Source organism: Mustela putorius, unplaced genomic scaffold (assembly GCF_011764305.1).
Source record: "Mustela putorius furo isolate JIRA1106 unplaced genomic scaffold, ASM1176430v1.1 tig00000083_pilon_pilon_pilon, whole genome shotgun sequence".
Lineage (NCBI taxonomy): Eukaryota > Metazoa > Chordata > Mammalia > Carnivora > Mustelidae > Mustela > Mustela putorius.
The window spans coordinates 1,663,168-1,735,256 of NW_025421273.1; positions in this window are offsets into that span (position 1 = coordinate 1,663,168).

A 72,089-nucleotide genomic window follows, 5' to 3' on the forward strand; every position below is an offset into this window, starting at 1 on the left:
CTGTCAAATAAATAAATAAAATCTTTAAAAAAAAAATTATAACCATGAAGTCCATTATCTTTTGGGATTGGCTTTATTCCCTCAGCATACTTGACTGGAGATTGAGTCACTGATTTTATCAACCGTTCATTTCTTTGCATTGCCCAGTAGTAAACAATGAGCTGGATGTGCTACAGTTTGTTTATTAACTATTCACCCATTGAAGAATGCCGTTCCAGATTTTGGCTATTACAAATAAGGCTGGTATAAATATCTTTGTGCAGATCTTCTGAGTGAATATAAATTTCCAGTTTTTGTGTCTAATGTCCATAAGTGAAATTCCTCAATAATGGCAAGTTGTACAGTAAGTTTGTTTAAGAAACTGACAAACTATTTTACAGGATGGTTGTGTAATTTTATATTCCAAGCAGCAAAGTATGAGTGACCCAGTTTGTCTGCAACATCATCAGCATTTAATACTATCACCATTTTTTAATTTAGACTTTTTTTTTTCCAAAACTGGGTTACCTGTTCTCATTCCTTTGCCTTTCCATACAAATTTTAAATTTTAAAATAAGCTTAGATATATATATATATGTAAATATATATGCAACCTTATATATAAGCTCATGTTTAAATTATATAATTAAATTATAATTCTATATTTAATTAAACTATAACTATATAATAATTAAATTTAAATTATAATTGTAAATTAAATTTATGTATAAATATTGATGGAACTTTGATAGAAGTAGTGTTAAATCTCTATATCACTTTTGGAAAATTGACATATTTGCTATCTTGAGTCTTCCAGTTCAAAGATATAGTATGATCCTCCATTTATCTTTACTGTCTTTGATTTCTATAATTCTATGTAGTTTCTAATACATACATCTTGTATATGTTTTGTTCATTTTACACAAGTGTTTTATTTTTTGTGATTGCAAATGATATTATAATTTTAATTTTTGTGTTCATTGCTAGTATACAGAAATACAAATGATATCTTTATAGCCTTCTTATATATTGCAATCTTGCTAAACTCTTATTAGTCATAGGTGTTTTTTGTAGTTTCTGTGGAATTTTCTATGTAGACAGTCACGCCACCTAAAACGGGGGAAATTTTATTCCAACTTTTCCTATATTTATGCCTTTTATTTCTTTTCTTGCTTTCTTGCACCAGATATAACTTCCAGCACTATATTGAATGAGTGGTAATAGAACATTCTTGCCTTGGTCCCAATTATAGGAGAAAACATTTAGTTTTTTTAACATATAGTTTTTTTAACATTAAGTATGATATTAGCTCTTGATTTTTTATAGATTTCCTTATGAAGTCAAGGAATCTCCCTTATATTCCTATTTTTCTCTTAAAGTTTTATGACAACTGGGGAACTTTGTCCTGCAATCGTTGGTCTTATAATACAATTTTTCTTCTTTCTCCCATTATTATGAAAGCTTATACTGATTGATTTTTAATATTGAAAAGCTTTGCCACTTCTGAATAAACTCCATCTGATCATAGTGTATATTTCTTTTTGTATATTTCTGAATTTTACTTACTAATATTTTGTTAATGACTTTTCCATCTATATACATGAAAGATAATGGTTTATAATTTTTTGGAACTGTATTTGTATGACTTAGTACTAGGGTAGTAACTTCGTAAAATAATTTGGTACTTGTACATTGCAAAAAGATCACCACAATAATTGTAGTTACCATCCATAATTGTATAGAGTTAACTTTTAGGATTTACTCTCTTTGCCACTTTCAAGTATACACTATAAAGTTATTAACTATTGTCACCATACTGTGCATTACATCACCAGGACTTATATACTTTAAACTGGAAGTTTGTACCTTTTGATCCCCTTCACCCATTTTTCTGAACCTCTACCCCTGCCTCTAGCAAACTCCAGTCTGGTTTTTTTTTTTGTTGTTGATGAGTGATTTTTTATTGAAATTTTGACATTTAAGATACAATACTATGAGAATGGATCTTATTTAAAACTTCTGTTTCAGCTGGTTTCCTCTGAACTTCTCCTGTAGTAGCATTTCCGGTTCCTCACATTGCCTCTTAGAGAACCAGGGAGAAGTAATCATTATTATTGCTGAATGGGAGTGGCTATTCCAGCTCCCCATAGATCTCCAGTGATACCACCCTGACTGGGAGGGACACGAATACTTCATTATTGCTCTTCACAATGAATGAATACCTCATTTATTGCCTCCAGTGACACCACAGGGAAGAGGGTTAGTAATCCCTTAATTGCTAGTGTCAAGGGTGTCAATCCTTATTATTCACTGGGAAGGATCTGATACTCTTCCAGCAGAGGGGACCAGAGTGTTTCTCTGCTTCAGGTTGGGGTGGAAATCCAGGCTCCCTATCAATCTATAGATAGACACCACAAGATGTGATGTATGCCTGGGAAAGATGAAACTCCTGGGTCTGAAATCCACCTGCTCTGATACCACCCCTGGATCTGATTTGAGTGCTTTGTTTCAGCTTAGCAGGCATGGAAATACAGGTCCCCCATTTAGTCTTTGTGGATGTGGGTGGGGTTTGACTCATAGTCTTTTGTGATGTTTATTTGGAGTAATGCGGTTTTTCTTTGGAAACTTCTTTGTCCAGCTAGGCTGCCCTTTACATGGTCATTTGACGAGAAAGAGCATAATTTTAAGGGAGCTTTTTTGCCAACTCCCATTAATGGTGCAGGTGTTTCTGACTTCCCCAAGTCTGGAATATATGATGCGAAAAAGAAAACCGGTAAACTTAACTGCCATGTTGTTCTTGGGTAACAAGGCCCATAGCTAATCTGCCACCATCTCTCCACCATTCAGAATATTATGTTTATTTCATATATAAGTATATAATATATAATGTTATGTTTATTTTCTATATAATTAGGGGAGGATATAAGGAAAGTATGCACACCTTATTATCCAGAAGCAGAAATCCTCTCATATTTTAAATAAGCATCTATTAGCAACAAAGGTATTATACTTCCTTAGACACTTGCCAAAAGAACAAAATAAATCTGCTTTTTTATTTTCTTGAATAGAGCTATTTTGTAGCCTTCACATTGCTAACATTCTTTTTGTTGAATTAGCCCATCCAACTCTTCATTTTCAGTTTAGAGATGACCTAAATAGCTATAGAACCCAATGGTTCCAGACTGTAGTCTCTCAGTTCTACTATGTCATTAATTAAGAGATAACTGTAACTACAATCAAATGGATGTGAGTTATATATCAACTTAATGATACATCCCAATTCCAATAATAATATAAATGAAGGGTTGTCTAACTTGCGACAAAGAGAAAAATACATGTGATTTTCCTTTTCAAGTTTTTAATTTCCAACAAGGTAAGCAGAGTGCTTTTTAAATCAGCAAGCAAACAAAACAGCAGCAATGTAGAACAGCAGGTACATTTATGATGCACCATTATAGAATCATTAAAACCATGATTCTGAAGAATATTTAATAATACAGAGCAATGCTAAGATTTGTTAACACAGTAACATTATTTGTTAACACAGTAAATTTATAACACAGTAACATAGTAAATTTACAAAACAAAACCAATAGGAAAGCTAAGTACTTTACTCTATGTCTTCCCTTCTTACAAGTGCCCTGATTTTTTGCACAATGTTCTGTTTCTCACTTTCATGTGGGTGATAGCTCTAAAACCATATATTACAAAAGTGTAAGATTTTAAGTATAGTTAAAGATACACAGAATATTTAATTTGTGCAGCTTATATTCACAATGACAATAAAAATTTTAAAATCACACCTTCGACTACCACTTTTGTACTTGTGAAACAGTATAAAAGGTAGGTAGTCCTGCCTTTGAAAGCATTTGGGATTCTTAATCTCTGACTCCCCAGAGGAATGAAGGTAAAGCTTAGATGAAGCTAATTAAACTCTCTTTCCAGATGTTTTGAATTTTAAACATAATAAAGCAAGTGTAGAATAAAAATTATAATTTCTTTCATGTTAGCACTGGTACCTGAATAACTGAATATTTTTTATCCTAATTTTTATACTTTTTTTGTCCTGTTTCTAATTATAAGAATTGAGTCTATAAAATTTCAGGTAGCTTTAAAGAGTTGTCTCCTCCCCCTCTCCCCTGCCATTCTTAATCAGATTTGGTTACTGTAATTATCTACTAAAGAAAAAAAAATCCCACCTGATATTTTCAAAAATTTATGTGAACTTACAAGTTGTTAGGAAATGACTTACCACAATTATACAACTGAGCAAATAGTGACGACTTAATGATAATAGAAATAATTTTTTAAGTGTTCTGTTTAGTTTTCCCTGTCATCAGCAAAATAAGCAAAATTTTATGATATTGTTTTTATAATCATTAAAGTCATTTTAAGAGCGAATAATGCAGAATATAGATAAGTAGGCATCAGAAAACCATGGCAAGTCAAAGAGAAAATCTGCTCTGTAGATAGCATAGCTTTCTATCCACTTTTGTTTAACAAAGTAGATGTGGGAAACATTGCATAAAGGTTGTACTACCATGTATAACAATCTTTGATGAAATAAAGTTTGTAATTAATTTCTCGATTCATATAGTCATTATTTTTTCCAAATGAAAGTTCAAATAAAGAATACTACATATAACATTTTGTTCTTCCCTCCTTTTCTCTTCCTCTTTTTCCTCTAATGATGAAAGGGTTGAATTGGTTTTGATGGTAATTGTATCAGGATTCCTAATCTTGGTTCCACCAGGATCTTCCTTTGAAAATCATAGCATTTCTGCCTTTGCAATTACGACTTTAACTGACAGCTATGTGATTAAGGATATCACACCATATCTAGAGTGCAAATTTAGGTGGGTCACTTTTATCTAAAAAATTTCTATGAGCTAAAGAATGAAAGAAGTGTTAAATCTTAAATACTGCTTTAGTATTTTAATCAAAGACAATTTATTTTGGAAGTAATTTCTTACCTTATTTTGGACTATTTCGGCAATTGATTTATGGAAGTTTCAACATATTTTGTACATAATCAATTACTTTTATAAAAATCATAACTAAATGAGCTATTTTCAAGAATTCTATCTCTTTGGTATTATACTATAGAGTAGAACTGAACCTCAGAATGGCTTCAAATATGCAGAATATAATATTTTGTATTATCCTTTATCTCTGTGAACTCAAACAATTTTTTTAAATTAGTACCATTTATAACTACACAATATTCTTACTAATTCAAACTTGTCTTGCAGTAAATTGTTTAGTAAACTAAATTATCAAAACAACAGACAACTTAAAAATGTTTGAATCTGGGTTATTTTGGTCATAATATATACACTTTATACCAGAATGATCACTTTTTTATGCTTTAAATAAATAATTTAAATTGTTATGATTTTAATTAAATTTTAAAATCTTATTTTAATGCAAAAAATAAAACAAAGAAAAATGTGATTATTTTTAGAAAATTGCTTTTTAGGTAATGCATTTTTATATAATACTATTTCAGGTTTAACTGTATATCCATATAGTAGAAACTAAAGAATGAATTGTCAAGGAATATTACTTAGTCGCTGGGAAAAATACTATGCATACAAATACTATTCATAACAATTGTGTATTCTCCTAAGAGCTCACTGATCATTTAGATAGCATTGGTTTTTATCAAAATAAGTGATTAATTATAATTGGAATATTTATTGTTGCTATATGTTGTTAAAATGAAACAGCCTCAGTTCATAGGAGAATTTTATAATATTTTACATATTTCGTCTAAAAGATAGTGAGTCCAGGGGTGCCTGGATGGCTCGGTCATTAAGCAGCTGCCTTCAGCTCCGGTCATAATCCCATGGTTCTGGGATGAAGCTCCGAGTTGCTGGGCAGGGAGCCTTCTTCTCCCTCTGTCTGCTGCTTCCACTACTTGTACTTTCTCCCTCTCTGTCAATAAATAGATAAAATATTAAAAAAAATAAAATAAGTGAATCCAGATATTGATAAGCAATTAAAGTAAATTAAGTGTGATATATGATAAAATAATCTTAAAGATGGCTAATAACTTAAAATCTATATTTATCTGAACTCTAAAGAATGAAAGTACAAAAAGTACAAAATATGTAACATCCCTACTTCCTTGTCTTCAAATAGTTCTAAATCAGATGGGAAATTACTTCAAAATGCATTCTCTTCTATTAAAATAATCTCGGCATCTAATTAGAGCAGATCTCTCTTATTAAACATACTTTCTCTCTCTCATTATTATATAAATAATTGTTTTAGCCCTTATTTTTTTAGGGAATTATAAATAGCATACAGTGTGTTAATTTTTGCACATTACCCCTCTTTGGCTAAGGGAGAAATTGTTTCAGAAAAATATTACCTTTAAGAAAGACCATGATATTTTAGAGATATACACAAAGAAGAGGAAGAATGGGCTTGGTTTGAGGCATTTCATGAAAGTTCCTGAAATTAACTGGAGCTCTGTGTCCTCATCTATAAAGTGAATGTTAGGATACAACATACCTACTTCACAAGATTTTTCAGAGGATAAGATAATAAATGTATAGAAGTATTTTACAAAATATAAACAGTATATATAAGAGAAAAAGTCACTGTATACACACTCATAGGCAGTATATGTATACACTTACAGACATTACACAAATACTAGAGGTATAGAGACATAAGCCTTTGTACACACAAAGTATCTGTGATCATATGACAGAACTGTCATGTTTACATTACATTTATACTTTTCCTGTTGTATATTTATATCATTAGACGCAGAATTATAATGATCATTTTTTTTTAAGGAATGTCTAATCCCAATATGGGTCTTGAACTCATGAACTCATGTTGTATATTGTGCCTACTAAACCAGCTAGGTGCCCTGAGCAGTAAATTTAATTATATTCTGTCAGTTCTTCTTTCCTAGCTAAAGTTCTGAAGCAATCTTTTTCTTTCTTTCTTTCTTTCTTTCTTTCTTTCTTTCTTTCTTTCTTTCTTTCTTTCTTTCTGCTTTCTTTCTTTCTCTCTCTCTCTCTCTTTTTTTTTTTTTCCACATTTTTATTTGCATTCCAGGTAGTTAACAGACAGGACAAAATGGCTTTCAGGAGTACTGTTCAGTGATTCAACACTTACATACCAGTGCTCATCACAAGTGCCCTCCATAATATCCATCACGCATCTAGCACATCCCTCCTCCCCTTCACCTCCATCCATCAATCCTGTTTGTTCTCTAACATTGAGTCTTTTATTGATTGTTTCCCTTTCTTTCTCTGTTTTGTTGTTGTTCTTTTTATTCTCCCTCCCCATATGTTTATATATTTTGTTTATTAAATTCCACATATGAGTGAAAGCATATGGTATTTGTCTTTCTCTAACTGACTTATTTGCTTAGCATAATATGTTTTAGCTCTACCCACATCATTGCAAATGGCAAGATTTCATTTTATTGACAACCAAGTAATATTCCACTATATATAGATAGCTAGATATAGATATATATGGATATATGTATATGTATGTGCATATCTACCTCTTTATCCATTCATCAGTCAATGGACATTTGGACTCTTTCACCACTTTGAGTATTGATAATGTTGTTATAAAGTTTGGGGAACATGTACTCCTTCAAATCTGTATTTTTGCATCCTTTGGGTAAATATCTGGTAGCACAATTTCTGGATCTTAGGGTTGTTCTATTTTTAACTTTTTTGGGAACCTCCATACTTTTTTCCAGAGTGGCTGCCACAGTCTACATTCCCACCAACAATGTAAGAGGGTTCCCATTCTCCTCATCCTCACCAGCAACTGTTCTTCTGTTACTAATTTTAGCCATTTTGACATGTGTGAGGTGGCATCTCTTCATGGTTTTGATTTGTATTTCCTGATGATGAATGATGTTGAGTATCTTTTCATGTATCTTTTGGCCATTTGGATGTCCTCTTTGGAAAAAATATGTATATTCATGTCTTTTGCCCATTTCTTACTGGGTTATTTGTTCTTTGGTTGTTGAACTTGATAAGTTCTTTATAGATCTTGGATATTAGCCCTTTATCTGATATATCATTTGCAAGTATTTTCTCCCATTCTGTAGGTTGCCTTTTTTTTTTTTTTGACAGAGAGAGAGAGAGAGATCACAAGTAGGCAGAGAGGCAGGCGGTGGGGGGGGGGCAGGCTCCCCACTGAGCAGAAAGCCCAATGTGGCACTCAATCCCAGGACCCTGAGACCATGACTTGAGCCGAAGGCAGAGGCTTAACCCACTGAGCCACCCAGGTGCCCCTGTAAGTTGCCTTTAGTTGTGTTGATTGTTTCCTTCACGGTGCAAAGACCTTTTTTTGTTTGTTTGTTTTTGTTTTTATTTGACAGACAGAGATCACAAGTAGGCAGAGAGACAGACAGAGACAGAGAAGGAGGCTCCCTGCTGAGCAAAGAGCCCAATGCAGTACTCAATCCCAGGACCTTGGGATCATGACCTGAGCCGAAGGCAGAGGCTTTAACCCTGAGCCACCCAGGCACTCTGTGCAAAGGTTTTTTATCTTGATCGAGTGTCAATAGTTCATTTTTGTTTCTGTTTCAGTTGCTTCTATGTCTAATAAGAAGTTACTATGGCCATGGTCAGAGAGGTTGCTGCCTGTGTTCTCCTCTAGGATTTTGATGGTTTCTTATCTTATGTTTCGGTCTTTCATCTATTTTGAATTTTTTTTTTTATATGTGTAAAGAAGTGGTCCAGTTTCATTCTTCTGCATGTTGCTGTCCAGTTTTCCCAACGCCTGTCCAATTTGTTGAAGAGATTGTCTTTTCCTCATTGGGTATTCTTTCCTGCTTTGTCAAAGATGAAATGACCATAGTGTTATGGGTCCATTTCTGGGTTTTCTATTCTGTTCCATTGAACTATGTGTCAGTTTTTGTGCCAGTACCATACTGTCTTGATGACTACAGCTTTGTAATATAGCTTGAAATCGGAATCGCGATGAACCCAGTTTAGTTATTCTTTCTCAGTTTTGCTTTGGCTATTTGAGAACTTTTGTGTTTCCATGCAAACTTTAGATTGTTTGATCTAGCTCTGTGAAAAATGCTGGTGGTATTTTGATAGGGATTGCATTACATGTGTACATGTTAATACAGACATTTTAACCATGTTTGTTCTTCCAATCCATGACCATAGGATGCTTTTCCATTTCTTTGTGGGGTTTTTTTTTCTTCAATTTCTTTCATAAGCATTCTATAGTTTTCAGAGTACAGATCTTTTACCTCTTTGGTTTGGTATCTCTCTAGGTATCTTATGGTTTTTGGTGCAATTGTAAATGACATCAATTCCTTGATTTCTTTCTGCTGCTTTGATATTGGTGTATAGAAATGTAACAGATTTCTGTAGGTTGAGTTTATATCATTTAACTTTGCTGAATTCATGTATTAGTTTTAGCAATTTTTTGGTGAGTCTTTCAGGTTTTCTAGAGTATCATGTCATTTGCAAATAGTTAAAGTTTACTTCTTGATCAATTTGGATACCTTTCATTTCTTTTTTTTGTGATTGCCGAGACTAAGACTTCCACTGCTATGTTAAACAGTAATGGTGTCTTTTTTTTTTTTTTAAAGATTTTATTTATTTATTTGACAGAGAGAGATCACAAGTAGGCAGAGAGGCAGGCAGAGAGAAAGAGGAGGAAGCAGGCTCCCTGCTGAGCAGAGAGCCCAATGCAGGACTCGATCTCAGGACCCTGAGATCATGACCTGAGCCGAAGGCAGCAGCTTAACCCACTGAGCCACCCAGGCGCCCCAGTAATGGTGTCTTTATCTAGTTAAGAAATCAAAGTAATGCTGGCCTCATATAAGGAGTTTGGAACTTTTCCTTCTATTTCTATTTTTTGGAACAGTTTGAAGAAAATAACTCTTCTCTAAATATCTGGTAGAATCGCTCTGGGAAGCCACTTGACCCTGGACTTTCTTTGTTGTGAGATTTTTGATTACTGATTAAATGTCTTTATTGGTCATGGGTTTGTTCAAATTTCCTATTTCTTCCTGTTTCAGTTTTGGCAGTTTGTATGTTTCTAGGAATTAGTCCATTTCTTCTAGATTTCCCAGTTTATTGGCATATAATTTTTCATAATATTTTTGTATAATTCTTTGTATTTATTCAGTGTTCTTTGTGTTCTCTCCTCTCTCATTTGTGATTTATTTATTTGGGTCCTTTATCTGTTCTTTTTGATCATTCTGGCTAGGGATATGTGAATTTTATTAATTCTTTCAGAGAACCAGCTCTTAGTTTCATTGATCTGTTCTACTGCATTTGTTTGTTTGCATATAATTTATTTCTGCTCTAATATTTATTATTCTCTTCTTCTGCTGGCTTTATCTGTCGCTCCTTTCCTGTCTCCTTTTCTGTATTTCAGACTTTTCTTGCTTCTTGAGGTAAGCCTGTACTGCAATATACTTCACTCTTAGGACTCCCTTTGTTCCTTTGTTGCATCCCAAATGTTTTAGACTGTTATGTTTTCATTTTTATTTGCTTCCATGTATGTTTTTTTTTTTAATTTTGTCTTTAATTTCCTGGATAACCTATTCATTCTTTACTAAGATATCTTTAACTTACATGTATTTGTGGTCTGTGTTTTGTTTTGTTTAGTTTTTGTTTTTTGTTTTGTTTTTCCTCCATGTGGTTGATTTCTAGTTTTATAGTGTTATGGTCTGAAAATATGCATGGTATGATCCCAATAATTTTTACTGGTTGAGGTCTGATTGTGAACTAGTATGTGATCTATTCTAGAGAATGGAAAAGAGTGTGGTTCTGAATGTATCTGTTCAGTCCATCCAGTCCAGTGTGCCATTCAAAGCCACTATTAACCTGTTGATACTCTGTCTAGATGATCTGCCCATTGCCATGAATGGGGTGTTAAAGTATCCTACTACTACTATATTATTATTAATGTGTTTCTTTATTTTTTTTAATAACTGATTTATACATTTGTGTGTTCCCAAGTTGGGAAGCATAAACATTCATGTTGTTAGATCACCTTGATGGATAGACCCCCTAATTATGATATTTTAAAATCTAAGTATGGCTACCCTGGCTTTCCTTTGATGTCCATTAGCATGATTTTCTATACCTTCACTTTCAATCTGGAGGTGTCTTTAGGTTTAAAATGTGTCTCTTGTAGACAGCATATGGTTGGGTCTTTTTATTTTTTTTTCTCTTTTCTGATACCCTATGTCTTTTGATTGGAGAAGTTAGTCCATTTACATTTAGAGTGATTGTTGAGCAATATTAATTTAGTGTCATTGTATTACCTGTAAAATTGGTGTTTCTGGTAATGTTCTCTGTTCTTTTTTAGACTTTGTTGCTTTTCTCCTTTTTCCCCCATTCAGACAGTCCCCCTTAATATTTCTTTCTTTTTTTTTTTTAAAGATTTTTTATTTATTTATCAGAGAGGGTGGGGAGAGAGTGAGCACAGGCAGACAGAATGGCAGGCAGAGGCAGAGGGAGAAGCAGGCTCCCCACCGAGCAAGGAGCCTGATGTGGGACTCGATCCCAGGACGCTGGGATCATGACCCGAGCCGAAGGCAGCTGCTTAACCAACTGAGCCACCCAGGCGTCCCCCCCTTAATATTTCTTGAACAGCTGGTTAAGTGGCCATGACTCCTTAAGCTTTTGCTTGTCTGGAAAACTGTTTATCTCTCTTTCTATTTTGAATGACAGTATTGTTGAACAAAGAATTCCTATATATATGTATATGTGTATATATTTCTGTGTGTGTGTGTATATGTATATATATATATATATATATATATATCTGTGTGTGTGTATATGTATATATACATATATATACAATATCATTCAGCCTATTGAACACTTCCTTCCACTCTTTTCTGGCCTGCCAAGTCTTTGTGGACAGATCCACTGCAAATCTGATGTGTCTTCCCTTGTAGGTTAAGGACTTTTATTCCTTTGCTACTTGCAGAATTTTTTCTTTGTGTATTCTGTGAATTTGACTATGATATGCTTTGGCAATAGCTGTCTTTTACTTAATTTAATGGGAATACTCTGTGCTTCTTGATTTTTATGTCTGTATCCTTCCCTAGATGAGGGGAGTTTTCAGTTATGATTTGCTCAAATAAACTTTCTGTCCCTTTTTCTCTCCTTTCATTTTCAAGGACTGCTATTATAAGAATATTATTACATTTTAACAAACTATTGAGTTCCCAAAGTTTGCCTTCACAATCCATTACCTGTGTTTCTCTCTTCTTCTCATCTTCAAAATTTTCCATAATTTTATCTTCTATATCACTGAATTGTTCCTCTGCTTCATCCACCCTCATTGTTATGGCACCCATTCAGGTTTGCATCTCAGTACTACCATTTTAAAAATTTAGACTAAATAGATTTTAGTTCTTTTATCCCTATAATAAGAGATGCCCTAGCGTCTTTTATGTTTTTTTTAAGCCCAGATAGTATCCTTATAATTATTGTTTTAAATTCTAGTTCAGACATCAGACTTATATATGTATTGATTAATCCCTGGCCATCATTTCTTCCTGTTCTTTCTTTTGTGGTAAATTCTTTCATCTTGTTATTTTGAAGATCAAAAATAATGAAATGAAATAAAATAAATAAAATAAAATAAAGTAAAATAATATAGAATAATAAAATAAAAATCAGTCAATCAACCAATAAAGGAAGCTGGACCCTAGATGTGTTTTGGAGTGCTTGTTAGGCAAAGCCTGATAGGGAAAAAAAAAAGATACAAAATTAAAATAATTAAAAAAAATAAAATGTAATAATGAAATAAAATAAATTGCTCTTTCTACATCCAAAAAACAAAACAACAACAACAACAATTTTAAAAAAGGAAGTATTTCAGAATTTTGGGATCAGTAGACTTAGTGCATGGGTGGAAGGGGGTTGTGCTTGCCTTCTGTGAGAGGGCCCTCCTCTGTGGATTCTCAGGTGGACTTGCCCTACTGGAAATGCACACTCCAGTGTGCAGTGGGGCAGGGCTTGGTGTAAGTGGCTCTGACATTCACTTGTGACACTGTTTTACTCTCACTGAGGTTAATCACTACTGGTGGGTGAGCTGGAAGGGAATTTGAACCCACCATTCTTCAGGAAGTCCTTACACCTAAGCAAACAACTGCCCTTCCTATATCTCCAGCTTCCATCAGATCTCCCCTCCACCTTTTTTTGTTGGAGTTCTTCACCTTTTAGGTGGCACAACACTCCTGTGTTTTATCTCAGGTATGGCTGAGTTTCAAAGTCCACATTTCAGAGACACCCTCCCTCCCAGGGCGGACCATGTCAATCCTCTGGGGGAGGTCTCACTGCACTGTGTTTGGTGCAGACTTGTCACAGAAAACAGTCACACAACAGCGTGGCAGTTTGGAATTTGGTAGACTGCAACACACAGATGGTGTCAATGTTTGCTTCCTTTAGCTAGTGTCTATAGATTTCTCCAGAATAATGGAGGTATTGTCATATTTGTTTGTCAATGAGAGAAGATAATCATGACAAACCACAGGATGAACATGATACAGGTGAGTTTCCCAAAAATATTAGTAGGAAGGAAAAGGAGGACACAAGAGGACATGCTATATAGAGAATACCTGGATCCAAAATGTCAATCCAAAACCATGAAGAAAATGATATTGGAGTGTCAAGTCACTCTTGAAATCTATTTTTACTGCCTCAACAGTAGCATCATTTACATGGTATAACCCTGAAAATTGAGCAACCATGTCATACCTACAAACTCCTTATCACACTAACAAGGGTTTGATTCGTTTTTACTTTTTTTTAATACTCAGGCTTCATAGCTAGCAATACTTTTCTTTTTCATTGTGACTTTTCTTGTCACTATAAAGTTACAATCTCTGCTAGGTAGCTTAATCACTTACTCCAAAATGAATGTTTCTTGGCTCCTAAGACATGGCTATCATCTCAAGGAAGATTTGTAACTAGTTTACCGAAATGCTGGAGTCTGAACATGCAGTAAATCTCCAAAGACTGCATTTTGTTTCTAGTACACTTCTAAAAATTGTGTTAGAAACAATAACTGATTTTTTCTGCTTGAAGAATCCTTGTCTCAGGCACATACAGACCATATTCTCATGCCTTATACTTTGATTTCAAAGAGTATTGCATAGATAGAGGGCATGAGTGCATTTGAAGATTTCACGTGTGCTGGTAGACACATGTACTGATGATGTCTATATGCATTAATACCCATAGAACAGTGATTTGGATAGAGAAAGTGTTTTATCTTTGTACAGTTAGGACAAAATCTAATTATGTAAAGAAAACTAGATGGAGAAGTATCAATATCATAATTCTGGCTATATTACTTCTACTTGTGCTAACCCATTTCCAAATTTCCTTTATTAGTGGTCATATGCATACTGAGGTGTACATCTTTTCCATAAAAATAATGGATAAAGATGTACATACTTCATTAAACAGAAAAGGGCAAGACAATTTCCTCAAACTTCTGTGAGGCATGGGCTCTGGAGATACTTCTTATGGGTTTAAAATGAGGAGTTCTTGAAAATTATCATTAGGCAGCTTATTCTATGCCTTTCATAGGTCCCTTTGTACTTGTGCACTTGAGGAAAGTGGGTGGAGTTGTCTTTTTAATTTTTATTCTATCCATGTTAGAGTCTTCTTTTCTACAATTGCTTCACTTTTATCCTACTTTCCCTTTTTACAGTAACATTGAACCTGCATTTGCTGCATTGTGTGAAAGTCTATGAAAATCACTCATCCTTCTATTGTACTGCACTTGGGGGTAGGGTGATTGGAACAGAAATGCAATTCCTATGATTATACCTATCACTTAATTCCCTGTACCACTACTACAACATTAATTGACTTTATGCATATATAAAGATGTTAAAACCCATAAGTAATCTAAAGAATGCTTACTAAAATGACAATGAAATATAATTTCATAACAATTAGAGAGAAGATGTCAGATTACCAGGGTAGATGGGGATGATGGCTACTAGGAACTCTAACTTGCTTACTACTGTTTTGTGTATAAATTAACATAACAACATTGTAGAGAGTATGGAAATTGTTTAATCATTAAACATGTGAATAGCTTATGATCCATCCATGGTTAGGGTATTTGATAGAGAAATTCTTATGTATATGCATTGATATTAATGCTTGAAAATATTCTTAACAATCTTCAAAAAATGGTGAAGATTCAGTAAGGATTTGGAAATCTTTTCCAATCTTTTTAACAGAGAGAATTAAACATTAAAAAATGTTAATAGATATGAATTTGTTAAATACATATCAGAAAAAGCAGAAAGAAAGTAGAAAGTTTTCCCAAATGCAGAAACTGTAGGAAGCAGCTAATACCCCTAAGTCCAAGGGGAAGAAAACAGAAAAGGCTAAAAATACTAAAACTTAAAGATTGGGGAGAAAGCCCTACAGAGCTAAAAAGTAGCCAGGAGCTATGAGAAAGAAGTGGAGGGCTTGGATCTAGACCTCTAGGTAAAGGCAACAATTATCCAGTGCTGGTGTCTCTGAGGGGATACAATGAGGTTTTGTGAATTGAGGTGAAACTACAAAGTAGATCAAAATATTGTTACAGGTAGGAACTCCTATTGCTGAGATGAAGATGTTTGCTGGAATGATTCTCAAAGGAAGCAGACAAAAACAACAGGAGGCAAGTAGGAAAAAGCAAAACCATTCCTCTTCCTCTAGCTTCATAATCTCCTAGAACACCCCAGTTTAATAGAACCTAACCAGGAATCAGTTCACAAAGTGGAGACATGATTTTCAGGGTATAAAATTATGTTTGGAGGGTATATAATCTCAAACGAGGGTATAGAATTATGTTTGGAGTTGAGGATTAATAACCTAATAACTACCCAAAGTGAAATAACCTCATTGTCCATTATTGGGTTGACACAATTATGGTATGTTAATTAATATACTATACTTCTGAATGAGTGAACTATCCTACAAAGCACCTTTTGCAGTGAAAACAGAAGAAAGAAGTATTTATTTCTTACAGGTCAGCAGGAGACACATTTATCTGAGGGAGGTTAGGGGTTGGCTGACCCAGACTTGAATGAGGTGACCTCCTTCAAGGTACAATGTCTAGGTCTAGCTGTGTCTGGTCTGTTTTGGAGCCCAGACTGCAGGAACCGCAGTAATATTAGTGATGGCAGAAACACATAAGGACAAGCTGAAAAAATTTCTTTAAGTTCAAATTCTTCTAAGACCTAGACTTGGAATCACTTCCACCACATTTAATTTGCCTGAGCAAATCAAAGAACCAAGTCCAAAGTCAAGGGGCCAGGAAACACACCCCATACCCCACCAACTCCACCTTCCTGAGGGAATGTCAAGCTTACAAGGGGTAAGGGATTAAGAAAAAAAAAAAGTGACTATTTGTTCAGTTTACCATAGTCTTCTGTCTTAACCACAATTATTCATAACTCTTTCATCAGAGATAGCACTCACCCTTATTTTAGGACCTTGTAAGCCTCATCTGATTTTGACACCAAAGATCTCATTAAATATATTAGGCCCCAGGTTTGATTGAAGTTGCTTTTGATCCAAAGCCCTGTGAACTAAAAAGTTATCTGCTCTGCCACAACCAACCTTCAATCATCAAATGGTGACAGCTTGACAGGAAAATCACAATAAACACTCTTGCTAAAAAGGGAAGAATGGGAGTGATGTGACAGTCTTCAGTGCATAAAGAGTCTGAATTTCCACTGAGAAAATGTTTTTAATTACACTACCCCTACTCTTTGTATACTTAGAATATACAAAGAACCTCATTTGGGCTCCCATTCTACAACTTGGGAGTGTTTCCAATAACCTTTGCTCTATATTTTGTGCATTTCCTGCTCCTTATCTATAGAGAGTTGGGGGCTTAGATGTCTTTGATGTCAGAGTCTCACTTTCCTTCATTTTAGGCTGTCAATGTTTTTGCCAATATGGTTGTCTGTAAAAACATTTTGGGCTTTCCAAATATGTGATTTTAATCAAGTTAATATGCCAAAAGTCATACACACCATGATTTCTAAGATGTGCTTCTCTAGAGTCAAGTAGAAATATTTTGAACACATGAGGCTTCTGCAGGTCTATTTTCTTAACCATTCTCAGAGTCCATTTCTAGTTGAAATGATAACAAGTTGTCACCATAACTCTTTTAAAGTTCATAACAGTGTTGTGATGGTTTTGGCTTTGACTATTTCTGCAAAGCCAATGCCATGTATTTTAAGATTGTGTTCAATTTGAGGCCAAAACATGTCAATATGTCATGGTCTGGCCCAAATTCAACAGACAGGAAAATATACTTGTCTGAGATGAGGTCGGTGAGCAAGCATATGGTTGTAGGGAGGGGTAAAAAATTGGGGCCAGTACTTAAACAAAACACTCAAACCCAACAACATATATTGGTATAGTTGCATTACAATATATTAGAGGTAACTGAAAGAAACAAATCACAAAATATACACCATATGTGTACATTTAAATAAAATTTCAAACATGCAAAATTGAACAATGTATATTCTAAGGAAGCATGCACAGATGATATAAATATTTTAAAAGAATATGAAGGAACTGTTCATCAGTTTTATGATATTTTTTAACTCCAGGGGTGGCAAAAATGGGATGAGATAAAGGAAAAAAGCACAGATGATTCTACAATAATTGTAGCATTTGGGGTTTTTTAAATTAGTACACAGATTTTCATTTACTATTATTTTTGTTTTATCTGTTTCTCTAAATCGTATAACAGATTTTTGTGTGTATGTACATACTACATATATATTACAGAGGGGTAAGTTTTATTTTAACTAGCTTTGGGAACATGATAATCAAGGAGATACATAGTGAGAGAGGTCATTAGTCTGTTGCTCCCTAGAAGAGAGAAGAGTACAGGATATGAACAGGGGACAGAATGGAGGATAAAGTCAAAAGATGGCCAGACTGCATCAAATTTAAAGTTCCTTTGTCCATTCTTTTTTCTACGCTCAACAACACAAACTGAGGTGATTTCTGTTCTCATTACAGGCATAAACATTAAAAGATTAGTACCACTGTGTAATTAAGTGATATCCACATGGAAGCAAAAGAAAAATTGATCGTCTAATTCAGTGAAGAAAAAAGAAAGATAACCAGGTTTATGAAATATCATGAAAAATTAAATCTACAAGCTCACAAAATTTCTTTCAGTCTATTCATGATATATTACCCAAAGCTAAGTAGTAATTTAATAATACTTTGAACAGTTGAAAGATTTGGAAAGACATAAAAGCTTTTCTTTTTTTTAGTTACCCCATAATGAATAGAAAGGATCATATTAGCTGAAAGTAATATGCCAACAGGATGCTCATCGTAATTCATAATAATTCAAAAATACATTGGTGTTAAATTTTTAACTATTAATCAAATAGGTAATTCACTGGTTTGAATGGTAGATATTTAAAATTAAATACATTAAACTCTAAAACTTTTATTGTAATTATCAGCAGAGATCTCTTTTGCAAATTTTAAATATGTTTTAAATACATGCATACATTTTGCATACATTTATGCGTATTTAATCCATATTTTAAATAAATTTAAATAATGAGATTAAGTCCAATTTTACACAAAGTGACAGAAAAAGTACCTTTTGTAAAAAGCAATTAAATTCAACAATATCAAGGGGTTGTATTTTTCCTTATAAAACACCAGCGATAGGGATGCCTGGGTGGCTCAGTGGGTTAAAGCCTCTGCCTTCAGCTCAGGTCATGATCCCAGGGTCCTGAGATCGAGCCCTGCATCAGGCTCTCTGCTCAGCAGGGAGCCTGTTTCTTCCTCTTTCTCTGCCTGCCTCAATACCTACTTGTGATCTCTGTCAAATAAATTAATTAAATCTTAAAAAAAAAGAAACCAGAAATAGCCAATCAAAAGAATTGCTGCATATTTGATTAACAGTGACTTAGCATTTGTATTATGCCTGTATTTTTAAGACAAAAAGGTTTAATTATTAATGCACTATTTCAAATGAGTATATTAAGATAAATGTGACTATTCACCCTCTTTTGCCATTTTCAACTTGACAAAAAGCCAGTTGTCTTTGTTGCCAGTTAACTCCTGTTCATTGGATATATCTTGTAATCATCTAAAGGAGTGTCAATAACTAGCTCTTAATCATCCCTTTGGTGGCTCATCCATTAAATTAATTTGTGTCTTTACTTACTCATCTTTGAAGTCTTCTTGAATCAAATGAACTTATTTTAAAAGATCATGTAGGATTTCACTGTTCAATTCACAAGGCTTTTCTCATTATGTTATGGAAAGTTTGAAAAACAAAGAAACTATTATTGTAGGGAAACTCTTCTCTGATTCTATGATGAGAAGTAAAAACACTTTTAAGAACACTTTTTTAAGTCAAATTTCCATAAGTGAAGGAATTTTAAGTATGTAATCATGATAGGTGTCATTTTATGTAATCAATTTACTTTCTCCTAAAAGAGTTTTATTTTGGAGGGACAAGTACTAATGTAACCATAGGGAAGGAAACATAGTGACCAGTAGGACAAGAAACAACATGGAAAGAGTGACAGTGGAGGTTAATGTTCAGCTGTGTTTTCCCTCCTTATTTGAGGCTGCTTTTTTCCTTCTTCTCTCCCATCTATCTTTTTCTCTTCTTGCTCATCCCACAAAAAAAAAAACAATTGTACAAAGATACCTAATCTTCAATAAAACCTATATTTGTATCTTAGGAGAAAGCTTCTCTAAGCCAAATAAATATTCTTTTGATGAAATGAGGTGAGAAGAGGTTTCTGAGAAAGTAATAACCAACAATATTTAAATAAATTTAAGAGGAAGTAAAATAAAGAAATCAACATAGTATCCATATATCATCCATTCTCTAATTCTTTATTTTCACAATCTACTTTGTACCATTCTGGAGTAGTAAAACGGTAGTCTTCATTTTATGAGCATGTAGGGTTATCTGCAGTAAGCCGTAACATTTCAAAGTGTTAGTCTTTAATGCTTGAATCTGGATGGTTCTGTCTTGTAGAATATCAGCTAGTACCTAGTGGAAAATCTAAATAGTACTCATGAGGTTTGTATGCACTAAAAATTGCCTAACTGGTAAAGGAATTTAAATTGCAAGCTAGTTGGTTGCTAGATGAAATCACTTAGAGAGTTGTCAGGATAATTTTTTTTTTTATACTCATACACATATAAACACATTTAAATATTTTCACGAGAGTTAGTCTTCATTTTTTAATACATTTGTTAATTCATTCAAAACATACTTTTTTCAGAGCCTACTTTATGCCAAACACTGAGCTGGAACAGTATAATACTGATCAGCAAGTCAGACTCAACCCCAAGCTTAAAGATTTTACAACCTAACAGTTGAAGAAATAAACTAATAAACAAAATATAAATATGTCATTAGATATTATGGTAATAACAATGCAAGAAAAAAACCCCAGAGAACACTGGGAGTGATTGGGAGGATGGGGTAACTGGGTGATGGGCATTAAGAAGGGCCCGTGATGTAATAAGTACTGAGTGTTATATGCAACTGATGAATTATTGAACTCTGTATCTGAAACAAATGTTGTACTATAGTTTGGCTAGTTGAATTTAAATTTTAAAAAAAAGAAAAAGAAAAAAGAAAAAAAATGTTGACACATATGTCAAGAGCAATATTGCCAAGAAAAAGGTAGTAGTTAAGTACCAAATACTCTTACAACTGGACAGAGGTAGCACAAGAAGACGTAGCATGGGCTCCGGGAGCAAAAGCTCTGGGAAACCATTAAAGACCCTAGTTATGGCACCAGGACTCTGGCAGAGTGCAGGAATATGATGATAAACAATATGATGCAGGAATACAGGCTTCAAAGTCAAGGATTAAAATTTGGAGAATATGATGAAAACCTATGTAGAATTGGATGGGGTGTCACAATATAATACTCTTTTTCTCTGTTTATGTTCAGTATAAGTGAGACAGAAAAGAGTCAAGCAGATTACTTCAATAATACGAGAACCTGGAATGAAAGATAGGATTGCATAAGACCTTAATATTGAAACCCAGAAATTAAAGAGTCTTATTTTTTTAATCACATGGTTAATTATAGGAGTTCTGCATAGGGGACCCCTTCACGGAAGACTTATAGCATGATAGAGTAGAGCACCAAATGTGGTTTCCTTGGTCTTCAGGCTTCCAAACCCAAAAGTTACTCCAACTTCCCTTGTAATGTAGAGCATGTGGAAATGTAGTTATAGGTTAAGAGTGCTTAAAAAAATCTCATATCATGGAAACCAGAAAAGACATCCTGGGAAAAACCATCTTACCCCCACCCTTGCAGACATGTTTATTGGTAGTGTGATAGTAATGAAATCCCTGGTCAATAAATAAAGAAAGAATGGAATTAATAGTGTTGGAGCACAAGTCAGAATTTCTTCTCCAGGACATCATGTGGCTGATGCAGCTCTTCTTAACACAGCTACTGACAAACAGTTCCTACATTTCACCATCAGTAGGGACAGCATTGAACCTGCATATTGAGAAACACTTGATTTATGGGGGGTTTAAAGTGACTGCAGCTATGAATAGAAGGTGTTTTGGTCTTGAACACAAATAGGCCATAGATAGGAAGGCACTATGGCAACTAGGTAATGATCAGGAAGTTCCTCTATCAGAAAGAAAGAATAAATCTATACTCTACATGGCATAAAGAAAATTTATGAGGCCAGAAAAATGAATCATGTTATAAGATATAAGATAAAGATATAGGTTATTTTGATTTTCATCCTATGTAGTTTTACCACAAGATATTCAGGAAGTGATTTTCCTGGATCAAGGGTTACATGGCAATTTTTTATTTGCAAAGTAAGCAGTATATTAATCAGAATGTTGAAGTTGAAAATGGCAAAATCCAAGCTCAAACTAGTGCCTGATATGAGAAAATTTTAAAAGGAAATTAACTGTTATAACTGGGAAATCCAGGTGTGATATGGTTTTCACAACTGAGGACACAAAATATTAGTTCAATTTTCTTGTCTCTCTTCCTTCTTTCTCTTTGTAATCTTGTCTTGCTCTGTGTTCTCAATCATATTTCCTTCTAGCTCCTTATGGAGCCAGTACAAAACTTCTTGTAGCCTTATGCATAAAATCCAAGGAAATAACCAGAGATAGCTGGAGGCAAGGCGACCATTGACTGGCCCACATGGAACTTTTATATGAAATGGAAAAATATATCTGTGTAGGTAAACAAAATAGACCTAGCCATATAACGGGCATCATGATCCATCATAGAAAAGCATGCCTCTCTCTCTCTGGTGGAAGCAGCCCTATGTTAAGCCTTGAGGCTTGCTAAGCAGTGGTTAGGCTAAATTTGATCTCCCAATCACCCACCTGTTTGTGCCTTTGGGTAGTTAGCAGGAGTCCCTTGGGCCAGGCTGACATTATTCTACCGAACAACCCAAAAAATTGAAAACTCCCTCTCACAACATACACATATAACTTCCCCTTCAAAAAACAAAACAAAACAAAAACAAACAAACAGAAAACAGACTCTAATTGCCTGGATCAATATGCTCATGAATTAGGATGCGTTGATTAGTTGGGAACCATTGGAAACATACGACAAATGAGGTGGCCATTCTGCCAACAGTGTGGGGTATTTATTTTTACCATAAAAAAAGGAAAGAAGGGCTGCTGAGTAAACCAAAGCAAGAAATGTTCCCTGCTTTTCAAACCTAGTCTATTATACACAGAAATGCACACACACACGCACACACACACACACATACACCTCACATTGCTAGAATGCAGATTTCCTCCCAAGAAAATCCTTCCCTTAGGTTTTAAACACGTTTACAATTCTCTGACTTACACACACACACACACACACACACACACACAAACTCTCTTGACTGAATATTATTCTCCAGCTATGCAACCATTATTCTTTTTCTCTTCGCTTTCACATGCAGATTTCTGAAAATTGTCTCCTAAAATTGCTGCCTCCATTGGTTTCCCTTTCACTTTTTCTTTAGCCCCATGTAGGATTTCTCAAATCATTCTGCTGAAACAGTTCTTTTGAAGGCTACACATAACTTTTTTGTTAAATCAAAGAAATACTTTTTTTTTCTATTTTCCATCCACCTTGACATTGTAGCAGAGTCTGACTTCACAGACCACTCCTCTCCTTTTTTGAAGAAATGTTCTTCTCTCTGCAAAATGACTCCACACCACCCTGATGCTGGCCTATTTCTTTTCAGTGTTTTTTGCAGGTTTATCTTCCTTATTCCAGCTATTATATTTTGAAGCACCATGAATTTTGATGCTTAGTCTGCGTCTTTTTTACTTTGCATTCCCTCCCCAAGCAATCTAATCCATGGTTTTACATCTAAATACACACACACACAGAGATGGCTAAAAATCTATGCCTCCAGCTGAGATATTCCCTTCAAGCTATGGATCTTATCTCAAATAGCTATGTTAAAAATTTCTTTTTCATGTCTTTAATTAAACATGCCATTGCTAAAAGCACATTATTTCCCCCAATGTTTCCTTAATCAAGCATAAAAACACATGATTACATGGCCTTCTTCTAATGGCACCATTCTAGTGTGTAAACATCACCATGCACCACCACACAGTGACTGCTCTCCCTGACCCTTGCCACCCATACTCAGGATATTTCCACCTTCTATAGATTTAACACTTTAAGATTATACTAAATTTGTCAATATTGTGTGATATTAATTTTCACCTCAAAAGTCAATTCTATATTAGATCACATCTAGAAGCCCATAGTAGCTCATTGGGAGGTTCCCTACCACTTGTGCCTCCAGTCTCTTCAGACCAATGTGGTGAAAGCAGTCTCCTGAAACTCCAGCAAAACCACTCATCAACCAAATCTAACACATGACCCAAGACGGCCCTCACTATCTGCTCCTGTCCACTTCCCTCATTTAATTTTGGGCCACCCCTTTTCACTTTGTCTTTTCTTCCAAAGACCCAGATGTGGCTCCTTATAATCCAGCAACAAATGCCTAAATGTTGGAGTATGTATTTTAATGGACCCAATATCACTGATAACATAATAATTCCATTCATATTGGGAAGGTTTAAAACAAAGAAACAAACTTTAGTCACTGGCCCAGAACCTAAACTATACAGTGCTTATGGGTATTAATTAATACTCACTTTCCTGACATTGGAATTAATCTCTTAGTCAGATGTAACAACTGCTCTGAAATGCCACCCAGGTCTCCCTGTTCCATATTTCATAATCCTTGTCCAAAGACTAAAACATTGATTTTTCTGAGTACAGGGGGTGTTGTCCCTCAAGAGCTCTCAGATTAATCCACTTCTGAGAGTTATTTTAGATGAATAAAGCCAGTGCCCCAAGTCGTGCTTCCCCTCTCCTCCCCCAGTTCATATCAACAGACTGGTTGATACAAAGATACAAGTATCTAGACCTAGAGAGCCAATTCAGGAGAACGCTGAAAAAAAAAATATATATATATATATATAAGTTTTCTAACACTGTTATAATAAAACACCACAAACTGAGTGTTAGAAATTTATTGTCTCACTCTTCTGGAGGCTAGAAGTCTGAAATCAAAATGGCAGCAGTGTAGGATGGATTATTTCTGAGGGCTGTGAGGAACAGAGTTGTTCCAGGTCTTGCTCCTAGGTTTTGGTGGTTGACTTGAAATTTTCTCGTGTTTGTTGGCTTTTGCTGCATCATCCTGACCTCTAGCTTCATCATCCCATAACATTTTCCCTGTATGTTTTCTATATCCAAATTTCTACCTTTTGTAAGGACATGGGTTGTATTAAATTAGGAGTTCATGCTATCCAATCTGGCCCATCTTAACTAATTATATCTGAAATAATCCCATTTCCAAATAAGGTCATCTTCTGAGGTACTGTGGGTTAGGACTTCAATATGAATTTTGGGAGGCTGTATTATCATCACAGCACCAGAAATCCTGTAAGAACAGGAGGTATCTCTTTCCATAGTCCAGACTTTATTTTCTCTTTTTTCTTCATTCTCCAACAAATATTGGTCCCCAAAACGCTTCTCAGTAACTTTTGAAAACCCAAATATCTAGCTACACTTATGCATTTGGAGAATCTGGTTTAGAATATTTTTCACTGGAAATGATTTGAGTCACGGACCATAAAACAAGATTTGGGAGCTGGAACAGTTGCTTGTCAGCTGGCTTGAATTACCACATAATAGGTGAAGGGTAATAGATAAAGATAGATAGCTCCATCATATATTAATATTATAGTTGTGAGTGTTTTCATCAGAGGTAGGGTTCACGTGCAGATGGATAGACCGACCAATGTGTGCAATGTATCAGGAATTTATGAAATTTGGGGAAATGATAATTATCAGGAATATGAAGTGTAACAGTTATTTTGGAGCAACTGATGATTTGGAAAATGACCCCCAAAAATGATGAGGAACATTAGTCACTAATAAAAACTTAAATGTGAAAGCCAAAGAGCCTCTTTGGAATCATATAAATAGAACTCCATCACCTGAATCTCAAAGACAGACAAATATGATGACCATGCCCAGGACTTAATTATAAGTGTAACAGAACTGCAGACAAGGCTGAATTCTTAAACTCATGAGAATTTCAATTCTTTCCATGAGATCTGGGATAGGAACATTTGGGCCAACACATTTGGAAATCTTGAATCCCAAGATTCACCTAAGACCTCTGGACATTCAGAATTATTTAATTCTTACCTATTAAAGTCACCTTTTACCTAAATATGATACAGAGCCCTTTGCCTACAAGACAACACCCACTCCTTCCCTTCCCACTTCCCTCCTGGCTACTATACCAGTTATGTGACAAGCTATGTGAGAAGATAACTCCAATGGAGATAAAATGTTGGATTTCTTAAGACAAAAGAAAAAAAAAAGAGACTATGTCTCAAAATCACTACAGAACCTAGATAACATGTACTGACAGTTGCTAGAAGAGTAGATATATGGCTAAACCCTACAAGGAATAGATCAAGGGAAGTAGAATAGGAAGGTGAATAAGAAAGAGTTTAGCAATCTGAAAACATGTTCTTATGTTCTTTTATATATAATTATAATTAAAGATATAGAGTAGCCCTAAGTAAATGAAGAGATTTGGCATGTTCATGGGTAGGAAAAAATGATAGCATAAAGATTCATCCACTGATCCAACAACTGTTTATTAAATGTCAACTTATCAGGTTCTCTTTCTAGGAACTGAAATACCTCAGTGAGCAAAACAGAACAAAACTTTCTAATGTTAATTCTATGCATATTATTTGATAAAATTATCATAATTTTAATACAAATTATAACAGTATTATTTTCCCAAAAAACTTGAAGAGTAATACTAAAGTTTAGATGGAAGAGCCAAAGACCAACTATAGTCCATATAACTGAAAAGAAAGAGTAGAAATAAACATTGAAGAAGGTGACTAGAAGGAAGAACAAGAACATTGTCACATGATCAGGATCACCATCCTACTCTCTACCAAAACATGGAATAGGGACATTTTAATAGATATAGAAATGAGAGCTATTTTGCTATAAGACTATGTATCCCATTGCTTCCGCTTCCCATGTTAGTTCCATGCAGATATGGTCTGAGGACCCTGGTACTTCTAGAAATTATTAACTGGACACATGATGAAATCCTCTGACATTTACTAGATAAAAATCATGCTCTTGAGAATACTGCTTTTGCTCTGTGAAGACATCAAATATTGTTTTTAGAGAAGATGAAGCTGTATAGGACTCTCTAAAATATATAGATTATCTTGATAAAAGAAAGTTTTATAAACATTTTCAGTTTATTAAATATTAGAGCTGGTATGGATTTGTATAGTCACTTAAACTTGTGAAACCATGTTTTTTCCCCTCTCCTGAAAAATAGGATGTTTAGACTAAATGATCCCTAGACTTTGTTTTTATTATAGATTACCTTAATTCACACTGTTTTTTACGTGTTATTATGTGTCCATTTTCTAGCTTTATTTTGGCTCAGAAACAAGATTTTTTGTTTGTTTTCTACATTGATTATTATCTGTTTTAGAGGTCTATCACACTTTAGTTAGTGCATTATGTTATCATTGCTGCCTTCTTTCCCCCATTTCCCTGTGAATTGTGAGATGCTTGCAAATATTTATCTTTTTCATTTGTTTTTCCAATCTTAGTCCCTACCCACCCAGGTATCTTATATTTAGTAGGCAAACAGTATTTTTGTTTAATAATTGATAAATTATTTTAGTGAAACTGGAGTCAAGTCTTTTCAAATATCAAACCCAGAACAAAAACCTTAAGACTAGTGGACAAATATCTGTTTGTAATTATGTTTTTAAATACCAGCCTTTACATATAGGGTTAACTGGCTTCTCTCTGCATAACAGAGATACTGTCTTTGAACAAAACCACTGAATGAAATTTATAAGCTGTTGGGAAAATATTGGAATGGTTTTATTTGTTTGTTCTGTAGTATAAGCTATTGTTTTATTTGTACCTGAAATGCACTGTACAACCAAATTTTCAATTACTATTAAAATGTTAAGACATGGCAATTACTTGATTTAGAAACTCTGGTTTATAATTGTTGATTTTATTAACCAGAATCTTCCTTCTTTCTTTAGTGGGAATGATAATGAACACACATATCTGCTATAGCACATAAAACATGTTAGGATACCAATACACCAAGAGTTGAATCAGGCATTGGATATGTATCTAGAGGAAGACTTCGGCCAGTTAATTGTAGCTTCTGGCTTACCCAGTAGCTATAGCACCTGAATATTTTGGTCATCCCAGTTTTTCTGAGGTACTGAAATGCCCTGAGAGAACTGTGAAAATAGTATATTCCTTCCTTTTATATTAATCAATTCCCAAGCAGTTCATAGCAAATCTGGGGGGCTTGTCATGCAAATGTCGACTCTTATGAAGTATTCTATTAATTTTAGAAGACATTATCATCCCAGAAATGTAGCTAATCTCCAAATACCCTTTGATGTATTTATTTAATTTTTACATAGCTCTTCTGCTGTTCTCACCTTATTAAGAATAACCAAGAGTAGTAACCAATGTTTTCAAGATCCACCATGTTGTGCTGTTAAAGCAACTTATGTGCTGGCTGGTTTATTACTAAAATACTTTTAAGCAACCATCAATTATGCCTTGCATGATTTAGTACTGAGCCATACAAATTATACTTTTGGATCAATTAGGAAGGAAATATTTTCAGTGATAAAATATAAATTTATATTTAATATCGATTGATAGTATATGTGGTTTCAGTTTCCTCCAACCCACACAATAATACATGGAAAATAATTATATTGGAAAAATGGATTTGTTAAATGAAAATTGCATTACTAATGTAGTTCAGCATCAGATTTTAACACTAGTTATTTAGCAGAATCAGCAGCTTAGCCTAATAGGAAAAAAATAGTCTTTCAATTATGATAACTTGGTCTGTTGGATATTTGACTCATTGTTACATTTAGATTACAATGACTCTTGATCAATTATTTTTAGCATAATTCGAGGCTGGAAAATAATTATGAAGTCAGAAAATATGTGTGTTTCTCAATATTTAAAACTCATAACTGAACACTAATTTAATGTGACTGAGAAGATGAAATTCAAATGTGTATCTTTCAAATTGATGCTTTTCATCAATTTCCCATGACTGCATATTAGTTTCATTTTACCAAAATAATATTAAAAATCAACACTTTGGGTATTACAAAGAAAGTAAATAAGAAACATTATACTTTCATTATATAATTATTATCCTCAAATCAAAAAAATTAAAAATGTTTATAATTTGAATCAATATACATTATATTATGTGCACATTTATGTATATTGAGTCCATGACTAAATAGATATAAAATTCATGAACATGATTTATGGCCTCTTCAAATCCAATGTGCTAGTACTATTGAAATTAATTTTGTTTTGCCATCAAAACTTCATGATAAAATAGAAACTCAGGGACGCCTGGGTGGCTCAGTTGGTTAAGCAGCTGCCTTCGGCTCAGGTCATGATCCCAGCGTCCTGGGATCGAGTCCCACATCGGGCTCCTTGCTCCACGGGGAGCCTGCTTCTCCCTCTGACTCTGCCCTCCACTCTGTCTGCCTGTGCTCGCTTTAACTCGCGCTCTATCTCTGACAAATAAATAAATAAAATCTTTAAAAAAAAAAAAATAAATAAAATAAAATAAAATAGAAACTCAATTTGTGAACTAATTTTCCCACAACAATGTAATAGAAAGACAAAAATAAATCTTTTTTAGGATATTAACATATTTTTGAAGTAAACTGAGGAGTTAAAAATAATCAGTGTTCTTAATTCATTTGCACAAATGTATTCATATACATTTATATGTTCATATGTATTATAGTATTAAGAGCAAAGAATCTACTCTTGATAACCTTAACCTTTAGTAAGCAGGTAATCAGTAATATCAAAATGTTTAAATCTTTTATCAATTTTGTGATAGTCTAGACGAATTTTATGCCAAGGGAAAGTTAAGAAATAACTGCTTACTTGAAATCTAATTAAACCCCTACTGTATTTAAGGTGTAATTGTTGTTTTACAATGGCTTAATATGCATAATAAATTCCTTGTGTAAGAAATGTAGTGTCCATTTTATAGAAAATGTTTGTCTTAGTCAGTTTGGGCAGCTATAACAAATTACCACAGACTTGCTGGCTTAAGCTATAGAAACATATTTCTCATTGCTCTAGAGGCTGAAAAATTCAAGATCAAGCTGCTAACAAATCCAGTGCCTGCCAAGAACCTTCTTTCTAGCTTGCAGATGGCCATTTTCTCCTTGTATCCTCACGTGTCTGGGAGAGAAAAAGAGAGAGAGAGGAAGTTCTCACCACTCTTTTTTTTTTTTTTCCTCGATTTATTTATTTTGTGAGACAGAGAGAAAGAGAGAGAGGAGGAAGGAGGAGAGACAAAGGAAGATAATCTTCAAGCAGACTCCTTGGCAGAGTGCGGAGCCTGACATGGGGCTAAATCCCACGACTAAGAGTTCATGACTTGAGCCAAAATCAGCAGTCTGACATTAACTAATTGAGTCACCCACTGTGATCCTCACCACTCTTATAATAAGGGAGTTAATCCCATTCATGACAGTGCCACCCTTGTGACCTAATTGTCTCCCAAAGGCTCCTCTTTCTAATATCATACAGTAGAAGTTAGGATTTTGGGGGAAAAAAAAAAAGGAGAAGGTAGGATTTTGACACATGAATTTTCTATGGACTCAAACATTTAGTCCATTGCAGTGTTTAATGCAGAACAATGAGATATTTCAAATATTTATTTTGCTAGTTATTAATATTTTGGAGGACAATGCATAACTCTTAAGCTCTCATGTTTTTTCCCTCTTAATTTTTCCTCCAAAATTCACAAGTAACCAAATAATTCTGTTTTATTTAATGCTATTTTGTAATTGTTGCTTCATGCAGTAAAATTAATTCTTCAGTGTTTTAAGTACCTGTAAAAATAATCTCTGTGAAATATTTTTTAGCTTTTAGAACTGCACAGGCAGCGATACTTTGTTCAAACACTTAATTCATATAAGACCAACTCTTTTTCCATAATACAAACTACTGATACACACTGACACAGATTCTATTCCTGGAATTATGGATATAGACATTTTAAACTATAACCCACTCAACCTGATTCCTACATATTTCTTTGTGATACTTTATAAACCAGTAGTCTTGTTATCTTGTCCCAAGTTTTATATACTTTCTAGAAATGTTTTCCTATGTCAGGTCATAAGTATATTTGCCCACACATATCGAAGCAAAGAAAACCTTCTCTATTTACACAAGTTAGTTGTATTGCTTGAATAAATGGCGACATTTGTTTTTTCAGTATGTCAAATTTCAAAGTTAATTTTTAAAGATTTTATTTATTTACTTTTTTATTTGACAGAGAGAAAGAGAGGGTACAAGCAGGGGGAGTGGCAGAGGAAGAAAGAGAAACAGATTCAGTGCTGAGCAGAGAACCCAATGTGGGGCTCAATTCCAGGACCCTGGGATAATAACTTGAGCTGAAGGCAGCTGCCTAACCAACTGTGCCACCAGGTGCCCCTTAAAGTTAATTTTTAGACTAAAATCTCCTTTCTGTTAAAATTGGATAGGTCAATGAATTAGAATCACAAGGATTTATGTTTGAACAATAGCTACATTTCTTGGTTGAGTTACCTTGAGCAAGAGACTTTGTCCCATTAGGATTCAATTTCTTCATCAACCACCTCAACATAAAGGTAATAACATCTGCATGCAAGATCATATACAGCATGTCCTGCATCTAGTTCATGCTCAATAGAATTTGGTCCACTGAAATTGTTTAGGACCAGAGTTTTTAAAATATCATTCCTTATTTCATATTGTTAAGTGGATCTGAACTTAGAGGCTTAGAATATTTTCATACTATATTTTAAGACAGAATCAATCCAGACCTTTGAATCTTAAAGTTTTACTGGAATGTCATTCCCTTAAAGTATAGCTCCTGAAATAATGACTGTTGTTTTTATTGTTAATGATGTAGTTTATGAACTCCTCTAAACATTAACACTTATTTAGAATTATTTAAATAACTGAAGAAAGTTTTTGAAATACATATATCCCTGAAATACTAAGCATGTGAATATCTTCCATAAAAATATATTTCTATAATTATTCTCATAGAAATGTCACAAAAGGATTGTTATAAGTAAACTGTACATATAATTTAATGCTGAAAACTGACCTGCTAAAAAGTGAAATAGTTGGTAAATATTTCACATCTTAATATTTTAAAACTATCCCTTAAAACATGTCATATTTTTAACTTAGTCAATACTTATAATCTCTAGATATGTCAAAGAATATTTGTATTTATAATTGATCTGTAAAAAGAGTGAATGACTTTTAAAAATAATATATAATAATTCATTACATCAAAATATTAAATTTGGATGGAAATATCATCTTTTATTGTAATGAAAAAGAGAGAGCACTGGAGCTGGTATGTGATGGAAAATATTTTTAAATGCAGCCTTAATTTTAATTGTCTACTTTTCATGAATAGATATAGTCATGAATAAAATCTTATTAGAGCCAATGAGTTAGAGAAGTGATGTAAATTTAAACAAGCATTTTTCACTTTAAATATGAATTAATGTTTATCAATGGCTAGACATTATTTATGATCAAATATGATTGTACATCATTACTTCTGTAGGCAGAATAGATTGTAACTAGAGCACAGATACATTTACATTTCCCCACAATCTATGAAAGTCAGGATATTAACGATTCATTGAAATATTGTTTTCAGGGCAGTTTCTCAGGTTACATGGGTCTAGGAGGCATGACTCAAGATTTCCTTTCATTTCTTTGAGGAGAATAAGATCATATAAATGATCTATTCTTTTGTATAGCTTTGGAATTTTAACATTTAGCACAGATTTTAATATAACTATGAACATTAAAATGCTTCTATCTTTGGGGTAAATACCCAGGAGTGCAATTGCAGGGTCATAGGGAAGTTCTATTTTTAATTTCTTGAGGAATCTCCACACTGTTCTCCAAAGAGGCTGCACCAACTTGCATTCCCACCAACAGTGGAAGAGGGTTCCCCTTTCTCCACATCCCCACCAACACATGTTGTTTCCTGTTTTGTTAATTTTGGCCATTCTAACTGGTGTAAGGTGATATCTCAATGTGGTTTTAATTTGAATCTCCCTGAGGGCTAATGATGATGAGCATTTTTTCATGTGTCTATTAGCCATTTGTATGTCTTGATGGGAGAAGTGTCTGTTCATATCTTCTTCCCATTTTTTGAAATGTTTGCCTGTTTTGTGTGTGTTGAGTTTGAGGAGTTCATTATAGATCCTGGATATCAACCTTTTGTCTGTACTGTCATTTGCAAATATCTTCTCCCATTCGGTGGGTTGCCTCTTTGTTTTCTTGACTGTTTCCTTTGCTGTGCAGAAGCTTTTGATTTTGATGAAATCCCAAAAGTTTATTTTCACTATTGTTTCCGTTGTCTTTGGAGACATATCATGAAAGAAGTTGCTGTGGCTGATATCGAAGAGATTACTGTCTATGTTCTCCTCTAGGATTCTGATGGATTCCTGTCTCACGTTGAAGTCTTTTATCCATTTCAAGTTTATCTTTGTGTACAGTGTAAGAGAATGGTCGAGTTTCATTGCACTTCTGGGGATTTACCCCAAAGATATAGATGTCATGAAAAGAAGGGCCATCTGTACCCCAATGTTTATAGCAGCAAGGGCCACAGTCACCAAACTGTGGAAAGAACCAAGATGCCCTTCAACGGGCAAATGGATAAGGAAGATGTGGTCCATATACACTATGGAGTATTATGCCTCCATCAGAAAGGATGAATACCCAACTTTTGTAGCAACATGGACAGAACTGGAAGAGATTATGCTGAGTGAAATAAGGCAAGCAGAGAGAGTCAATTATCATACGGTTTCACTTATTTGTGGAGCATAACAAATATCATGGAGGACAAGGGGTGTTAGAGAGGAGAAGGGAGTTGGGGTAAATTGGAAGGAGAGGTGAATCATGAGAGACTATGGACTCTGAAAAACAATCTGAGGGGTTTGAAGTGGCGGGGGTGTGGGAGGTTGGGGTACCAGGTGGTGGGTATTATAGAGGGCACGGATTGCATGGAGCACTGGTTGTGGTGAAAAAATAATGAATACTGTTTTTCTGAAAATAAATAAATTGAAAAAATTAATAAAAAAAAGAAAGTATAATCTTCTGGAAAAAAAATAAAAATAAAATGCTTCTAAAAAGAATGGAAAGATTAGAGGCTTCTTACTTAAATTCCTCCTTCTTTCAACATGAATCACAAGCATTCATAAAAACAAGAGTAAAATTTAAGAAGTCAAGTGTTTTCAAAGGATCAGTAGAACTAACTTGGGGTATAACATTCAATGGATAGAATATGCTGCTCTGACTAGTATAAGAACAACTAAGAAAAGAAAAGAATGGCTACCTCAGCAGAATGGATTAAGGTTATCTACCACTACTTTCATAAGAGGAAATGTTTACTGATACAGAGTTATGGATGTAAGAACAAAAAAATGAATAAACTAGTGAAATGTTAAATAGTCGACTCTGCCATAATAAACCATGATACTTCAGAAGATGCAATTGTGCATGCACCTCTGGAAGAAGTCTAGAAATTGGCTGAAAGAAGTGTTTGCAGAGATCAGTGATAATGATTACTCCTATAGCTTCCCACAAGGGTGGGGAAACATTAGGTCTCTGAAACACAGAGAAATCCAGAATAAAGGAGAAGACAAGCTTCATTCAGAAGTGTCTACTAGCAAGCTTGCTTCATTTTCAGAGATACGTTTTGCGCTAATGTGGAAATTGGCCTACAAGCAGGTAAAAACATAGTTCTGGTATAAGACATTCCTCCAGTTACAACTCCAAACACATCCATCCTTAGAAAATTGCAAGGACTAAAATACAGATATTTCTCACATTCATAAAATAACTGTTTTTAAGGAAATTAATTTTTTAAGACTAAAGAAAAAACGTTGCAGCAAGAACTTGAGTTTTTGTAGTTTTGTTTTTATTTTTATTTTTTAAAGTTTTTAGGTATTTATTTGGCAGAGAGAGGCACAGCGAGAGAGAGAGCACAAGCAGGGGGAGTGGAAGAGGGAGAAGCAGGTTTCCTACAATGCAGGGAGCCTACCATGGGGCTCCATTCCAGGACCCTGGGATCATGACTTGAGCTGAAGGCAGTTGCTTAATAAATGAGCCACCCAGGCACCCCAAGTTTTTGTAGTTTTAAAAAGAGTTTTATTGATAATGTAACAGGTATAGTTTCTATTACAATGTTTTTCATAGATGAAACAGAAGATTAAATTGTCAGGTTAGCAAATCTGCTTGAGGAAGAAATCTTTAGAGTTTTTTGTTTTTCTGTTTTTGGTCACATGTGCCTCTCCCTGTTCCAATAAATTATTTTTAAATCATAAAGCATTGGATGTGTAATATTCATATTTCAACATAATACATCTAAATAATTCTTCATCATGAGTGAACTATATTATATTACTTGTGCTTCAAATTCCCTCACTCCTAATTATATTTTCCAAAGCAATAGCAAAACAAGTGGCCTGATTTCAGATGAATAATGTCAAGCTCAGTAAAAATTATTAAACTCTGGTATCTGTAAAATAATCTGGCATCTGTTTTAGATTGTACACATCAAGAGAACACTCAAAGGAAAATAAAGTCTAATATAATCATTATTAAATGTTTATCAGTCACAGCTCAAAATCTCATTTATCGTATTGCTGCAAAGAAACACCTATTTCCCAAGCATAAACATTTTAAAGTTCTAATAATTTAAACTTTAGATGCCAATATTCTCCTAGTTCAAGGTAGCAGGTATTATGGTGCTTATCTGGTAATGAAAGGCTATTACTTACCTTTCAATTTTTCTATTTGTAAATGAAGCCACACTATTTTGTATCTTTCCTTTCAAAATTATCCAACCAAATACTTTCAAGATTTTATTTATTTATTTGACAACAGAGATCACAATAGGCAGAGAGGCAGGCAGAGAGAGGGGGAAGCAGGCTCCCTGCTGAGCAGAGAGCCCAATGCAGGGCCCAAACCCAGGACCCTGAGATCATGACCTGAGCTGAAGGCAGAGGCTTTAACCTACTGAGCCACCCAGGCGCCCCTAACCAAGTACTTTTGAAATGTTGCTTTGTTATTGATATACCAAAATGTTGAGAAAGAATAAAACAGAAGATAAATTAACTAAGTAAAATGAAATACATTGCCGGCTTAACTTTGTTAGAACTTAGAAATTGTGTTTGTACCTTTTCTTCCTACCCATGAGAAATGCTTAATAAGAATTTAAAAAATAACTTAGAGAAACAAACAAAAACAAATATTGAGACTATTTATTTAATATTCCCTCATAATTCTTTTTTTAAGCTTCATGGAAGTACAAAATTAATAGATTTTTACAGTATATTTTGGTATGATAGACACAAGCATTGTAAACAGATTCTTTCCATCTATAAATTAACACATCCATCACTTCACATATTTATCTGTTTTGTGTGTATGAGAACATTTAAGTTTTACTCCCTTACAATTTTCACTCTTAGAATACAGTTGTATCAGCTATAGTCACCATTTTATATATTCGATTATCAGACCATATTTATCGTATAGCTGAAAGTATGTACCCTTTCACCAACCTTTCCCTATTTTCCCCACACTCCAACAACCATTTTTCTACTTTCTGTTTCAATGAGTTTAACTGTTTATTTAAATTCCACATATAAATGATATCATACAATATTTGTATTTGTATTTCACTCAGCATAATGCCCTCAAAGTTCATGTATACTGTTGCAAACAGCAGGATCTCCTTTTTTCTCAGGTATGAATAGTAGTACTCCATTGTACCATTTCTTTGTCCATTTATCAACTGACAGACAATTATGTTGTTTCCATATCTTAGCTATTGTGAATAATGCTGTCATGAAATGGAAGTGCAGATAATGCTCTGATACCCTGTTTTCATTTCTTTTCATTTCATTTCATTTCTTTTGGATATATACAAGAAATGAGATTGCTGGATCATATGGTAGATCTATTTTTTTTAACTTTTTTTTAATATAATTTTTTATTTTTTATAAACATATATTTTTATCCCCAGGGGTACAGGTCTGTGAATCACCAGGTTTACACACTTCACAGCACTCACCAAAACACATTCCCTCCCCAATGTCCATAATACCACCCCCTTCTCCCAAACCCCCTCCCCCCATATATTTTTTTAACTTTTTAAATATATACCTTGAATTTTAATAGTTATCCACATTCATGGAATTTATTGCCATAATTTTTGAGGAATTTTTTGAGGAATCCTCATACTGTTTTCCAAAGTGGCTGCACCAATTTACATTCTCACAAATAATGCAGAAAGTTTCTCTATTTCCCACACCTTGCCAACACTTATTATCTCTTGTCTATTTAAGGATAGCCATTCTAACAGATGTGAAGTGATATTTAACTGTGGTTTTGATTTGTATTTCTTTGATGATTGGAGATTTTATTTTGATCACCTCTACATGTACCTGTTGGCCATCTGTATTATCTTCTTTGGAAAAATATATAGTCAGATCCTCTGCCCATTTTTTTAACTGTATTGTTCGTTTGTTTTACTATTGAGTTTGTATTCTTTATTTATATATTTTGCATATTAACCACTTATCAGCTATATGATTTCAAATATTTTTTTACATCCATATGTTGTTGTCTTCTCTTCTCCTTTCTTTTTCTCTTCTTTTTTTATCTTTTCTTTTCCTTTCTCCTTTCTCCCCTGCATCCTCCTCCTCCTCCTACTTCTTCCTCTTGCTGTGCAGAAGCTTTATAGTATGATGTAGCCCCACTTATTTATTTTTGCTTTTCATGCTTTTGCTTGAAAAGTGTCAAATCCAAAAAAATAAAAATAAAAAAACAAACTGATGAAAAGTTGCTTCTTTCCTGTTTTCTTCTATGTGTTTTACACTTTCAGGTCTTCAATTCTGAGGTTTTGTGTGTCTATGTGTCTCTGTGGTGTTAAGGTGTCTGTGTGTGTTACGGGTGATAAGGTTCAGTTTCATTCTTTTGCACTTGGCTGTCCAGTTTTCCCAGCAACGTTTATTGAATAGACTGTGTTTTCCTCATTATATATTCTTGTATGCTTTATAGTTTTCATTGTAAAGATCTTTTACCTTCTTGTTTAAATTTAGTCCTAGGTATTTTATTCTTTTTGATGTAATAGTAAATATTTTTTTTCTCTTTCAGTTTATTGTTAGTATATAGAAATGCAACTAATTTTTGTATATAGATTTTGTATCCTGAAACTTTACTGAATTTATTTATTAGTTCTAATAGTTTGTTGTTGTTGTTGTTGTTTTTGAAGTCTTTAGAGTTTCTGTATATAATATCACGCCATCTGCAATTATAGACAGTTTTATTTCTTTTCCAATTTAGATGCCTTTTTTAAAAATTATTTTTATTGTTGAATTGCTGTGGCTATTACCATGTTGAATCAAAGTGATAAAAGTGAGCATCCCTTCTTGTTTCTGAACTTAAAAGAAAATCTTTCAGCTTTTCACCATTGAGTATGATGTTAAGTGTGGACTTTTTCATATATGGTCCTTATTATATTGAGGTACACTCCCTCTATATTCAGTTTTTTGAAAGTTTTTTTCCATGAATGGCTATTGAATTTTGTCAAATGTTTTTTCTGCATCTATGGAATGATCATATAATTTTTTATTCTTAATTTTGTTAATGTAGCATATTACACTGATGGATTTTGCTTATGTTAACCATTTTTGCATTTCTGAAATAAGCTCCTTTTGAATATAGTGCATGATCCATTTAGTATACTGCTGAATTCAATTTGCTGATATTTCATTTAGAAATTTTGCATCTGTGTTCATCAGAATTATTACTCTGTAATTTTCTTATGGTTTATATTTTTCTAGTTTGGGGATCAGAATAATTTTGGCCTCATAAAATGAATTTGGGAGTGTTCCTTCCTCTTGTATTTTTTTTTTTTTTTAAGTTTGAGAGGATGGTCATTAATTCCTCTTTAAATGTTTGGTAAAATTCATTAGTGAATCCATCTAGTCCTGGACTTTTCTTTGCTGAGAGGTTTCTGATTACTGATTTAATCACCTCACTGTATTTGGTTTCCTCAATTTTCTATTTCTTCATGATTTGGTCTTGAGAAAATAGTTTAACACTACCTTTGTATGCTAACCTTCATCAACCAATTTTTGAAGAAATCATAAATGATTCATCTCAATTCACCCTTCAAAAGAATACTTTTATCCTTCTAATGAATTAAATACAAAGCATAATAATAATAATAATAAATATATAAGCCTACTACCAGGATCATCAACCAGCACAATTCTATGCAGATTTTGAGGGGCCTAAACCTAATATAATTTGGAAGATCTTCTGTTTAAAAAAAAAAAATCAAACCTAAGAATATAAAATTATGTGTAAAATGAATAAGTCCTTACAATGACCAAGACAATTACAGTGAGCTTCAAATACTGAATAATAACAGTAACAAAACAAAATCCAGGGAAAATGGCATATTTTTGTTCTCTTTCTGATATATCTTTGTAATACATTCCTACATTTGGTTGCATTTCCATTGTCTTTTCATATAAAAAGAATTTTGTAAGATTTCTACAGAAAGACTAGTTTTTTCCTGTGGCATATCTAAACAATATTTTTAAAATGTTAGAAGTTTAGAAAATCATTTTTAGATTTTATTAATAATTAAAACTGGTTATTGATAATGTAGAGTAAGACTTCATAACTTTTTTCAAATTTTATCTTCTGTGAAATACCTGTTTATAACGCTGATCTACAACTTTAAGCTCCCATTACCTTGCATCATTGTTAAAATTTTTTAATATGTATGACTCAATTTCTATTTTGCATACTAACCTTTATTTGGTCATATGCTTTTACAAATATTTTCCACTCCTTCGTGTGTGTGTGTGTGTGTTTGAATTCCAAGGACTGATTATATAATTTGATTCATGGAATTTTTTGTTTAAGGATGTTTGATGGTTAAAAATATTATTTAATCTATTAGTTGTATTATCTATGTCTCATTTTAAACTTTTTTCACGTCCTAAAATTATAATTATGTCCTCAATTTTCACCACAATGTTAGAGATTCCATTCCTAAGGACATAATAATGTTGTACTATATTTTTTTCAAAATATGGAAGATGTCCTCAATTTTCAAAATAATGAACCAAACAGAGATAAAAGACTGATACTTTTACTTGGACTCATGATCTATCAGATATAACACCGCAAATCACTGGATAAACATTTCTTTATCCCATAATAACATGTTATTCTGGGATATTTAATTGTTCATGAACAATATGTGGACTTCAGCTCATGCCATTTAAGAAAAAAAAAGTTTTAATAGAATAATTAATTATTAAAATTTAGTCTTTCATATTTTGAAAAAATATAGTACAACATTATTATGTCCTTAGGAATGGAATCTCTAACATTATTTTGCCAATGACTGCATATACCAAATCTCTCAAATATTATAGCTTATAATAATCTTTGATATCTGAAGTGATACTCCTGTTTTTCAACATCATCTTAATATTCTTAATACATTATTCTCCAAAAAAAATTATTTGCTTTTTTTTTGGAGGGGGGTGCAAGTCTAGAAAATTGTTGTTTTTTTTTTAATCATTGCAATTTTTTAACAACACTAGCTCTATAAATTTGAATACCATATACAAATAATCTTGGCCTATGGTTCAAATGTTCAAGGACGAGAATTCTGATTATATTTTTTCTATCTAATGTTAGCATGAAGTTAGACATTTTGTATTGCGATCACTATTTCCATAAGTAGATTTTCTTTTTAGGTCATCTTATAACTAAGCATCACATTCCATCTTAGCTTTAAGTGGGTGTTTTAAGTTCCATTCTCCCCTTAATTGCTTTGGTAAACATTTCCCTTTCATACCATCAATTCTTTTTTTCTTTTCCTAGTTGCTATGCTTCTGTTGAGGCTCTCTAAATATTCATTCATCACAAGCAAATTTTGTTTTTATCATTGAACATAATAATAATAGTTTAACTATTATCAACTAATTTTTATATACTAATGACAAATCATCTTTATATACTAATTCCAAATAATTCTTATGCATTACTTCCAACCACTAGGTCATTTAAGAATTAGTATCTACTAATTTTTTTTTGCTTTGTTTTGTTTTTCTCTTGAGAATTATTCATTCACATTTTTCTGTTTCTTCATATCTCTAATAATCTAGGTTTCATTCAGGATAGTACGATATTATATTTAGGCAATGTGGATTATGTCTTATTCCTTGAAAGAGTATTAGATATTTATTAAATTGCTTGTTTTGTTCTATGAGGTAGTTAATTCTGTTGTTTCAAGCCATACTCTCTATATTTTGAATGATAGGTCAAACCTGGGTTCAATTATTTCATTCTTATAATGGAGTCTACCCCATACATACATAATTTAGTCAGAGGTTATCTTTGGAATATAGTGTTTTATATCTGTGATTCTTTTCTTTCTAGATTCCCTACATGATCCAATAGACAGGTTTTTAGGTCACAAAAATAGGGGGTTATCTCTCAGAGATCTAGCATGTCTCACATTCCTGACTATGGCTAACAACCATAAAAATTTATCCCAAGCTGTTGTCTAAATACTGCTTTTTGTTGCTCTCCAACATCTTCAGGTTTTTTTATTTGTTCTTTTCTTGTTGGCTTGTTTGCCCAGAATTTGTATTTGTTATCAGCAGAAGGTTCTGTCCAATCAGAACTTACATGGCCATATTAGAAGCAAACTCTAAGGTCATCAATCCTAATGCTAACTTTGATATTTGATTCCAACATATCCCTGACTTTGATTTCATGCTTCCTTTTGTTTTTGTCACTATTGTTTTTATTTGGGTGATGGCCCTATTGGTTTTGCAGTTTTTGCAAACTTATCAATAACATAATTGAAATTTTCATATCTCTTGCATTTAAATAAATTTCTTTAGTCGATTTCACAAATGCTTTATTTGTTATTGTGTAGGACAAGAGAAGGCATTATCATCTATGTTAATATACATGACTTTATTTTTAAGATTTATCTAATCTGTTTATATCCTCTACTTTCTATCCATGTATTTGGTCTCTTTTTATTCCCTTTTTTTAAGGTTCTTTTTTTAAATTTAAATTCAATTAATTAACATATAATGTATTATTAGTTTCAGAGGCAGAGGTCAATTGTTCATCAGTCTTATATAATACCCAGTGTTCATTACATCACATGCCTTCCTTACAGTCCATCATCCAGTTATGCCATCCCCCCACTCCCCTCTCCTCTAGTAATCCCTGTTTGTTTCTTATGATTAGAGTTGCTTATGGTTTGTCTCCCTTTCTGATTTCATCTTGGTTTATTTTTTCCTTTTTCCCTATGATCTTTTGCACTGTTTCTTAAACTCCACGTATGAGTGAGAACATATGAAAATTGTCATTCTCTGATTGATTATTTCACTTAGCCTAATACCCTCTATTTTCATCCATGTTGTTACAAATGGCAAGATTTCATATTTTTGATGGCTGAGTAGTATTCTTTGTGTGTGTGTGTGTGTGTGTGTGTGTGTATACAAATATACCACATCTCTTTTATCCATTCATTTGTTGATGGACATTGGACATCCAGGCTCTTTTCATGGTTTGGCTATTGTGGACATTGCTGCTATAAGCATTGTGGTGCTGGTGCTCCTTCAGATCACTACATTTGTATCTTTGGAGTAAATCCCTACTAGTACAATTGCTGGGTCACAGGGTAGCTCTACTTTTATCTTTTTGAGGAACTTCCACACTGTCTATCAATGTATTTTTAATGTGAGCATTCTATAACAGAAAAAATTTCTAACAGGAGCACAGGAAATAGTTCTTACTATATTTCATGAAAATCATAAATACATTTGGTTGTTTCTGAAAGGAGAATTCAATGTCAGTTCCTTTGTTTAGAAAAATTAGTTACATTTTCCAGTTACAAATATCCTCAAGGATGAAGGAAAAATATTGTATGAATAAAAAAGCAAACTGTTTAGATGAATTTCAAAAAAAATTGAACATGATATTTTCCTTACTACAAAGTAATATAAATGCACTCCTAAGTTTAAGTGCAATAAAAAATCTTTTTCTATAAATTGGCTTGGAAGTTATTTGAAAAAGCACAGATCAATGATACATCTGATAGTCTTGCTTATTTCCATGAGGATTCATATATCTCTATGTGAAAATATTTGCAGAACATATAAAATTCTTAAAAGGAGAAACACGAAGAAAGCCAAAGTTATCTGATGAAAGCCCTGTTCAATGATAGCTGAAAATTATTCTCACTTCCCTGAGGAATTAATGGAATTTACATGAAAATATTTGAAGATACAAAAAAAAACATAAAATAGGAATAAGAAAAGCCACTCTCAAACTCACAACTTTAACTTTGAGTTGATTACCCAGGTTCTTTGTTTTCCTATGAAGAGCATAAAGTAATTTAGGTTAAAATTATAAAAAGTGGTGTGTGAGTTTTCTGAATGAAGCTCATATTGGGAGCACAAATGGAAGAGTGGGTAGAGTAATAGAAAAACCTTTGGTGAATGAGCAAAATGCATGAGCTTTGAACTTACAGTGATCTTCCCCACTTTTTTACTATGAGCATATCATTTAACCTCTCCAAGCTATCTTTTTCATTTCATTTTATTATTTATTTATTTACTGATTGATTGATAGTACATAATTTTATTTTGTTCTCACATTTTCATATATATTACCCTTAATTCTGCATTACTCTTATAAGATAGCGATATCTGTTTTGCCAAACACACAGAATGTTTATGACACTTGAATGAGGAAATGCATGTGAAATTACTGAAATTTACAAAGAGACACATTCATAAAGAAACACATTAATAAAGAGACACATTTGAAATATGTCTTGAGAACAGATCTGAAGTTAAAATTAAAGTTTATTTGTCATTTTTGACCCTTAAACAATGTTAAGTACATCATGGTTAATTATTCATTAAGTAAGCAAATAAAATCTCACCATAGTTAACTAAATTATTTATTGAAAAGGAAACCTTCAAACAATAATATTTATACTTCAAATTTATTTTCAACAAATATTTGGCCTGTTACTGTAAACAAACTCTGCACAAAATTTAGTGAAAATGGAAATAAATAACTAATGCTCTCAATGTGCACACAAATTTATAGAAATGAACACATACAACTTATTCTAACCCATCATGTTAAGTGTCATAAGTGCACATTATGAGTACTATGGAAAAAATAGATGAGAAAAGTAATTATTCTTGGAGAATGTTGTGAAATAATTAACAAAAAAGATAATATTTGAACTAGTACTAACTGGAAAGCTAAGGAAAGGAAAGAGAACAACAGTCAAACAATTTAAAATAATAGCTAACAGTTACACAGCACTTACTCTATACCAGACATTTAAAATGCTTTGCATTTGCAAAGTGGCTTCATTCTCACGACATACAAAATCAGATTTAATCTTGCCATTAAAGGTTAGGTGACTCTCCCAACGCAGATACTAAATTAGTAGGAGAGTTGGGATTCAAGCTCCAGCAGTCTCTGACTACCATCCAAGTCCTTAACCTCTAACTTATATTGCCACTTTTGATCATGTCAGCAATTTCATAAGTTAAAAATAGAAATAAGCATCCACACAAATGAAAAAGCATGAGCAAAAACAACAGCCAATTAGAGCACAGGGAGAGATACATTTTCTAGTGACTCTAGTGAACTGAGCACAGAATGAGAGGGCAGTCTCTACCATGTTCACAGAAAGACAGCATAATTAAACCAATATTACCACTTCATTGTGCTATAGTCCATCCAATAATACACACCTTAACTAACCTCAATCAGGTGCTTTGAAAAATATTTTATCAGGGGCGCCTGGGTGGCTCAGTGCGTTAAGCCGCTGCCTTCGGCTCAGGTCATGATCTCAGGGTCTTGGGATCGAGTCCCACATTGGGCTCTCTGCTCAGCAGGGAGCCTGCTTCCCTCTCTCTCTCTCTCTCTCTGCCTGCCTCTCTGTCTACTGTGATCTCTCTCTGTCAAATAAATAAATAAAATCTAAAAAAAAGAAATATTTTATCATCCTCAGTCTTGAGCAGGATAGCTGATAGTTACTTTTTGTCTGAACAGAAATAACTGCTATCTGGAAAATATTAACCTCTCCCACTTGTGATAATGGAAAGAGTGGGGATTGATACTATTGTGATAAATTCAGGATGGTCAATGTGAACTTCCTATTAACAGAGGTAAAGAAAAGTCTCAGGCACAAAGTATAAACAATAGCATAATTTTTATAAGTAAAGGAAAAACATAGCATACATATGCATATATATATTTATATAAAATTATTTAAAACTAATATTTTGATACTTATTTATTACATGGTAACAGGATAACAATAAATTACAAATCACATCTATAGTAACCAACATACTTTCAAACTATGCTTAACAGGGTCTTATGAAAGCAGATGAAGAACCAAGGATTATAGGAACTCAGTAGTTTCCATGGTTTCAGAGTAAAGCTAATGATTTCAGGATCAAGTGAACAGGTATGAAATTTCACAGATTCTGGAAAAATACAATGACAATGAGATATTGATTAAACATATGCATCTGGCTGGAAACTGCACTTCAGAATTCAAGATAATGAAATATTGGTGTTCCAGTAAATCTTCAAAGATTATCTCTATTCTCTAAAGTGAATGTTCTAAGGATTATAATGATGTGTTATTTAAAAAAAAATACATATTGACAAATCATTGGAAAACTTCATTTAATAACTTGATTCTAGTAAACATTGAAACATCACCAGAGACTACAGACTGATGCATTCTTTTATTATATCCTGAAGGTAATTGAAGGTATTAATAATTCACTTAATTTAAGATAAAATGTATATTAATTTATTCATTTTATCCATTTTTTCTATCCATTTTTAGAATCTTTTAATCTGAAAATTTCTGTGGAGGAATAAAAACATTAGACCGTTTTTATTCTTAAGTATCTCTCAGTTTAAGGAAAGTGATAGACATATTTTTAATGTAGAATAAGTGTTAATACAAGTTCAAAAGGGTTCATTACATATACATAGAATTCAAGTTATCAATCCTCACAATGCAAATAGGCTCAGATAAATCTTCAGAGAAAATTTTTAGATGTACAGGCATGATTAAGAACCCCAAACTTCCAATTACATAATTTCCTTAAATACAGTTTAGTTATGTACACTTAAAGGGTTCAATAATAGTGATACATATCAGTATAATTTATTTACTACTTTAAAATTGGCTGATGAGTTTTAAAACACATGACTATTTTGGATATTCATGATGTGTGAGGCAGGCAATTAAACAATAGGAGTAATAGTGGCCGAGAGAGGATGTCATAATTGAGTAGCTGAAATGAGAGTATGGCTTCTCTGGTTCTTAAAGTAAGTCTTTCTTCCTTATACATTGAATCTTCTTCCAGATACAGCTTGGGGAATCAACTCATCTGTGGAAAATGAGGGGAGTCTTATCTTTCATGTATCTCTATCACATATGTAGTATCCTGCAAAAACTATAATAGAATACTATGAAAATGTAATAAAGTTAATCTTAAATAATTACCTGCCTCAGAGATACTTGTTGCATGAAGGTTTAAGTTGGCTATTCATTGTTGTCTTCATTACTTATGGTAAACTCTTCAAGGTTAAAATAAAAGAGGGAAAAAGTTCTCATTAATATCTAGAAAGATTACCAGATAGTCTCCAGCGACACTCAGCAAAATATCTGTGGTGTTCCTCACTGAATAAGAGGAAGAACTATTTAGTTCAAGGACAAGAGCATATGCCTACAATACCTAAGTTCTTATCCCTATTAGAGATACTTGGATTTTTCCCAATCCATCGAGAAAGAACACTACTCAATACCTATTGCCTTCTCCTATTTTTTTTTTCTTTCCATAGCATTTATCTTCCAACATAGTTTGTATTTTATACTTTATTCTGTTATGTATTATTCCTATCTGAATATAAGCTGTTCAGGAACAGTTTTTTTTGTGTTTTACCTGATAGCATTCCTTATACTTAGAAACATTTAATTTATGATTAGTATTATATTATTTATAATTATTATTTTATGGTTAATATTTTAAGTATTTCTACAAAATATTAAATGATTAATGGATGAATCATTTGATGAATTAACTTTTAAAAGTCTCCTCCAATAGCAAGAATTTTTTTTTAAGATTTTATTTATTTATTTGTCAGAGAGAGAGGGAGCGAGCACATGCAGACAGTGGCAGAAAGAGACAGAGAGAAGCAGGCTCCCTGCTGAGCAAGGAGCCTGATGTGGGACTCGATCCCAGGATGCTGGGATCATGACCTGAGCTGAAGGCAGTCGCTTAACCAGCTGAGCCACCCAGGCATCCCCCAATAGCAAGAATTTTATTTTTGTTTCATAATTTATTAATTTGGGGGGGTTCCCAGGTGGCTCAATCAGTTAAGAGACCAATTCTTGGTTCCGGCTTAGGTCATGATCTCAGGGTTCTTAGACTGAGCCCTGAGTCTGGCTCCATGCTTGGCATGGGGTCTGCCTGAGATCTTCTCCTTCTGCCCCTACCCTCACATGCACTCTTTCTCTCTCTCTCTCTTTGTGTCTTTTGCTCTTTAAAATAAATCCTTAAAAATAATAATTTATTAATTTATCAGAAACACCTATTGGTTGTGTATCATGTGACTGGTACAGTGCTGTAGTAGTACTGTATGTGGTGAACCAGGACCTGTCTTCAGAGAGCATATAGTTTTATACAGAAAAAAAATATGTTAAGCCAATTCTATTTTTAACTATCACTATTCATATAACAGAATGCCATATTTTATCTACCCTGGGAGCATTAAGGAGGCCCCATAGAGAAAGCAAAATCTATGTTGAAACTTCAAGGATTATTATATTAAAAGGATTTTTAATATTAAGGGTTGAAGTTGTGGTCAGCCATAAGAAACAGCATGTGTGAAGGTGTTTTTTTTTTTTTTTAAGATTTTATTTATTTATTTGTCAGAGAGAAAAGCAAAAAGAACACAAGCAGGGGGAGCAGCCGGCAGAGGCAGAGGGAGAAGCAGGTTCCCCACTGAGCAAGGAGCCTGATTTGGTACTCCATCCCAGGACCCTGGGATCATGACCTGAGCTGAAGGCAGATGGTTAATTGACTGAGCCACCCAAGAGTCCCTTATTTCTTGAAGGAGAAATAAGCTATGTGTGATGGCTCAGTCAGGTGGCTCGGTCAGTTAAGCATCCAACTATTGATTTTGGCTCAGATCATTATCTCAGGGCCATGAGATCAAGCTCCATTTGAGATTTTTTTCTCTCTATCTCCCTTTGCCCCTCCCCTTCTCATACATTCTCTCTTGAAATAAACTCTTAAAATGAAATAAATAAAATAATAAAAAGTTCTCTGAGATTCTAGCCTAGTGTCCTAAGAACAAATATGAGACAATATGGCTTGACCTGGAACCTTGTAGGACATTGTAGATCATGATGGGTATTTTTATCTTTATATCAAGCACAATGAGAAACCATAGAGGATTTTAAGGAAGAGATGTGATTATGGTCCAAGTGACACTTTACAAGATTATTTTTCTCAGTAAAGTGGAGATGAAAAATGGATTAGCACAGTGCAAAAGTAGATGCAAAAAGATATTTCAGATCATTCTAGTAGTGCAATTAAAAAAATAGAGATGGGTTAGCTTTGTGACTAGCAGTGGAAATTGGGTCAAATAGATTTGCTCATTCATTCATTCATTCATAAGTTCCTTTTTAAGTATCTACTATTTTTCATGCATTCTAGACACTGAGCAATTAAAGGTAAACAGAACCCACATGGGCTTATAGTTCATAAGGGAAATCAAATATTTAAATATTGGTTGTTAAGAAATGATGTGAAAGTTGTCTTCTCAAAAAAAGTGACATTTCACCTGCCACGTGAAAATCAGGATGATTCTAACTATGTAAGAAAACAACAGTGAACAGAAAGTAGAAATCAAAGCATATGTAAGGGAAAATCTTTGTTTAAGGACAAATGAGTTTAAGAGATTGAAACCTAGCAAGAATATAGTGAACCACTGGAAAGAACAAAATGGGGATTGAAAGAGAAAGTCCAGTCCTGTGGCCTTCAATGAGTATGAATTATTTTTAGGTTATTAGGACTAGTATACAAAAAATGGATTACAGTTGAAAAAGAGTGGACACAGTTTTTTTTTTTACACTATAAAAGATATGTACTACTTAAACTACATTAAAATTTAAAAAGTTATTTCTTCAATTCACAATATTTCCTTTATGGTTGCTGTTTTTTGTGTGTGTGGTTGACTATCAATATTTTTGTTCATGAATTTCTTTACTGTAATCATATCATATACAAATCCACTAAAAAATGAATGAAAAATCTTCTAGTACAATACTTCTGCTAACCAGTTTAAAGACTCATTGTGATAGTTAACCATGTAGGCAGTAGGGAAGACATCACATTCTCTTCTCCTTTTAGGGGAAATACTTCCCCCTTTGTATACCACCTGGGGTTTCGGGCAGCTTTTCTCAGTTCTCATAAAGGAGGTATGGGTGACCCAGCTACTCCTGGATTTTCGCTACCTGTAGTCAGGATGCAATCAGGTACACACTTCCTACTATGGATAAACTTAGTAGGAGAGTGTTTAACTCTTGAGGGGTAGGCAGGATTTTCGGAAGGATATGTTTATGGTATTTGGGAGGTTGCATATTTAACAAAACTGGACATTTTCCTATAATACATTGTCCAAATTCTTAGTAATAAAGCTGATATTTTACTCTTCATCTCCCTGAACCTCTCAATTTGTTCAACATTCAGAAGTGAGAAGGAATTGTACTTAATAGTGCTTTCAAATTCCTAAAGTTTTCTGCTAACATGTGAAAGGCAATCCAAAGATACCAAAACTAATCTATGTTGAATGATATAAGTAGTGAATACTGCCAAGTTTATGGTATACAATTAATGTATATCACTAAATTCATTATGAATAGATAAAATTTTATTTGGATTAACTATATGCACAAAGATATATAAGTAGCATAAAAGATGGTATTTTGAAATAAATTAATAATAGAAGACATTTTTTAAATCCCTCATCACTACCAAAAATAAAAACAAGATAGAATTATGACTGAGAAAACAGTGTTTTTGTGAGAATAATACATGTAATGGAGGAAAGACTAAGCATCAGATATGAAGCATTTCTTCTTAATTTTACATTATAAGATTTTTGCATTTATTTATAATACTTAGTCCTTAAATGTATTTATAATACTTAGTCCTTAAATCTTATAACATTACAAAAAAAATCTTATAACATTACTAGCTACTTATTATTATTTTTTCCCTTTAATATGTAGGTTAAAGTGAGATAAATGGCATTTTGTTTATAGTAAAAATAATAAGCCTAAAAATAAATAAATGATATTTGTGTATCTTAGAAATAGTTTTTCATTCATAAAATACTAACCATATTATTCCTCATACTACTCCTAGTACTGATTAATAATTACTAATCACCTCCTTGCCAAGTATTGTGCTAAGTGTCTTGCATGTACTTTATCTATTCAGCACAATTCTAAAGTTATTATTATAGATTTTATTTCATAAATGAAAAGGCTGACATTTAATAAGATTAAATACTTTTCCCAATATAACAGATCCAGCATGAAAAGTAGCTCAGTTTCAACCTAAGAAATCTAGTCCAGAGCCTGTAACTCTAATTATCATTCTATCCCAAACTACAGATATTGTACATGAAAATATGAACTTTATGTTTCTTCAGAAATATACAAGGCCCAAAAAAAGATGTTAATAAATATAATACCTGTTTTTAAGTTAATAAACTAAAATATTTTTAAGAGAGAGTAATACATATATACGCTGAAACTATTTTTTTACATTCTATAATTAATAGTAATAAGATATAAATTTTTACTGAAAAAAAGTTTGTTATACCTTATTTTAAAAGAGAGTTGGTTCCACAACTTTTATAGCAAAAGCATCATAATTTTTACCCAAAAGATATGAGTATAATGAAATATTTTATTCACTTACAACTCTGATAATCATCTTCAAATGATAATATAAAATTGTAGAACTTCCTGGGGTCACCTAGTTTTGCTGAGTCATTCTCCACTTTTAAACCATAAACAGCTCAGTAAACTGACTAGAGTGGTAATAACTTATTTTACTTCAATAAAATTGTGCTACTTTAAAACAACTTTTAAGGGGCGCCTGAGTGGCTGCCTACTTGTGATCCTTCTCTTTCTGTCAAATAAATAAAATATTAAAAAAAAAAACTTTTAAAAACTATGCATATACAGGGTTAAAAAAATGTTTCCAAAACAATTTTGACAATTTGTTTTTCAATCACATATTTGACCTTTTCAAAGCACAATATAATTGACAGTTTCCTGAAACATTCCACACTCAGACTTGGCCAATGTGGGTGGACTCTAGAGGTCTCATGCAGCTTTTCCCACTGTGGAAAATCTGATTATTTTGGTAGGTTTATGTAATGCACAATAATTTCTTTCAAAGAAGTGAGCCTATAAGAAAGTATAAAGGAAAATAACAATGAATATGAAACATGAAGGCAGACTATTTTAATCAATCTGTACACATGCATATATTTAACTAAGGAAATTAAAAGACATAAGTTTAAAATTCAGTCCAATATTTTTCATGAGTTATTAATGTTCTTTTGTACTAGCACATATTTAAACATCTTCTGTAATATTTCCATATTGTACTTATATTTTCTTATTTGTGGACTATGCATACTGGACTATTACATGTGTTTAGCACAGTGACAATACAACCTTCTCACATTATATTCTCAGTGTGTACCTTCTCACATTATATTCTCAGCCAAGACAGTTGTATTGAAGTTGAATATATTGACTACTAATTCTGAACAAATTTCAATAGATATTTGATCAGCACTTATTCACTGTTCTGTAAATTCTAGCCTTTCACCTTGACAGCTTACGAAAGAAACAGCTACTAGGTTTAATTACTTTTTTCCCATCATGCAGAACATTTTCTTCAGGCCTATCAACCATTAAACATTGATAATCTTTCTGAGGAAATGCATTGAACTGGTAGAGTTTGAGATGCCATAAGCACATTTTTTTTTTTCTTTATCTGGAGGTTATGGTGAATTCTGTAAAGAATCCTGAGTTTTTAAAATTGTTTTGCCCAACCGAGGGAACCGGGGTGGGGGGAAATGGTGAATATGTATGTATATTAATTGTTCCATGCTAATGTCAGGGAGGACTGTTCCACATTAAAAAGGATATTTTACTAAGTTTGATCTTAATTCTTTTTATGGATTCTCATTGATCTGGTTCTGAAGCAATTACTTGACAAGGACATAGAAAATCATAAAGGAGAAGCTCAGCTAATGACAGTATAAAGACACTTCTGATAAGTGGTCAGAAATATGATCAAGGGTGATTTGAGTTGCTTTAATCACGCAGTATAGGTTTCTGAATTGCATTAATGATGGTCACATTCGTGTGTTATTAAACCTCACTTTACACAGGCAAGTGCATGCCAGGAATGTAATAACATTTAAGCCAAAATATTAAAAGTATAATGGTTATACTTTCTATTTCTATTTCATATTATTTGTATGTGACAACCAGCTTTAAAATTCTCTAAAACTTATATTTTTAATGCTTTCAAGAACTGTCTTAAGCATTTGAAATCTAAGAAGTAAAACTCATATAAATTAATTATACATATAAATTAATACTGTTTTTCTTATAAGTTGATCAATCAAAATTGAATAAATTGGACCCAATTATTAAATATCTTGCACTGTTATTTTGAATATGCTTAACTAGAAAAATTTTTTATAGGATTACATATTTTATTAGGATAGTAATTCCTAATGGCTAAGAACAGTTACAAAATCTTAGTGAATTAATACAATAAAACTCTATCTTTCATATACATTATAGTCCAGCACAATTAAGGTATGTCTACAGTGCTGCTCTTCTCCAGGAAGGTATCCAGAAATCCAAGCTACCTGTATCTTTTGGCTTCATCATCCCCCAGGTCAGTCTCAGAGTTATGCACAGGATCTTCTACATATAGTTGGCTAATGAGCAATGAACCTATGATAAAAAAAAAATGTATTATGACAAAGTGTCTGAGTGTGTAAATATCTTCTACCCACAGTCCTTTGGCCAAGTTGCATAGGAAGTCAGGAACCACAGAAGATTGCAATTATGGGAAGCATTGTCTCCCATATGTCCAGGATAAAGACATGAGATTTGAAAGAAACCAATCCTCGGCGCACATTTACTTAGGAAGCCTGCCCCTGCTTTTTTTTAACCAGGAAATGGATTAAAGTTTATTTATTCACTCAACAAATATAAATATAGCAAGAAATTACAGTTCTAAGCAATATGCTAGAAACAAGGAATACAATTGAATGCCAATAACGTCTTTCACCCTCATGGAACTTATATTTTCATGAGACACCAAACATGGGGCAAATAAGAAGTTAGGTAATTACACTTAGATTAGTGCTCTGAAAGTAATAAGTGAGATACTATTTTCCAGATTCTGTGATGATCATTTGGATGAGGGGTCTCCAAGAGAATATTTTTCTGCTGAAATCTGCAGTACAAATTAGTACTGTGAAAGCAGACCACGGACAAGCATTCCAGGCAATGGGGACAGCAAGCACGAGGATCTCCAAACCAGGAGGAACATCATATGCAGAAGGTACAGGAAAATGGCCAGTGTGGCAGAAACATAATACATTATTTCCATGACTTAGCCAGTTTTTACCTTGGATATCAAGGGGAAATAATTGATATTTCTATTTTGCAAAGTTTTAAAAGCTTCTTTTGCTCTGATAATATTTCAGAAAGTGTATTTATCATAATATACATAATATTTAAAATTGCTTCCTTTTTTAGAAATAAAATGAGCTTATATAAATGTTTTCCTTTTATAATATATAATACTGCATCCTTTCTATGGGAAGAAAGGGTTGTACTGAACTTTCAGACTATCAGAAATCACATAGTGTTTTCCATATGTAAAAACCACTTCCCGTAATGTTAGTAGAATATCCGATCATTCTTTCCCTAAAATTTAAATTACATACTTATATATGAAGTAGGTAAGTGTATACCTTGGAGTACTGTACCCTTTTATAATGTTTTTATGTTTTATAATGTTGAAATTTGAAAATTTCACACTCTATGTGGGATCATTTTTCCAAATTTATTAAGATATAATTGGCATATAACATTGTACAAGTTTAAGATGTATAATGTGTTGATTTAATACACTTTTATATTCCAAAATGATTACCACCATAGCATTAATGAGCAGCTGGATCATTTCACCTAATTACTATTTCATTTTGTGATGAGAACATTTTTTTTAAGTAGGCACCATGCTCAGCATGGAACCCAACATAGGGCTTGAACTCACAAATCTGAGATCAACACGTGAGCTGAAATCAAGAGTCAGACATTTAACTGACTGAGGCACTCAGGCACCCTAGTAGATATACTTTCTTGGCAGCTTTGAAGTATGTAATACAAGAGTATTAATTGTAATCACCACACTGTACATTACTCATTATTCATTTTACAAGGGGAAATTTGTACCCTTTGACCAACATCTCATTTTGCCCAACCCCCAGCCACTGGTAACCACCATTCTACTTCTTATCTCTGAATTCAACTTTTTAAGATTCCACGTGTAAGTGACCTCATACAGTATTTGTCTTTCTCTGTCTGATTCACTTCACTTAGCATAATTCCCTCAAGGACCAACCAAGTTGTGCAAAAGGCAAGAGTTCATTCTTTCTTGTGGCTGAACAATATTTCATTGTGTGTGTGTGTGTGTGTGTGTGTGTGTGTGTTACATCTGTTGACTATTTATACATCTTCTTTGAAAAAATGTCTATCCAGTTCTTCTCATTTTTAAATCAGATTGGGATTTTTGCCATTGAGTTATATGAATTCTTTATATATTTTAGATATTAACCCCTTATCATACATATGATTTGCAGCCCTTTAAGAGCATGCATGAAATAATTAAAATGTATGTATAACATGTGACTCAAGCTCAAAGAATAGTATGTTTTCTTATATATGCATATTTTATTACCTACACATATTTTATTACATATGTATATATTTTTCTATGTATTGGCACTTAAAACTATGACAAAAATCCATTATTTCAGATATAAAATAATGTATTCTTTTGAATAGTTCTTAAACTTTATAATGTAATGAGTTTTATATATTTTGTTCTAATGTGTTATTTACCCTTGATTTAAATTTCAACTCACTTTATGACTCTAATGAGATGCATAGAAAAAGCACCATTAATTCCTTAGAAATTCCCCAAATCCCTTTACACTGATTCCCAAAATAAGTAGCATCAGCCTCTCAGAGTCATAATGCTAATTTTTATTGATGGCTACCATCACGAAATTAGCAAACAATGCATTCTAAGTTTCATTTTGAAAAACATAGAAAGCAAAATAATGAGCCTGCTGATGTTATATTGTTCTATTATGCTAAGAAATTCCAAGAATATATTACTGGAACATTTTGTAAATACCAGTCATTTTCAAAGCAAAAGCAGAAAAAAAGTAGCAAATTATTCGCAGAGAGAATTCATCTTAATATTTTTTTCTTAAGCTTTATATTTATTTAAGTAACAATAAGTGATAAGAGGTTTCTTAACACAAGGATTTTATTAAACTTATATTTTCCATAATTATTATTATAGTTATTTTACTATCACCTTTCCTTTAAATATTTATATACACTTTGTTAAATATACACTTTGTGTATATTTCATTTTGGAAGACTTTGTCTTTCACTTTTGCCAAAGCCTTCTATTAGAACTGTTCAAAGCACATAAATTAGTAATTGAAATTTCATTTATAATACTTTTCCATTGGTGATCATATAAAATAAATTTTAATTCCAGAAAATATTCCCCAATATAAATTAAAACATATCTAATTACCAAGTGATTTTTATGAATAAAAAGTGGAAAGTTGAATGAAACAACAACCGGTTTTGAATTTATTTTTAAAGTAACTCTAGTTTGATTTCTCAGTGAATTCTGAGTAAATGACTAGATAAAGGGCATGCTCTTTCTTTCAATATTTTATAAAATGTTTGAATCTATCCCTACATTTTTTTCTGTTATTTTTCTTCCAAGTGTGATTTGTTGCTGGTGGTATAAAGAAATGTAATCAATTGGGTTGAAAATGATTTGATTTGAATGGTATGCATAAATGATTTCAATGCAAGTATCCTTTCACTGAGAGAACATTTAAATAAAAATTAGAGAAATATAGCTAGGGGATAATTATTGTCATATGAATGATATTGAATAAAGAATAAGAGAAAGAATCTATTTGTCAGCCTAACTCATAATTTTAATACAGGGTATTAGCATTCATTGCACTTGCGATACTAAATAATCAAGAAATGAATTGAATTGCAAGCATTTACATTTTGGAAAATAATATTGGTAAAGTGACAACACACAATGAACACATAAATTGAATAGCTGAATTCCATAAAATGTGTTGGTACTTCTTTTTGTGTCCAGATATTAGAAAATGTACAAATGCCTCTCCATAACATCCTGCTTATTTGTTTGAAAAGAGCAGTGAACTGGTTTTTACCAAATAAGTTAGTTGAAATGAGATATTTAATTTGGAGAACTGAATTAGAAACATATGCCAGAGCACTATAGGAAAAAGTAGACATTTAAAGTCATGTAAATGAAAGCTTATATCTATAAGTCAAAATGGAAAAGAAATATCTGATTTTTTCATAGTTTTGATTATAAAAACATACAAATAATTGCAAACAATGTGAAAGAATAAAACAGTTTATCACTAAGGAACAAATGCACAGGTACAACAGTCTGGGTTATAATGTAGTAATAGACCAGAATCTTAATAACTTTTTTAAAGACTTTTATTTATTTATTTGGCAGACAGAGATCACAAGTAGGCAGAGAGGCAGGTAGAGAGAGAGAGGAGGAAGCAGGCTCCCTGCTGAGCAGAGAACCTGATGTGGAGCTTGATCCCAAGACCCTGGGATCACGACGTGAGCTGAAGGCAGAGGCTTTAACCCACTGAGCCAGCCAGGCACCCCAAGAATCTTAGTAATTTTAAATAACAAATATTAATTTCTTAACAGGTTTACATGTCTATTACAGATTTTCAGATATGTAGGGGTTTCCTGCTTATGATGGTCACTCAAGATCAAGGCTTATGAAACAGTGACTGTGTTTGCCAGTTTTTAGAAGGGGAGAAAAAGCTGAAGGGTCTAACACTTGCAAATAAGTGTTTGACTTACATATAACAAGCAACCAGAACTAACTGGGTGCCTTCCTCCCATTCCACCTACCTAAAAAGTGCCCAGAATGTATTCATCTACTATGTATCTCTGAAGTTATGATATGAAACAGAAATAGCACTTGAATCAGTACTAGCTGCTATCAAAACAGGCTCCACACTATATAGCCTTCAATGCCAACTAACCTGCCCTTACATTATAATGTCATGTTAATGCAATGGTACGGATATACAATTCAGAACTCTGAACCCATGAGAGTAAACAGACTATACTGGACAAATATCACATGGAAATCTGGTTCTAAAACTTAAAAACAGACCAAGTAAAGGAAAAGGTTCAAGTAAATGTACACATTTGTAAAAATGTGTTCAAGTAAAGGAAAAGGTTCAAGTAAATGTACACATTTGTAAAAATAGGTGTACAACTTGAGAACTGCTTAGAATATCACTGTCCTATTGCTTCTCCTATTGGTTTGTCTAAGAAAGTGTATGACTATAATGTCACATTTCATATCCAGTCCTTTCTAACTACAAAAGAACCCACTAAAACAAAGCAAGTCATTCCTGGGGACACTGAACTGGGAATGCACCAATTGCAGCAGCCACGGCTTATTGGTCCTAGTGCAGAATGTGGCACAGAATCGGGGGATAAATAAAGTGAAAATTTACCCACCAAACCCCATTCCTCGCTGGTAAAAAATCACTCTGTGATGTGTTAATACCTTGCACTTTCAGGTTTGTACGAGCTTGGGTAGTTAAATAAGCTCTCAAGGTAATATTTTTGAGAGGATCTTCAGTTAAAGCACAACATTCCAGTCTGGTATTCTCAAAGATGATTCATATAGAAGGTGATCAGAGATGATTTGAAGTGGGACACAAGATGGGTCCAGTTAAGGACCACTGTTACTGTTCACTACTCTATTCAGCTCCTTAGCTGCTCCTTCAATGTGAGACAATGTGAGTTTTCTCCAGTATATATTTAAAATTGAGGTACTATACAACATAATTTTTTAAATCTCCCATTTAGATTTTGCTTCAGTTTTTTGTGTGTTCCATTTTCTAGTACTTTTTTTTCTGCCTTTCCCTTCATTAACACTGTTCTTGGAATTCCTAGACACAATTTCCCATTCGATGCTGCTTCTTTAGTGGAAGTGAGAAAGTTGACATAGAATAAACTGGACTTTTCTTGCCTTCTCTGTCTTTATTGTCCACAGAACTAACAGGTATTTGTATCAAACTTACCTGAGGGATTGGAGATCATTAAAACAAAACAACAAAAACAATTGCAATATAGAAGCAGAAAATTCATAGCAATGTTCTAAGTGTGACATTTTGCAGGCCGAGGGAAAAACCATCAAGATACGTTAGATTGCCATTGCCAGATTACCAGTGGTGCCAACGAGGCTTCCTTACTTTGGATTTCTAACTTTCCCACACTCTACTTATTCTAATCACTACTTTTCAAATTTGCATCTACTGGTGGAGATACTAATAATTGCTCCAGAATCCAATTTCCTAATATATGTATTCTTCATATACTCAATACACAAATGAACATAATTAATATTTCCCTAAATTTGATACATTTGGCTTTGAACAACATCCCAAAGAACTTCAGTGATGAACACAGACACACCAGATATATTTAAGCAGCATAGATCCTCAAAGTTTGAAGTCCTCGAAGGTCCTTGTAATTGTGAGAAAATAGACACATGCACATGCTGGCATTGAGAGTGCTATTGGGACTGTATAGTCTAAATCCATAGAAGATAAATATTTTCCTAACCAGCTTACAATTTACAAGGATCTAATCCATGGGAGCTTATCAATGTTACTAGAGCATATCATTCTCCAGATCTCTCTGTTACATATCTTGCTAACCTGTTCGTGGGTTGCCTGTTCAAACATGTATCACAACCATAGATTAGCTGTGATGTTGACATTTCCCTGATATTTGTCACTGGATGGAGAGGGTTTTTTTTTCGAACATCACCCTTGGACATGGGAATTTTGTGTGCATTGCTCCAAATCAAGACAGCTTTGGCAGCGAAGCTACTGGTTTTGATGGCTTGCTCTGCCTCCAAAAAACTAATATGCTGATGTGGCTGGAATGGGTGGGGGGGAATCTTCTGAAGGAAAATACTGTAGATGGCCAGTGTTTTTACCAGAGATTTAGTGGTTTTTCCTGAATAATCGTTTTCCAATTTGTTCTATGCCTTCAGTTGATTTCTGGAATCCTAGTAGGGTTGTTTTTTATACTGTTGTCTAATTTCAGCACTGATTCTTGGAGGAATAGGATTTGCTGAACTCCTTACTTTACCATTTCAGAAGTCCTAACCCTTTAGCCCACTGAAAATATCCTTTAGGTTATTTGACATAACAACTACTGTTACACAGTAATATGCAATGAAAAAATTAACAAATTAGATAAGTAACTGAGACATCATCTTAAGTATGCTATTATGTGTTCATACATGACTACCTTATGAAAATGAACCAAAATATCTTCTAAATCTTATTCTATTCTAAATATTAATCTTATTTAATATTTTTCTTCTTATTCTATACTAAATATTATTTTATAAGTCTTATTCTATACTAAATCTTATTCTATACTAAGTCTTATTCTATACTAAATATTATTTTTAAGGCAGTGTGTTCTTATTCTATATTCTATACTAAATATTATTTTAAGGCAGTATATAAATTAAGAAATAATATATTATCAACCCGAAGGGTTTCAAAGTGATACAAAATTATTTATTCTTGGTTAGTTATTATTTTTGTTCTTATCAAATATCATTTAATGTCACCATACTGTTTTTCTACTGGATTCATTCCATATGTTTAATAAATAGCTTATTTTAACATAGAGCAAGTTTTATACCAATAACACACTTATTTTGATAACTTTCTTTGTCAGAAACTTCATAATCAGAAAATATGAATATCAAAATACATTATATGTTTATAAACAATTAAAAAAATAATAAAATTTTTAAAAAGAAAATATGAATATCATTGATGAAATGGACATGCATTTTATGAAGCTAGAATGTAAGGGAACTATGGCTTTTTAAAAAATTTTTTTAAAGATTTTATTTATTTATTTGACAAACAGAGATCACAAATAGGCAGAGAGGCAAGCAAAGGGCAGGGAGAGCAGGATCCCTGCGGAGCAGAGAGTCCGATGTGGGGCTGGATCCCAGGACCCTGGAATCATGACCTGAGCCTAAGGCGAAGGCTTTAACCCACTGAGACACCCAGGCGCCCTAGAACTATGGCTTTTAATTTTATCTGTGAACTTCTCTGGACTATGATCAGTTATGTGACCAAATACTAGTATAGATGTTTCTGTTAAGAAAGCGATTAACATGTACCTGTCTGTAAAAGGTAGTTAGAAGAATTCATTAAAGCATATTTTCTTCCACACTGTGAATGGTAATGAGTTTCTTTTACCATGAAAGTAGAGACAAAACAGTGACAAAACTTATGATTAAAGACCAATATATAAAAACACTAATGCAGCAGTACCTGCATGGGTCAGTTTGTTAAGTGTCTGCCTTGGATGCAGGTCATGATCATGGGGTCCTGGGATCTGGCCCTTTGTAGTTGGCTCCCTTCTTACCAGCAAGTCTGCTTTTCCCTCTACCTCTGCCCCTCCTCCTGGATTGTGCACTATCTCTCTTTCCCAAAACAAACAAACAAACAAAACCATAGATGCTGTGAAAACAAGATAACCCACCAAAATTGAGACAGTAGAGAAGAAAAGTGCAAATCATCTTCCCTAGTCTAACATTGAAACTCTCCAATAAGTAGTTTATAAAATAACTTCTTGATGGTTTTCAGTGAGATTTCTTATTATACTTAAAGTGATTTTTTAGTCGCTAAAATATACTAAAGGAATAGTTACTAGAAATGTAAGAATTTCTTTCATCTCACATGACTGTTTCTCTTCCTAAATTAAACAATATTATATAAAGTTATTTGTCTCTAACACTTCATTCTTAGAAATCTATTTGGTCTGTTGATACAAAATATATATGTGTATATATTTATTTATCAATACATAGATGTCTATAAGTCTGTTAACTAAATGTTAACTTACTATGTGGTCTGATATGTTTGTTCTTTCTGTTCTTACTATTTAAATTTCCTACTAATAGACATACAATACTGTAAAGAACACACCTGTCAGTATTAACACTAACTGAATACATACACAAATTATGTGCTGAAGAATCCCTTTAAAAAACATATTGTATATATCTTAATTCCAAAATATGTGTAAGGTGTTTTTTTATTTTTATTTTTATTTATTTATTTTTTTATGAGATTAAGAGTCACTTATGGTTTGTCTCCCTCCCAAAAATATATGTTTATAAAAAATAAAAAATTTTAAAAAAGAGCAAATCTGTAAAAATGAATAAATAAATAAAGTATATACATATATATATATATACACAACACACATATATATGTATATATATATGTGTGTATAGAAAGATGGATATCTAGATAGATAGATATATCTATATATAATCTATCACTTCTTTAGCTAGTCATCTGTTGATGGATATTTGGGCTCTTTCCATACATTGCTATTGTTGATAATGCTGCTGTAAATGTCGGGGTGTGTGTGTCTATTTAAATCAGTATTTTTGTGTCTTTTAGGTAAATGCCTAGTAGTGCAATTGCTAGATCATAGGGTAGTTCTATTTTTAACTTTTTGAGGAACTTCCATCGTGTTTTCCACAATAGCTGCACCACTTTGGATTTCCACCAACAGTGTAAGAGTGTTCCTCTTTTCCACAGCCTTGCCTATATCTGTTGTTTCCTGTTTTGTTAACTTTAGCCATTTGACAGGTGTGAGGTGATTTCTCATTATGGTTTTGATTTTCATTTCCCTGATGATGAGTGATGTTGAGCATCTTTTCATGCATCTGTTGGCTATTTGTATGTCTTCTTTGGAAAAATGTCTACTCACAGCTTATGCACATTTATTAACCAGATTATTTGATTTTGAGGTGTTGAATTTGATAAGTTCTTTCTAGATTTTAGATAAACCCTTAAGCTTTTTATCTTGATGAAGTCCCAAAAGGTTATTTTTGCTTTTGTTTCCCTTGTCTTCAGTAATGTGTCTATTAGGGTGTTATAATGGCCAAGGTCAAAGAGGTTGCTGCTTGTGTTCTCCTCTAGGATTTTAATGGTTTCCTGTCTCATGTTTAGGTCTTTCACCCATTTTGTATTTATTTGTATTTATTTTTTTTAATTTAAAATATATTTTATTCACTTTTATATATGGTGTAAACTGCACATTGCTGTCCAGTGTTCCAGTGTTCCCAACACCATTTGTTGAAGAGACTGTCTTTTTCCTATTGGGTTTTCTTTCCTGTTTTGTCAAGAATTAGTTAGCCATATAGTTGTGGGTTCATTTCTGGATTTTCTATTCTGTTCCATTAATCTATGTGTCTGCCTTTGTGCCAGTACCATACTGTCTTGATCACTACAGCTTTGTAATATAACTTGAAGTCCAGAGTTGTGATACCTTCAGCTTTGCTTTTCTTTTTGAAGATAGCTGTGTGTATTCTGGGTCTTTTGTGGTTCTATACAAATTTTAGGATTATTCTAGCTCTGTGAAAAATGTTGTTGGTATTTTGATAGGTATTGTATTAAATGTGTATATTGCTTTCAGTAGAATAGACTTTTTAACAATATTTGTTCTTCCAATGCATGAGCATGGAATGTTTTTCCATTTCTTTGTGTCATTTTCAATTTGTCTCAAAAATGTTTTATAGTTTTCAGAGTAGAGATCCTTTACCTCTTTGGTTAAGTTTATCCTTAGGTATCTTATGGTTTTTGGTGTGATTGTAAAAGGGATTTATTCCTTCACTTCTCTTTCTGCTGCTTCATTATTGGCATATAACATATTTCTATATGTTGATTTTTTATTCTGCCACTTTACTGAATTCATATATTCTAGCAATTTTTTGGTGGGTCCTTTGGGTTTTCTCTATAGACTACCATGTCAGTTGCAAATAGTGAAAGTTTAACTTCTTCCTTGCAGATTTGGATGCCTTTTATTTCTTTATTTCTTTTTTTTTTTTTCCTTTTTGTCTGATTGCCAAGGCTGTGATATTCAGTACTACACTGAACAACATGGTGAGAGTAGATATCCTGTCTTCTTCCTGACCATAGAGGAAAAGCTCTGTTTTTCCCCATTGAGGAAGATATTAGCTGTGGGTTTTTTGTATATTGCCTTTATGATGTTGATTTATGTCCCATCTATCCCTACTTTGTTGAGGGTTTTTATCAAGAATGAAGGCTGTATTTTTTTATGACTTTTCTGCATCTATTGAAAGAATCATAAGGTTCTTATCCTTTCTTTTAATATCCCTTCTTTTATTAATCATATGGTTCTTATCCTTTCTTTCTGTTATTAACATGAAGTGCATCACTTCAATTAATTTGTAAATATTGAACCACATTTGCAGCACAGGAATAAATCCCACTTGATCAGTGTGAATGATTCCTTTAATGTACTGTTGGATTTGATTTGTTCATATTTTGCTGAGAAATTTTGTATCCATGTTCATGAGGAACATTGTTCCTGCTGTTCATGTTCAACAGGAATATTGGCCTATATTTTCCTTTTTAGTGGAGTCTTTGGTTTTGGAATCAGCGTAATGCTAGCCTCATAGAATGAGTTTGGAATTTTTCCTTCCAATTCTACTTTTTTTGAATGGTTTGAGTGTTAATTCTTCTTAAATGTTTGGTAAAATTCCTCTGGGAGGCCATTTAGCTATAGACTTTTGTTTTGGGGGGAGATTTTTGGATTTTTGATTACTGATTCAATTTCTTGACTGTTTTTTGGACTGTTTACATTTTCTATTCCTTCCCGTTTCTATTTTGGTGGTTTGTAAGTTTCTTGGAACATACCCATTTCTTCCACAGTTCCCTGTGCAGGCCAAGAAAATTAAGGCCATCTCACCTCAAGTTTAGCATTAGCACAAGTACAGCCATCTTAGCTTCAGCAGCTATCTCAGGCCCCCGTGACCGAAGGCTGAACTTTCACCTACTTTACTTTAGTTTCAGGACCCCCACCCTGCTTTAGTAACAAGAATACCTAACCCTGTAAACACTTCCAAGAGAGCACCTAACCCTGTAAACAGCCCGGCAACAGCTAATCAGCTCACTGCAGAAAAGTCTGAAACTTCTCCTCCCCCACCCCCAGCCTCTTGTAATGACCTATTAAAACCCCTGCCTTAACTAGCATTGGGGTCCAAGTCCCTACTCCTCTGCATCGGGTATACTTGGGTCCAAGTTTAAGCTTGTCAAATAAACCCTCATGTGATTGCATCAGTGTTGGCTCCTTGGTGGTCTATGGATGTGGAAACTTGGGCATAACATTTGGAGATCCCACTGAGATCTGGGAGACTCCCACGACCGCAACCCAGACGGTCTTGTACTGGCTGGTGAGTGCACTCATTTTTATCTTTTTGTGTGCATACTTTGGGAGCTCCAATCCACATTTTTACCTGTAAGAATTCCAATCTGAGTATCTGGGTTGACATTGGCACAACCTGACGCATGGTGGGCTGTCAACCAGGGGGGTCCCTTGCCCCCACCTGGAGGTTCGGCTGTTGTTGCAGTTGGGCCCGGAGGACAAGGTCCTCAGTTGTCAGGAGGCTCAGCTGATGTGGTCAGGCCCGAACAACGAGGTCCTCATATCAAGGAAGTCCCCACCGGTGGCAGGTTCTGGGTAAGGACCACTGGGCCTGTGGTTGTCTTTGTCTTGTCTTTTTGTTGCCTGTTGTGTTGCTCGTCCCTAGGGGACTGAGAAAATCCCCACTGGCGAGTGTCTCTAGGGGGCCGAGAATGGTAATAAGACCCAGAAACTTGATGCTCTCTCTCTGTTCCTGTTCTTATATAAAGTTGTCTCTCTTGGGCACAGGACAGCCACCTAAGTCACCAGGATGGCTGCCAATCTTAAGACTCCAGTGTGAGGTTTCATCCTGTCTGATCCAATGTGATCCCTTCCACATCCCTGGTCTAGCCACTTCTGGTGACGGAACATCCACTGGGAGCCAGCTGAAACCAGTACCTGATTGAATTAAAATACAACTGGGGACCGTTTCCTAGGGAAGTTGGATGTAAGGACCACATGTGTTGGAATGTCACATAGACCATGATGGATTTCAGTCTTTACTGTTTCTTGTCAGTGTCTTCTACTAACTACTTAAAGCTATACCTTCATTGCTCATACCTAGGCCTCTATTGCTCTGCACCAGGACCCCGATCTAAGGGCCTTTTGCGGAATAAGCCTTCTAGTAAACCCAGGTTGCTGGGTCATCCTTAGCAAAGGGGACTCTGATTTTTATCTCTCTATGTTCCTCCTAATAAATGTGGGGCTTCTCCCTTACTCATTTCTTGTGTTAATGGCTGGTTATAACTGGAGCCAACTGTGGATAGTCTAACTCGAGACAGAGACTTTAAGGAATATTCCCAAGCCGCTGCCAAAACTCCCTCTGTTTCAGGGAAGTTCCTTGCCCTCTTTGGCCTGATATGGACTGCCTAGACCCTCCCCCTTGCTGGTGGGAAAGCAAGGCGTCTGCTCCTCTGTTGGAGTTGATAAGCTCTAAAATCGGGAATCCTTTCTCTGCCTCCTGGTAGCACTTTGTTTCTTTTGTCTCCCTCTTCTCATGTTTCTGCATCAATGTGCATGCAGCCTGCATGACCAGCCTCTAGATCATGCTCCACGGCTCCTTCTCTCTTTACTGTCAAGAAGCAAGAAGGGCAGCCCCTGTCCTAATACCCCCCACTCCAGATCCCCCCACCCATGTCTCAGGTAAACATTCAAAATGGAGAGGGCCGAGGTGGAATGTAAATCAGTATTTGAACTAAGTTAAGTTTGTTGGTTTAATTAAGACATACATGTCTTTTAAGTTAGCATCAGTAAACAGGAAACTTCAAAGTTTACTGAAGGTCAAATGTTGTTTTGTTAAACATGTTGTTTGTTAAAATCTGTTAGCAAAGAGATGACTAAACTGATGGTTAATTGTCTGTCTCAAAGTTTCAATGGGTAATTGCTGAAGTAGCTTTCAAAGTCTTTGGTAACCTGAAAGTTTAAAGTTTTGCTTGGATGACAAATGAAATTAAATTATGGACATATAGGTCTTAGCCAAATGGGATAAAATGCTTAAGTATTGATTACTGGAATTAGGTTTGTACTTTTGACTTCTTAGTGCAAAGAAACGAAGAATATTTAAATCTGTTGGTTAACATTTTTTGTGCTTAACTGATTCATAAATTTATCTTCTAAAGAATTCTGTTTTAACTGTTCACAATTGGTTAATACTTAGCCATCACTAGAGGTTAAGGTATTTCTAAGAGCACAAAATTCTGCTAAGTGTAACTAAGACTGATAGAAATAAGGGAAGCAACACTGTATGTAAGAAAGTAGGAGATATGTAAGAAAGAGATAAGGAATGGGAGGGAAACCCAGTAACCCACTATCTTAAGACTGTATGCTTAAGAACAAAAAGGAAAAGCACTGATATTAAAAATAAATAAATAAATAAATAAAAGCTGGTTTTCTCTCTGTTTAAAAGGGCAAAGTTTTCTTAGGTTAATTGATCTGTTAAAAAAAAAATGTAAATAGTTTTTTCTTTCCCCACCCAAAATTGTAAATGAGATCTCTTTGACTCATAAAGCTTTTCCTTGATATGCTGTTACAGGGAGTACTGCTAAACCAATGATAAACCTTGGGTTACATTTGGGTAAATGCTGTAAGTACTCTAGAGGTTCTATACATTTCCTAAAGTTTTAATGCTTTGGTAAGGGTCATCACTTGATATTTAACCATATCTATTCTGAGTTATTGTCATTTGTAATTGTTTTAATTCTCTTGTAAGATGAATTCTGTCCTCAAGGAAATTCATATAAGAGACTTTCAGGACAAATACAGATCTTTGTTATGTTAAAATCCTGGAAAAAAAAATGGTTTAGAATTTCCAGAACTAACTAAAACTGCATTCAAACTAAACCAGAGGGGCGCCTGGGTGGCTCAGTGGGTTAAGCCGCTGCCTTTGGCTCAGGTTATGATCTCAGGGACCTGGGATCGAGTCCCACATCGGGCTCTCTGCTCGGCAGGGAGCCTGCTTCCTCCTCTCTCTCTGCCTGCCTCTCTGCCTACTTGTGATCTCTGTCAAATAAATAAATAAAATCTTAAAAAAAAAAAAAAAACTAAACCAGAATTAGTAACATGGGACTAAATGAACTAAACGATTATAATGTTGTGTCTCTTAATGTTTTGTCTTATTTTAAACATGACTGGTTCTGTAATATTTGTAATATTTGCTCTTCCAGACTAGGGAAACTTTTTATTAAGTTATCTGTAACTTACAGATATGTAAAAATATTTATTTGTAAACAAATCAAAGCATTCAACTTTTCTCTCTATCTGAACCCTCTGAAGCTTCTATGGCAATCAGTCATTTGCATAAGTTCAATAAGAATCTGTTCTTGTAACAAGACACTATTGGAAACATTGGTTATTTTACCAAGGCTTTGACTGGAATGTCATATTTGAGAAAGACATACGTAGACTCAGATATGACCAGAAAGCATAAAGGAACTAAGGTTGACTTTATAAAACCTCGAGCCGTAAAGCCCTTTAGACCAGTTGGCCTGACACCTTGCTTACAGAGTTCCCATCAGCCTCACCAGGTGAGTAAAGAATGTCACTTTCTGGCAGGGGCAGGAATCTCAAGATACTTTGGGCACCTCAGGAAAAGGAGTTTGCCCAAATCGACAGGTATTGCAGCATGTCTGATGGCAACTATGTGGCTTGGCTTCTGGCCTGGAGAGGCTACTAAAAGTTCAACCTAGAGATTCCTTATAAGAAGTTCCATCAAAGTAGATTCTATATGATCACTTACTGTTCTTGTTGAGCTTATGTAAATAATTAGGCCAAGTTTGTTAAAACTGGACTTGTTTTTCAAATGAAATAGTCCTGATTTGGCTATCTCTGGAAATGAGGGTTATTTTAGAGAGTAAAATCGTGTTTTAATAACACACCTTTATGGATGTTAAATTCTAAATTTGATTGTTTTTAAATGTTTGTTTGCCCGAGCTAGACAACTCGAGGTAAACTTCAGGGAAGTTGCATGATAGCTCATTTAGATGATCTTGTTTTCCCAGTGAGGCAACCCCAGATATAAGGAGGAAACTTTAGAAAATTTAAGGATTTGAAGGGAAGAATCTGATTGGGTTAGTGAGAATAGTGGAAATAGCTGCTGTGGACTGAGTCATGCTTGCGGCTAACGAGAACTCTCTTACAGACTCTGCAGGAAAAGTATATCAGGTGTCAGCAATGGAAGCACAGCTTTGTCAGAGCCACGCTACTTATTTAGGCTTTGATCTCCATGAGGGAGTTTCTTGGGATGGTGGGCTACTACAGGCAGTGGATATCCTGGTTCGTAGAGATGGCCTGACCTCTCTATGAACTGACACTTCAACCACGCTGGAAGAGACCCTACATTATGATCCTGACCACTCCCACCGCTCTCAAGGTTGACAAGATTACTCCCTGGATCCTCTACACCCACTTCCGAACAGTTGACCCACATGCCATTCTCAAGGACTTCATTCCAGAATGGAAAAGCCAATCAGATAAGGATAATCCCCTAAAGCTAAGACTGTACCATTCTCACTTACCCCACTAATGTTGCTTATACCATTTCCTCTTCATGCCAGAACCAATCCCCACCAACCACTGGACCTTGTTGCTGAGACCAAACTGGACCCATGATTGGGTCCTTCCTTAGGTTACTCTGAGAGGGGGGAATGTGGAGGCCAAGAAAATTAAGGCCATCCCACCTCAAGTTTAGCATTAGCACAAGTACAGCCATCTTATTTGGTCAGGCCCCCCGTGACCAAAGGCTGAACTTTCACCTACTTTACTTTAGTTTCAGGACCCCCACCCTGCTTTAGTAACAAGAATACCTAACCCTGTAAACACTTCCAAGAGAGCACCTAACCCTGTAAACAGCCCGGCAACAGCTAATCAGCTCACTGCAGAAAAGTCTGAAACTTCTCCTCCCCCACCCCCAGCCTCTTGTAATGACCTGTTAAAACCCCTGCCTTAACTAGCATCGGGGTCCAAGTCCCTACTCCTCTGTGTCAGGTATACTTGGGCCCAAGTTTAAGCTTGTCAAATAAACCCTCATGTGATTGCATCAGTGTTGGCTCCTTGGTGGTCTCTCGGACGTGAAAACTTGGGTATAACATTCCCAACTAGTTGACATGTATTTTTTCACAATATTCATAATATAATTATATTTATCTGGTACTGGTCATGATTTCTCTTCTCTCATTTGTGATTTTTTTTTTATTTGGGTACTTTTATGTACTTTTTTTGTAGATCACTTGTTGTTGTTAAACATGTATACTTTTGTTTATGCAGTTATTTAGCAGCATGCCCCTCCCCTCGATGGACCATAAACTCATTGCAGGAGGAACAATTTTGTGTGAGAGTAAGCAAGATGAAAATTAGCAAACTGATTTTTCTATGAAATAGTAAATATATTTGTGCAAACTCCTCTTAGTCCTTTTTGTACAGACATGTACATTTAGGTAATTATCTTGTTTAAAACAGGCTTGTAAATTATAGTGATATGGTCTGTCCTCAAGTTATACTTTATTTTTTTTAATAGATTTTATTTATTTGTTTGTCAGAGTGTGAGAGAGAGAGAGAGAGAGAGGACAAGCAGGGGGAGCAGCAGGCAGACTCTCCACTGAGCAAGAAGCTCAATGCAGGGCGGGACTAGATTGCAGGACCCCGGGATCATGACATGAGCTGAAGGCAGATGCTTAACTGACTGAGCCACCCACCCAGACTACCTTCAAGTTCCAGGTTAAAGCAAAATTTATCTTTGTCTTCATTTCATGCTTATCATATCTTTTCCAAAAACAATGAAACCTGTTCAAACATGGAGTATATTTTAAGTCATAAAGCTGAAATTTTTCCAATTACCAAGTATTAATGTTTAAAGAGAGGGGTGCTTTGAAAAAATTGAGGAAGCTTTTTATTTCATAATAACTATGTTAATGTTCTTCATAGACATGTTTTCTCAGTATATTAAGATACAATATTTAAGTAGCAAACATATGAACAACACTTCTTTCCAGGATTTTTTATCAAAAATTTTAACAATCAGAATGCTATAAACAACGAGAAAGCAGAGTGGACAACTGCCATCATGCCCCAGCCTGGCAATGAGGACGCTTGCTGTACCAGTCACCAATTCTTTCTTCTCAGACTGTGGCTTCAAGGTAGTCTGGGGAGATTGTAGACAAGGGCCCAATGTCATCTGCAGGCTGGGGTGGGTCTTTGAGAGGAATAATTTCAGAACTGACCGTGTCTGTTCACACTGGCTACTTGTTGCCCTTCAGCCTGGTTTATGAACTTTAGGAGTGAATTAAGATAAATTAGACATATTTCCTGCCATGAAAAAGTGTTAGTTCTTCAAAATAACTAACTCCTTGGAAGGCTAGAGTATGTAGATTCTGGTTGGGCAGCCTCTGCCAGACAAAAAGTAGAGACAGTATGTAAGGATACAATATCACCCCCACTAAAACTGGTCTACAATAGAACAGATCCTCAATAAAGTATTTTTGAATGAATGAACAAATGATATTTCTAAGACTTCTAATTGTTCCTTATTTAAAAAAAAATCAGTGTTCATAACTGCATAAATGAAGGACATTCATATTCTATAAATAATCTCGATAGAGTAAAGACAGACTATAGCTTAGGTGACCATCAAATTTATTATCTAAGTCAATACAATTTGAAGGATACCTATGTGGCCCAATCAGTTAAGCTGCTGCATTCCACTCAAATCATGATCTCAGGGACCTGGGATCAAGCCTAGCAGTAGACTTCCTGCTCAGTGAGGAGTCTACTGCTTCCTCTCCCTCTGCCCATCCCCACCACTTGTGCTCTCTCTCTTTCACTCTTTTTCTCAAGTAAATACAGAAAAACTTTATAAATAAATAAATATAAAATTAGTACAATTTGAGATTGAAAAGAGTATTATTAATAATTATGCCAAACAGCAGTTTTGAATCATGTTACTCAAGGCAAATCTGTTCTTGTAGTTCTGGTATGTAGAGTTTTTTGAGCTAGAAAAGGAATTTTTAATCAGCTTTCTGATTCTTATCAACACACAAAATATTTTGCCAACTAGAAACACTAAAACAAAACAACAGTGAAGACAAAGGTAGCATTTTGAAGTCATCTTCACCCAAAAGAAGGAACAAAGCCATTTTAGAGCACTTAAAAGGAATGAAATCTACATCTTTTCCTGGAAGGTTCTATGTAGTATGGCCCAGTTCCTGTGTTTGCTACAACATTAAAATGGAAAGCTTGGAGTTCCATGACTCATTGACTTCTTTTGATCATCAAATAGTCACAGCTCTCTCCTGTGTTTTTAATAGAGTATTTAAAAATCTGTGGATCCTAGAATTTTTAAAAAATATTCAAGTTATTTTCTGTGTATAACATTTGATTAGTAATCACATGTGTTGGTTAGAAAATATTTAAGCACTAAAGCTATCCAGTAATGTAATTTTTAGAGAAAATATGAAATAGAATAGACACATCCATAAAGGAGATAATTTTAATAAGCATTAAAGCCATTTTAATTAAGCATACTATTTCTATTTGTAAAAAAACATACCTAACCTGACTTTTGAAAAAGAACAAAAGAAATTAAGTATAAATCTGAATTTACATAAGTAATAATATTATCAGGATTAAGGCTTATTGATAGTTCAATCCATATATATATACATATATATGGCATATGTGGATTGAACTATTTATCAATAAAAACTTAACCCTAATTTTATATATATATATATGTTATATATTTTCTTTTCTGAGATA